Source organism: Parus major, chromosome 1, assembly GCF_001522545.3.
Source record: "Parus major isolate Abel chromosome 1, Parus_major1.1, whole genome shotgun sequence".
Lineage (NCBI taxonomy): Eukaryota > Metazoa > Chordata > Aves > Passeriformes > Paridae > Parus > Parus major.
The window spans coordinates 71,111,056-71,176,338 of record NC_031768.1 but is presented as its reverse complement, the minus strand read 5'-3'; the positions used below and the strand labels follow the sequence as shown (position 1 = coordinate 71,176,338).

At 38.2% G+C, this 65,283-nt stretch overlaps 2 protein-coding genes across 4 annotated transcripts; both read left to right on the top strand.

Annotated features, from left to right (window-relative positions):
* The first annotated feature begins 5,099 nt into the window (after positions 1–5,099).
* Positions 5,100–47,368, top strand: IFT88 (intraflagellar transport 88). Of its 3 annotated transcripts, none has more exons than XM_015642599.1 (26): positions 5,100–5,184; positions 5,861–5,954; positions 6,914–6,976; positions 7,101–7,157; positions 7,988–8,041; positions 8,424–8,487; positions 8,564–8,633; positions 9,580–9,670; positions 10,740–10,844; positions 11,943–12,045; positions 12,661–12,775; positions 12,874–13,105; positions 14,619–14,689; positions 15,375–15,461; positions 18,026–18,125; positions 22,354–22,440; positions 23,066–23,252; positions 23,841–23,949; positions 25,380–25,530; positions 26,683–26,798; positions 29,605–29,657; positions 30,172–30,237; positions 31,940–32,046; positions 37,730–37,784; positions 46,179–46,274; positions 46,952–47,368. In XM_015642599.1, the coding sequence occupies exons 2-26, from the start codon at positions 5,865–5,867 to the stop codon at positions 47,071–47,073; spliced, it is 2,451 nt and encodes an 816-aa protein (XP_015498085.1). In that variant the 5' UTR covers positions 5,100–5,184; positions 5,861–5,864; the 3' UTR covers positions 47,074–47,368. The 3 variants fall into 3 exon arrangements, with proteins under 3 accessions (XP_015498085.1, XP_015498103.1, XP_015498094.1); XM_015642608.3 differs by lacking the exon at positions 5,100–5,184 and adding an exon at positions 5,220–5,304; XM_015642617.1 differs by lacking the exons at positions 23,066–23,252; positions 23,841–23,949; positions 25,380–25,530.
* Positions 47,369–53,184: 5,816 nt separating this feature from the next.
* On the top strand, positions 53,185–64,963 carry IL17D (interleukin 17D). The gene is made up of 3 exons (XM_015618634.3): positions 53,185–54,029; positions 54,126–54,436; positions 62,944–64,963. Exons 1-3 carry the CDS (start codon positions 53,220–53,222, stop codon positions 63,257–63,259), a joined length of 1,437 nt encoding a protein of 478 aa, XP_015474120.1. The 5' UTR covers positions 53,185–53,219; the 3' UTR covers positions 63,260–64,963.
* Positions 64,964–65,283: the final 320 nt, after the last annotated feature.

Below are 65,283 nucleotides of genomic sequence, written 5' to 3'. Positions count from 1 at the left end.
GTTCAGTGAACCTTTGTTTGGCTATCGTTTGAAACTTTGTTCAGCTTATCATTTCTTCTACTTTCAAAATAAATAAATAAATAAATAAATAAAAATACCAACAATAAAAGACCAACATAATAATTTTGGTTCATCTGCCCACTCACTGGCACTTTGCTAATTCCAATCACATTCAACAACGAGATGGAGAAGTCAAAATCATATATTCCTAAAGGCTTCAAGAAGACTGCTCAAGAGATAGCAGGCAGAAAACCAGACTATTATGTCTTTGGCTTCCTGACCTTAACACCATCCATGTAACCTGAGATATGCCAGCTAGCAGAGCAAAATGGCAGTAAACTGGGCCATGGGAAGATTTAAGGCAGTGGGACAGAAGAGTATCGGATGCTGTACCAGTTCTGCTGCTCAGAGCTTGTGTAGGCTGCTATAGAAAGCAGCATTTTAAGGTTTTAGCAAGTACCAATTTTGGTCCTTTGAAGACTAATTCAAAATGGCATGACCTGGCACTCATACTAAACACAAATACCTTTGTATAGCCAGAGCATAACTGAAGCAAACAATATATACTCACTTTGTGAACTCAGGTTTTTACTTCAAATAAAAAAATTGTAAGTTCCTAGAACATAAAAGTAATGTCACCTGGGCTTGAGAAAAATGCTCTTCAGAACAACTTTACCATCACTTCCATTTAGAAGTACTTATCAGTTATTTTAATACTCTTTGACCTCCTGAGACTTGTATTTATACTTTACTTGTCATCAGCAATAGACTAAGAGACAAAAGTCATTGCAGATCTACAAATGGATTCAGAGAATTGGGGATGTTACTGCAAGTGTTTGAGAGCTAATCACAGCTGTGATAAAACAATTACAGGGCCTTTTAGTTCTGGGGGGTGAACAAAACCAGTCTATGGCAATGAAATCTGAACTATATTACTATTGTTATTGTTGTTATTGTTATTATTATCCATATATTAGTGACAAAGCCCTATAGCTCTGCATTACTTAATCAAAATTAAGGCATGACTACAGCCATATTCCCCAGCACCCGCAGTGATCAGACACACTGATAAAGTCCAAACTAGATCAAAAGAGGAGGGAGAAGTTTGCAAGAAGAAAGGAAAATATAGATAATTAAACAGAAATGTAAGTCAAGGGAAGAAAATATGATTTAAAAAACAAAGTACAAGTTTAATTTTTGTGCAATGCCATAAGAGTTTTATGTGCCCAGTTCTTGCAGCCTCCACAAGTTAGGGACAGTGATTCTCCTCCCTCTTCTGCAATTCACGTGGGAAGGATAGAAGGTGCTGTAAGCCCAGAAACATCAAAAACCATAACCAAACAATAACGTGGTGAAAGGACTTGGGCTCCATTAAGCAATGAAAAGTAGGGCTTGTACTGGCAGCAGGAGATGCCCAGGTGGAGCAAATATGCACTCAACAGCATATATATTCTTTCTTCAAAACAGGCATAGAGGCAGATTTGACTCATGTTGGGAGCTGCACAGTTGATCCCTCTATGTTTTTAGTCTCTATGAAGCATGCTGCTTTGCTGTCCCACGGGTAGAGTTGACATCTGCTACTGGCCACAGAGGGGTGGATTTACCGCAGGGGAGAAGCAGGATGGTACAAAAGGGTCATGTAATAAGCCAGGAAAAATAAATCTCACTAACTCTGAGCCATGGGGACATGGAATATGAAGGAGATGTGAATTCCTCCTTGGAGAAAATAAAGGAATGGTATGCTTTTAAAATACAGAGTTCTAGCCTGAGCTTTTAGTGTGGAATAAAAACAGAGGCATAGTTCACATTTGTTAAGTATTAGATCTGTTTAATACATCACTTGCTCACCAGAGCAACCAGAAAGAACATTTACTTGGTAATGGACTATGATCTGTTGCTACTATGTTTCTAATGGTTTGTGAAGTATAATGCCTTGAAAAGATCGCTTTAATTAATAACTTTATTGCTGTTCTTTAGAGTTCTAACTAATGGTTTGTATTCTGTGTTATAACTAGTGGTTGAAATTATGTTATAATTAAAAGTATAATTTTAATTATTTTTATTAGTTTGTGTTGTTAATTTGGGTGGTCTTTCAAAGTGCAGATGGCCTGATGCAAATACTACCAATATTGTTAAAATGCTGATTCTTAAAGAAGCAATCTGAAAGAATATGACAGCAAATAGTAGTAAAGTAGATACTACTATAGCACAATTCAGCACAACTAGATAGATTATATAGTTCAGTAGTAAAAAATACCTGTTAAGAAGATAATTTTCCTGTTGCAAATGCATTTTAAACCCAAACTACAACATGTGGTACAACACAGAAGGTACATGGTGTGATCCTCGGGGTGTCCCGTGCAGGCCCAGGAGCTGGGCTTAGATGATCTTGTGGATCCCTTCCAATTCATATATTTTATGGTTTTATATACATTATTTGCAACATATGTATCATTCATAATGAGGTTTTTCCATTCATTTTGTTTTCAAACTGTATGCTGACTAGATGCATTAGTTCCCTGAGGAGCAGTTAAATGCAGCTTTACTGTTTCTGGCAGTCGAGCTACTTGAATGGTTTCTGCATGACAGCAGGAAATCCCAAAGACCTGGTCAGTCCAGAATTCAGTAATAGAAAATTACCTTTTTAAAGATTAGAGTGGGAGAGTTACATTTTCAATTCAGAAAAACACCAATCAGTGTTCGATGAACAGTTCAACTGGCAGAGCAAGGGTAAGGTACACACTAACAGCGATTATAAAAGGTACACACTAACAGCAATTATAACAGGCACACTGTGGCCAGTAACCCCTGAACCCAAATTAGAAGGTCCTGGAACAGTTTGTTTGAGTCCTTATCTGCAAAGTTACCACTGGAAAAAGACAGATATACCATGTATTGAAAGGCAAAGAAATTCCTATTTAGGAGTATAGCTTCATGGTCTCTTTAATCTGTGCTAAATTTTCACTGAATTCACTGGATCAGATACTTGATGTCTTGAATAGTGACTGAAGGAAAACCTCATCAGATTAGCAGTTTACTTCAGCTGCACAACTATGTAACTTGATGCCATTCAGAGGACTAATGTGGGGCATTTAAGTGACAGTCGTGCTTTAATCCAACTTAAAATGATCAGGAATTTAAAGCATACAATGCTATTTGGACTGCATACTAAATTTACCTTTTTTCTTTTTTTTTTTGGCAATCTCACTTTTTAAGTTGTTCTCAGGATTTAGCCAATAAAGACAATTACATCATCTTACACCATTACAGGGTTTCTTACTGTAGCATCATCTTGTTAGATGATGTCTTATGATCACAACCCATGAGTGTTGTGCCCTGTGTTGCCACAAAGAATCCTGAGATATAGAGGGTTTGTGTGAAATCTTCATGTATTAAGGTGTATTTATACTTCATAGCACCAGAAAAAAACCCAAACTAATCCTTTTGACTGACACATGTTTTAGAAGCATAAACAAAGTCATTGAGACTCTTATATCCTTGTATGTCAAATGTAGCATCTGGAATGCAAGGTCTAAGGACCTGGGCCATGGCATGCTCCCAGTATGGTCTGAGTACATATAGGCCAGGGGCCACTTAAGTCTGAGTGTACACACCCAATTTGGGAGGGTAAGGAAGTTTGACAATAGGAACATGGTCAGGTTCCAGGGTTGCCTTGGCACCACCTCATTTACAAATAAGATGCACTGCCTCCTTGACACAGTGCCATCTTTTCACTGCCCTAGATATTTGTGTTGAAACGTCAGAATAGGGCACCAGTATGCCCAGGTTCCCAACATGGACAAGCCGGATAGCAGAGCTAGGTCTCTTACCACACGATCTACCTACTGCTCAGGTACATGTTAATACATATTAATTAATCAGATGCATGTTAATGCATCTGGGAACAATGAGAAAAAAAATCTAAAAAACATAGGTTCAATTATATATGAAGAGTCACAGGCAGAAAAAGAGGGGCTATAATCTCTATATATATCTTATGCTGAAGGTTATGATTTGTGGCAAGTAATGCAGCTGAAAACTTTTCCACCCTGTTATTCTGCAAATTACTTGTGCTCCAGAAAATTCAGGTATAAAGATTCTCATGTCAAAAAGTCTCAAGTCTCAAGTTTGTGTGTGAAAGTGGTTCATGCATGGAACGTGAACAGGTTAATGCAGGAAGTGATAATGTCTTAATAATTCTTTATGTTATCTTTGTTTCTCTTGTTGGGAGCCAGAGTAGAAAGACCTTTCGCTCATGTCCTCTGCACTTATCTCTTCAGAAAGGACTTTGAGGCTGAAAGGTGAGCAGCAGAAGACCCTGATATTGCATAATGTGCACAAACCCTGACCATAAAATGGGTAGTTCTGTATATTTTCTTTGCAGCTTTCTTATGCTATTGGCATAATGCAGTAGGTGTTACAATTGGTCTCATAAAATGTTTTCTCTCTTAAAAATACTGTAGGTGTGTTCAGAGATCCCTTCTCTATTCTGTTCCGTTTAGGCATAGGAAACTTTCTCCAGAGTATAATGATTTGCCGTGGGCAAATCAGCTGACACTTCCCAGGGTTTCCAAAATACCGAGAGAAAGTAGTAAAGACGGCGACGAGAATAATCTTTTTATAAGACACTAGGGATTTTTAAAATATAGTTTCAGAGGCTGTGGCATATGGGAAGCTTTAATAACTTTTTTTTTTTTTAATTGAGCCTTTCAGTTTTGAGAGCAGATTTCGCAGCTCATTGGAAGAAATGGTGACGTTTTGGATTGCGAATGGAATGGAAATAAAGCTTTTTCACGGAGCTTTCCCTCGGCTCGCTCCGGAGCACCGAGCTGAGGGCGGGCCCCTGCTCCCCCCGAGCCCCACGGCCCGGCCCGCCCCTCACGGCGGCAGCGCCCTGCCCCGCCCGCGGTGCATGCTGGGAGCGCCGCCGTGGCCCGGGCAACGCCGCCAGCGTCGAGCGCCGAGCGGGCCGAGCCGAGCCGAGGTCCAGAGTCCCGCCCGTGCCCTGAACCACCCGCCCCGCCCCGGGGCACATCGCCGGGTCCCCGCTGAAAGAACCCGCTCCGGGAGCGGCTCGGCTGCGGCGCACCGCGGGGAAGCGACGGGGAGCATCTTCCTCATCCTCCCCATCCTCCCGCTGCGGAGGAGCTGGCTTCGTCCTGGCTGAGGCTGGCTTACTGAAGGGCATGTACTTCATGTTATCGATGAAAGCAAACGTTGTCTTCTTGAGGTTTTTATGAAAGCAGGTAGCCAGGCAAAGTGAGACACCTTAGTGTCGGCTCTTCATGAGGGAGAGGCCACCAGGTGAATGCACCGTATTAGACAGCGAAATATTGTTGGAGAAAGACTTTGGAAGCCGGGCGTCTTTAATGATAGCTTTTAAAACCCGTTTTAATTGAAATGGCTTCAAAACTGTAGCTATGTTGATGTTAAAATGCAGGAGGAAAAGGAAGGTGCAAGGGATAAGGGAAAGAAAGGAAAGGTTCAAAGCAAGATGAAAGATTTCATTAGAAGATTTCATTAGACTTACTGCTATTGTTTGGCCTATAAATACTAACTTTAGAATATGAGCTGTGTTAAACATGAGCTAGCTGACAGTGGAAAGATACCATTCTAGAAGTAGTAATGCAATTACTTGTTACTATAATTTAGTTTTAATGATAAATATATTTAAAGCTATTTTCATAACTGGTATAAGTATAAACAAAAATATAGATCTATGAAGTGGTGCCATTTAATATTGTTTATAGGTGAGTCCTAGTTCTTATGACTAATCAAACTACCACTCTTTATATTTTGCATTTTAAAATATTTTTATAAAACCTTTGAGGTAACATTTGGCATGTTAAATGTTTCACAGAAAAATGATGCAAAATGTGCATCTGTCTCCTGAGAATAAAGAAGATGATCTCTATTCTGGCTACAATGATTATAATCCCATGTTTGACACAGAGGTAAAGTATTTGCTGTTTCCCAGCTTTCCCATACATAGAATTTTAACTTAGAAGTATAAGAATTTATGGGTAGATTAATGTACAAGTTTACAACTGCTTTGAAGTGAAATTTATTTTAATTAGCAAGGAACATTGGAAGTTTTTCAGGGATCTTCTTGAATAGTTAATTTTTTGATTGCTTTCTATTCCAACTAAACACTTGTGCAGATCTCAGCAAATCTAAGATGCTGTAATGGTTAGAATTTTTGAAATACAGAATCATAATTATTTGTAGACATGTTCAGTGTGGTGTTTCCCAGGCTGTGTGCAGCAGCAAGTTTTCTGACAAAAGAGGCTCCTGAGTGGTCAGTAGGTCATCGATTTCTACTGTGCTGCTGCTGGAGGAGCTCACTGGAATGAGTAGAATGGAGTCCTGCAGGTCTCTCTGTAGTTGAGTAGAGCATCTGGAATATCTTAAAGCAGCCCTGCTGACCACTTTTGGGTAACTGTTGGTGTGGTGGAGTTGGGACAACAGTGATGTCATTTGGTCCAAGACTACTAGCAAGACTTGGCATCTTGTGTGAAATCCCAGTACGCAATCCATGAGAGTTGCAGCAGGACATGAGATGTTTTAACATCTTGCATTTCAGTTGTTAATGTCAAAATTCAGAAATAGCATAAGTAGTAAGCATTTGGATGGAAAAATAAACTCATATTATGTTTTATGACTTCAGCTCTGTTTCCTCTGTGTTTTTAGAAGATAATGAGTTTTTAAATTTCCTAATCTAAAATACCAAAAAAGATAGACAAATAATATAACTGTAAATTATTGTCAGTAAACCCTGTTGTTCAGTTATCTTAAAGTATTTTGTGAAGAATTTTTGATTTTTTGCTGATCTGCTTTCAGTAGTCTGAAGGTTGTAGAATTGTGAGTTTGGGAGTTCTGGTTTTAAAAGGGTTAATGTTTTTATCTTTTCTAGGATTTAGAAAATGATGTAGCTTTTCAACAGGCAGCAAGAACAAGTCATGGAAGAAGGCCCCCTGTAAGTACCTTTTAAACACTTTGCATTAATGAAGATCTTACTATGTAGAAACACTAATAATTGACACATACATGTTTTAATTGGTGGGGTTTTTTTGTTTGGTTCTCTTTTTTTCTCCACCCAGGTGACAGCAAAAATTCCTGGTACATCAAGTCCAAGACCTCTAGCTACTGGATTTGGGGCAAGTTTTTATTCTGTTGTATCTAATGCAAATGTCATTTACAAAATGTAAATGTACTATTTAATTCCACACACAAAGTGAGCTCTTTCAAGTTAAGAGTTTCATTCCAGTGAACTGCATCTATTCATTAGTTTTAGCTCACAACTTTGCACTTGGTCAAGGCATGGTTACTGGTGGTTTTTCTTTTCTTCTGAACCATGCTGCAAATCTTCTGTACTGCATAAGGCAGTCTGAGCTATTAATTGGGTTTGCTTGCAGGGGAATCTGAATAGATTGTTATTTTGGCTTGGGAAAGTTTTCTGGAAGTTACAGTGAAATCAAGAGTATGAGCACTGAAACATCTCTAGTTGAGTCAGAAAAAGTTGGTTGTGTTCTTGGGTATTCTTGGGTATTAGATGCATTGATAAAATAAATCTGTATGAAAATATAACTTAAGAGATTAATACAGTGACAGATTTTTATCAGCTCTACACAGAATTTTACTGAAGTATTTTGTATAAATTGCTTGTTCAATTTCAAGGTAGCAGTTTCAATAATTTAATAATGGAAAGTATGCTGCCTCAGATAATTTTCTAAATACTTCTTTCTAAAAGAGCTGGTGGAAGTATTCAAACACATAAAAAACCTTTATTGTGAATTAGTGCTAACTGAAGTATTCAACATCAACAGGCACTGGCAGTATATTGCATATGAGTAAACTTAAGTGGGAATTTTGCTATGAACTTATGTGAGAGTTAGCTCAACTTTTGAAGTTTAGTGTTGAGAAAAGCTTATGTACACTTCTTCTGCTTTGTGAATGACAATTTCAAAAAACTTACTTATTTTTGTAGTCAAAGGCAACTTTAACTTCATCTATGGGACGACCCATGACAGGAGCTATACAGGTAAAAGTTCCAGTATTTGCATTTTATATTCATTTGGAATCATGAATTTTTCTGGTAAGTGTTAGATACAAGTATTTAGAAGTTCATTGAATTAATACAAATTACTGCACTTTTAATTTGTCCTTTTTTGAACATAGTACTGTCAGAAAGCATGAGGGTAGTGATGTGTCTTTTATTTTAGCACAGATTTGGAAGCAATAACAGTGTAGTACTTTCTTGCATTTACTGACATGCAATGAACATTAAAATAAAATTAAAAAATAATTAGTCATTAAAATAACATATATAGAATATATAAAAATTACATATATAAATATATAATTATGTCTGTATTGTTTACAACATAATTTTTAGTGCGATTATTTTATCTTCTTTATTTGAGGATGGAGTTTCTCGACCAATGACAGCAGTGCAAGCTGCAGGTTACACTAAAGCTGCTGTGAGAGGTATGGTTTGTAGAAATTTCCAGCTGCCACAGGGATGCATTATTTTACAGTTTTCAGTACTCAGTTAATTTTTCAGGTTCTTCATTTGATCCTCTCGGCCAAGCAAGAGGTCCTGCTTCACCTCTGGAAAAGAAAACTTTAGACAGGTTTGTTCAGTTCTGCATTACATTCTTTCAAATCATTAACAGCAACAGAAAACCAACCACGTGTAGAGTTTAAAAACATCCAGGCAGTTACAGAAACCTTGAGGGGCCAAGCTCTGAACTTGGTGGAATAATGCCACAAATATTTGTGTTTGTGTCAGGAGCATCTGATGTCAGTGATTTCTGGTTCTGGCTAGCTCAGCAGCCTGGCTGTAGCTGTTGCCACACAAATGCTGTGATACTTACACAGAATTGTGCAGGACCATGAAAGTGTGTGTGACAGGCAAGGAACACCATGATTCTTGAAGCTCTTTGGGAAGAACTGGGGGAAGTTGCCTGCTCTTTCTCCCTGTTCACCCTGAGCTTAGCACTTGAGCTGAAACTTGCAGGTTGGTGCGAATATTGGGGAGTTCACCAAGAAAATCGTTGAGCTTTCCAATACCAAAGTTCTGTTCCCCCGATGTAGCTATATAGGAATAAGGAATCCCACTGATATGTTGGCTATTTAGCAGTGGAAAAAGTCTAGAAGAACCACAACTTTTTGTTGTAATCTGCATTTGCAAGCAATGCTTTAGAGTTATGCGTGAAAATAAAGGTTCAATTAATTGCTTTTAATGTGATATTTAATTTCATTAGTGTTTGATATGAAAGCTCATCTCTTGTTTTGTAGTTCTGAGCAAATTTGGTTCATGAAATTTGTCTGTGTAATGTTCTTGGTAGAGAATTTATGTTTCCCTAGGTCTCTGTTCTCAAGAGTGTGAATGTGATACCTTCGGACAATCTTCTCTAGGCATTGTTTCACACAATACTCTCTTTGATGGAAAAACAAGTTAGTTGTGCCATGTGATATGTCATTGTGTTGTTTTACTGAGAATATAATGTGTAAAAGTTTAGTGTTTGCAGTTGCTTAACTTTAGTGTTAATCTTTTTGTTGTTATTTTTATTTTAGTTTAGAAGAGAAGATGAGGCAGTTGGAAAAAAAAGTGAATGAACTGGTTGAAGAAAGCTGTGTTGCCAATAGTTGTGGAGACTTGAAATTGGTAGTTTTCCTGAATTTCACTTCATTTCTGCTGTAATTTGTATAGATAGATGTTTCAAAATTACTTGCAGTCAAATTTTTAAAATTATTAAAATTATTTCAATTCTAAATTTATTGTGACTCTTCTAGTCTAGTGATGTCTTGCTTTGCTGAAAAAAAGGATAGGGGCTGTATTTCTGGCATATATATTTAACATTTCAGTGTTTTAAAAAGTTCCCTTCCCCCTGTGTCCATTTACCTCTTCAGATGGGTCTGATAAATTAATTGTACTGGCAGAGTTCTGGTCCAGGCTAGCTAGGATTTAACAGTTCCTAGGTATGATCAAAGGTTACCATTGGTAAGGAGCTATTTCCAATAGACAGTTTGAATGTATTTGTTCTGTTATAGAGGATGCTAGAACATTTTTGTGCCACTGAGTTGTGGCTAATTAACCAATCTATTTTGTTAGTTTTTCCTGAGCCTCTTGCATGTATGGTCAAGAATGCTCTTGATATCAAAGGGTTGTTTCTTATGTAGATTGTATCAGACGACTCCAGGGGTCCTATAGGATGTTTGTTTCTGACAAGTCCAGCAGAATATCCATTTTCCTGCAAAAGTCATCAAAGTTGTGAACTCATTATCTGTTTAATAGCAAAGTTGGATTTGCCTTCTATCATAAGGACTAGGAATCAAACTATATCTTGAAAAACTTCTTTCACCACTGGCTTCCAAATAGTCACCTTGAGTAGTAACCATTACTTTCTTAATCATTGCACCCTTGTGGAGGCACACAGGACAGCTAATGGTGCTTGCTAGACTCAAAGCATTACTTGTACAAAGGATTAATCTGCAAAGAATTGTAATTTGGTACATAATTACACAGCTAAGCAGACTTAGATAGCTGTATGTCTGCTTATTGCTAATTAAATCCTTTTGGTGAGTTAGAGTGCTTTTTTCAGGCATTGTGTGCAGTCTGTAAACCAAAGAAAATAGACATGAGTATATTCTCTTCATACTTGTTTTGAATGTGATTTCATCATCTTGAGTCAGTAGGATTCAAGGCACTGTTAAATTCTAGTGTTTTGTTTAAGGCTCTGGAGAAAGCAAAAGAGGCTGGAAGACAGGAAAGAGAATTGTTGAGACAACGTGAACAAATCGCTCCTCCAGAAGGTATCAACTTAGACCTCACTTACACAGTAAGTGCTCAGAAATCTTCAGTAACTGAAATATTACTAAAAAACCTCCTTAGCAGAAATGCTGGTGTTTCCTGAAGGGTGTGTCTGTGTTGTAATGCTCCTGGCAGTGTACAGAGGAGGTCCATTCATGTCACTGAGGCCATTCCCATGCGTGTCAAATACCAGAGAAACCATGTAGTCTGCGTTAAGTGGAGGAGAATTTCCATAGATATGTATTCCAGATATTTACTCACATGTAAAACCTGCATATCAAAATACAGCAGATGCAGACCCTGTATTTCAGAAATAAATAGCTTAGAGAGTGTAATATGCTGAGAGGAGAAAACAAAAAAGGAGAGATCAGATGTTGCCTTTAAATTGAACCATAAAGTGGCTGAGAATGTGTTACATGAAATAGGCTATAGTAGTATTCCTGAATCTTAAAGCAGGTATCTAGATTTACATTCTGGTTTTCAAATAGTAAACTTTTTTTTTTTTTTTTAAAAAAAAAAAAGGGTACAACATGCATAAAAATATTTGATGGATATTTAAATTCATACTCCAGGTAGTGCTGTAGAGAAAATTATTAACAATATTTCGAATTAGGCAGACCTGATAATTTATTTTACCATGAAGGTCAGAGTAAAGCTGTGGGAAAAATTGCAGAGCTATTCTACCTGACACCAACAGAGCTTCTGTTGTGAAACAGCAGTTTAGAAGAAACCTCCCCTTCTAAACTGAGTGACCACAGGCATTAGGAGCATTTTCCACATGTTGGGAGTCAAATTACACACAATTTCTGAGAATTATCTTGCATGAATATTTTTCAATAACCTCGCATTATAGCACTGTGTTTACTTAGGTCTAAGGTCCATGTAGCATAACTTTGAATGCTAGTAATTTATGTACAAAAATAAAATAATTACCTAGAATAGATAGCTTTTAAACTTGTTTCCTCTATATCAATTTACAAGAACAAAGGAACATTAAAGAGGAAAAGCTTACAAATGGTGAAGACAATAGTTCCAAGGTAAAATTAACTTGAAATTATCTACTATGAATTCAAGTTTATTACTGTTGAGAATATTTTCTTGTACCTGTAATTCCAATTTTCTATAGGTTCTCCTCAATCTGGCCAGTCAATATGTTGCTAATGAAATGTATGCTGAAGCACTGACTACTTACCAAGTTATAGTGAAGAATAAGATGTTCAGCAATGGAGGTAGGTTGTATCCAAAGCAGATTTAAACTGGTAGTCAGGCATTCAAAGTGAGGACTGCATCTGCCTGGTGCTGATACTCAGTGAACTCAGCCCTCATGTCTGCCACTCAGAGTGGGTGACAGATATTCATAGTCTCCGAGTCTCTGACTCGTAGAGCCAAACCACATTAAATTATACTGACTCATGAAGCCTTTTCTTTTCACAGGCTAAGCTAAACCATAAAGACAAATACATAATTTTCTCATGCCACACATGCTATCTGGTCTTCTCTAGTACTAATTTTAGTTCTTTTAGTATTTTGCATATCTTTGAGACTCCTTTTTTTCAGAGATGCTTATTTGCAGCTGTCTTACTGGAGAGCACTCTAAATAATCTCCATTTCACCCCTTAATTCAAAATCAGAATACATCTGACATGATAGTTCTATATTTCATGACTACTTCATCTTCTCTCTCATCTTCTCTTGAGTTAAATTCACAGAAGGCAGTTCTGTGCAGTGATGCTTTAAAGGGACATTGCTATCCTAAAATGAAGACCAATGTATTAAGAAGTTTTTCTACTCTGTCACTATGAAACACTTTAAAAATGTTGTAACTCTCTGACTCCTTTTGATAGGTATACTGAAGGTAAATATGGGAAATATATATTTAAAACAACGGAACTATTCCAAAGCTATCAAATTCTACCGTATGGCTCTGGACCAGATTACTAGTTCCCACAAACAGATGAGGTGAGTTTCTTCTAGGAGGCATGGTTATGAAGCACAGGTTTTGGATACAGTATGGTTTAGTAGTTAAAAATATAACCTAAACCTGATCTCTTACTTAGGATAAAAATAATGGAAAATATTGGAGTTGCATTTATTAAAACTGGCCAATACGTTGATGCCATTTCTTCATTTGAAGAAATAATGAGCATATCCCCAAACTTGAAGGCTGGCTTCAACCTGATTCTATGTTACTTTGCTATTGGAAATGGTGAGCAAATGAAGAAAGCCTTCAAAAACCTCATTGAAGTTCCCTTGGAAGTGGATTATGAAGACAAATACATTTCATTAAATGTAAGTTGAAAGAAAAATAAACTGTGTCTTTATAAAGTAAATTAGGAGAAGGAAGGAGACATACTGAATGCTTGGACTGTATTGACTATGGAAATTGATGTTTTTGTAAGTATCTGAAATAACTTTTTACCAGGATTAATTTAGTGTGGCAGTACTGCTCAGATGTGTAAAAATATGAGAGAACATTTAAATCTTTTCTTCCTCGAAAGATATGATGTACATAAAACCCACACCACAAGATTGTCTTCATGATGATTTTGTTGAAATTCATTTGAGCTTACTTACACTTACTGCTTCACCATCTTCGTTTATTTAGAATTTTAATAAAATATTTATAAGGTAAAATAAAGGGAGCTAAACAATGAGTGGGTTAATGCAAATTTCCTCGAGTGACTGCTAATAAAACTTGTAATATTGTAATGCTATTTTACAGAAGAAACTATAGTGACATTTACAGATGCATATTTTAGTTTATTGGACTTTTTTGGAAACTGGATTTCCTTTGACTTTCCATGATGCTAAAGAGAGGAAAAAATAGTTAATAGGCTCAGGGTCCCTCTTAGAAAAATCTTCTAGAAAAAGATCAAGTGTTTCATCTTGTGCTTTTTTTCAGTGATGCAAGTCTTTCAGTCCTAAAGATCAAATATATAACTAATCTTCAAACTGTCTGCAGCTTAAGAGTATCTGTTGTTTCCTATGGTCATAGCATAAGGAAATAAAATTTAATGTATGAAGCATGCAGATATATTTATTGATATATATGTATATATTTTAATACATTTTATATAATTTCGTATATAAGAAATTATATAAAAGTAAGGGTCATTAAGCCTTTGAATTAATTGAAGGCTATGTAAGATCATTCATTGGAAGAAAGCCTTGAGACTGCAGAGGTTATTTCTAAGGGTAGGCAAGCTATAGTTTTAACAGACATTCCAAGCTCTCTATTTTTTTATGAAGAGGTCAGAGAAAAGATGATGGTTTCCTTCTGGTCTTTATTTTGCATAAATCTATGATCTGTCCCCAATAAACAAGGAAGGAGTGGCTACATAGCATACCCTGCATAGCTTCTTTTAGAGCTGACAGAGATGTGTGGTAGAAACCATGAGATGATCATGCAAGTTGTTGTAATGAGGAGGTAGCACAAGTCCTCATCTGCTGAATACCACAGCAGTTCAGCAAATGCTTATTTTTAAGCATGAGAATATTGTCGCTGTGATCTGCAGCCTTCCTGGTCTGATACACATGACATGAACTACATCTGGTAACAACCTTAATGTGAGCTGTGATGACACACACGAGCAGAAAAACAGTATTGAAGTAGTTGTAATGCCAAATTTCAGAGTATATGTTTAGAAAACTACTTTAAACTAAAGCTAGCCTTTTCTAATGTGGAAAGTGACATCATAGACTATATATTTTACATCAATTTATGTTTGCAGTCATATTGTCTATAAAAGAATTAAAATATTTGTATGCTGGTATAGTTTACAGTTGTTTTGCCCCCCTCCAGGATGATCTACATATGAATCTACTGATTGAAGCCATGAAAAATGACAGCTTAAGTCAAATAGAACGTGAAAGGTAATGGTGGACTCTGTTCTTAAGACTGTGGTGCCTTGAATTTTAGCTCCTGGAAGGATTATCACTTTTGTCACCTGTCCACAGCTGTTGTTACAGAAGTGTCCTCCCAGTTCTTAGTAAAGAACATGCTCAGAAGAACCTGTTGGATCACTCAATTTATTGTACTGCCCTAAAGTAGAGTATCTACCCCAAATGTTACAGGGTACACTGCTAAAAACTTGCAGCATTTGGGTTTTTTTAGAAAATACAAGTAGTGTGCAGTGAAAGGAAAACACAGAAGACTAGGACCTTAATCAAGACACAGGGGAATAGTGGTAACAGGGAACTGGTTACGTTGACTTCTGAGATTTGAGTGCAGGAAGATGCCAGAATACATTTTGGTTTTGGTTTTTTTTTTTCTATGCATGTTTTTGAAATGGTGACGTAGAATTATATGCAAGTATAGAATGGTTTGGGTTGGAAGGGACTTTAGAGATTATCTGGTTCCAGCCCCGCTGCCATGAGCAGGGACACCTCCCACTAGACCAGGTTGCTCAGAGTCCCCCATTCAGCCTGGCCTTGCACGCTTCCAGTGATGGGGCATCCACTTCTCTGGGCAGCCTGTTGCAGTGCCTCACCACCCTGACAGTGGAGAATTTCTTTCATATTTTTGTATTGTGTTTTTGTGGTTTTTTTTTTCCTTTAGGAAGTCCTTGGCAGAGGAATACATCATGACAGCTGCTAAACTCATTGCACCGGCAATTGAGACATCTTTTGCCGTAGGCTATGACTGGTAAGAGTCAAGTGGGGCTTCTTTTTGTCTAAATTATGTCAACTCTCGTGCTGGTTATGAAACCAGTTCACAGATGGAAGCAGCCTGGGAAACATGGTTCTCTGACCATCTCAAACACAGCAACCAGGCTATTTTCAGTTTGTCCTCTAACAAAACAAAGCATTAGAGTATGTTCTGTCTTAAAAAGTAATTTTATTTGAAAGTCAACTCTTAATTATACATTTTCTGCCATTCTGAATTCACACAAAAAGTTCAATTGAATTTGAAAATTCAGTTTCAAAATTTCAAAGACATTAAAAGTCTCAGCAGACAAATGCTATATGGAAGGCAATGATTGCTAGTCTTTAAGGTTGAGGATAGTATAATGAAGGCTTGGGGATCACACCATAGAATCATTATATAAAACCCTGGAATCTGAATTTTAAGAAAGGTTTGTTTGAATTTCATTTATGAACTTAATGTTTATAAATATAAACTTAATCTACCATTTCTTAAAACTTTTATACAAGGGTACACAGTGATAGACTGTTGACACAATTCATTATTTGGATTTTATTTTTCAATGTACAGTTTAGCTTTTGCTTCCTGTGATATTTTCTACAGCAGAATACTCTTCTCTTTAAAACAAATTAAATTATACACCCTTCCTATAATGACAGTATAAAAAATTAATAGCATAACTTTTCCAAAATATATTTTTAGTTTTTTGTTATAAAGGCTTACTTTGATATTTTTTGTATTTTAATAGCATTGGAAAATAATATGTATACAAATGAATGTTATGTATTGCAGGCACAATATTATTATATTGCACTAACAGGTATGTTAGTGTTTGGGTAATGAATAATGTTTGATGGGAAACAAGTCCTTTACTTGTTTCCCATCAAACACTGGGACTTGTACAAAGTCCCCAGGTCCTTTACCTGGGGTTTATGGCTTGTTAGGATTATTCTCAAATTTTGCAGGTCCTATAATTATAATTCATTAGGAAAGCTGTTTATACTAACAGGAAACAATCTCTCACACAGACATGTATTGTCTGTTAGAGTCCACAAGGTGGTGTTTGAGGGTTAAATAATAATTATAATCTTCCCTACTTCTGCCATTCTGAATTATCAGGACTTAAATATTATGTCTTGTGAAAAATTAGGTTGTTGTTTTCTAATTTGTTAGCATGAGCAAGTCAGATTTGTTTGCTCTGTGTCTTGTTTTTTGTTCACAAAAACTGGAAAAGGTTGTCAGATACTTAGTTTTCTTAGTGCTATCCACAGCATACTTGTCATGGAGTAACACACTCTCAAATCTGTTCTGGCTAATTGAACAGCTTTTGCTGAGATCTGTGAGATTATTTTTGTGTATCAGGACAGATTTTTACTCTTTGTTATTTTAAGCTGAGGTGTTCAAGCCTCAATGAAGAAGTTTAACCGGTAGCGGGAGCTTAGTTTTTCTAATTATAAACTTTATTATGGGTCCTCTGAGTATTAAATGTGCTTTCAATCAAATTCATTTTATTTAGAGAAAATTTTTCAGAATTCATAACTTCTTACTTAAAATGTGACATAATATTGGGACTGTCATAATAATCTGCCATATTTCATAAAGAAAAATTGGATAGTTAGATCTCATTGCATTTTATGGTTAAAAGATGCTAAAACTAACTGCTAAAAATGTTGCAAAGACATCTGTAATGAAAGAATAAATTATCAATTTTTATAACAACTTGTCCTCTAACATAAAAGGTGTTTTTCTAAAGACTGTCCATGTGCCAAACCAGCTATAACAGCAGGCAGTTTGTTGAATTAAACTTCCATTGGCAAAATAGCCAACTATTAAAAGGCAAGAAGATGGCTTTCCACCAGTTAAAAAAATAGTGTAAGGGATTATAGAGGCATCCCAAGTTGTTAATTTACTGTGCCTATTTTCCAAGTGTCTGAGAGAAGTGGATATGCATACAATAAATAAAGGTCTTACTTCAAATGGTCAGGCAGCTGAAAGTAGATCGCAGGAAACTGTGGAAGACAGTGGCTGTGAGTGAACATGTGAACTGTTTGCTGCCTTCTGTTCTGCACTCTTTTTGCAGAAGACCCTAAGCCACAAATAACTGGGGGATGACCAGAAAGGGACTTATGACTTTATTATTACTATGATGTAGCTTAGGGACACAAAGTCTCTGTTCACTAATATTTTTTAAAGGTTTGGTAATATATGCATGAGGAGATGAAATTTGAAAAACTACATTATAGGATGCAGCCAAAGAAAATGGCTTGAAAAATTAATTCAGTCAGTTTTTTACTTCAAGTATTGCTCAGTGATAGAAAATGAAGTGATATTTAGGCAGCTGACTTAAAAGAAACAAGAGTCAGCAGAGATACTGTAATTAGGGTAGGTTATAGGACTGAAATATTCTTACAAGTATTTTTAATCAGAGTGCTCTTTGCCACTGTGAGGAAAGATTAGCTAAGAAAATTCAGTTTGGAAAGCAAATTAGCTGAAAAAAATATGTAACTTGGAGGCATTTGCACAGATGCATTTTGTTTATCTTCATGGCTTGCTTTCTGTTGCAGGTGTGTTGATGTGGTGAAAGCTTCCCACTATGTAGAGTTAGCCAATGATCTGGAAATAAATAAAGCCACTACTTACTTGAGGCAACAGAATTTTAACCAGGTATAGTAAGTTTTCACATTAGTACTTTTTAATACTGTATTTGAAAAGATACCTTTGTCAGCCACAGCATATTTTTTGGGAAGGGAAGGTGTGATTTACCCAAACGATAATTATTTTGATGCTGATCAGTAAAATAACTTTATATAAACACTTGCAAGAGACAAATTTTATCTAAATGAAATTTCTGCCATGGAAGTTCAAGAGAATGCAGTGCATTTCAAAATTGAAACATCTAAGCGTAGTTTTCTTCACTGAGTGTCCAAGCTGTCATTGCAGTTAATGGAACTGAGGTCAGTACAGTCAATAGAGCCTAGAAATCCTGTTGCTAATCAGCCTGAGGGTGTTTTCATTAATATGAGCTGAATCTTTCTCTCAATTAGGTTGACTATAGTACCAGAATACATTCAGCTGCACCTGCTGTGTATAGTTACTATTTATGCTCTGGTATTCTTGTTCCCCACGTACTACAGCATTCTCTAAAATACTATAAATTGTCCTTATACTTTAGTTGGCTCTTCTGTTATTCCATTATATACAATGCTTGGTTTGGAAAGTGAGTAATTAGAAAAAAAGCTTAACCTGAACAAAACTAAACTCAGATATCTGACAGGATTTGATGGGTTTTCTTCTAACATGCACTGGTCGGTACATTCAGTAATAGGAATGCTTGATAAATAAGAAGAAATAGAGCAATCCTCAGCTGTGCACAAGTGGCAAGAATTACAGGACATCATATACAGCAAAATTAGAGCTGAAGCTGTAGATACCTGCCGTCTTCTAAGGTCATTCATATTCCCAAATCTCGGAGGGATGCACACGACTACGTGCTTAACCTCAGTCTGCTTTTACTTCTCATATTTAAGCTTTTCTGGTTTTCTGAGCAGCTCCTGCTCTTTCTGTCTGTCTTATCTTCTCCTTCCCTGTAGATACAGCAAGAGAGTTATTCTGTATTAACCTGCATGTCTGACTGTTGTGGTTTAACCCCAGCTGGCAACTAACCATCACTCACTCACTCACTCACTTTCTGCCCTTCTAGGATGGGGGATAAAATCAGAAGAGTGAAGGGGAGAAAACTCATGGGCTAAGACAAAGATAATGTAATAGGTAAAGGAAAAGCTGTGCACACAAGCAAAGTGAAACCAAGGAATTCATTCACCGCTTTCCATGGCTAGGCAGGTGTGTCTCCATCCCCAGGAGAGGAGGGCTCCACCATGCATAGTGGTGACTTGGAAAGACAAACAGCATTGCTCAAAAATCCCCTCTTCCTCCTTCTTCCCCCAGCTTTTTATGCTGGGCATAACACTTTATGGTCTGGGACATTCCTTTGATCAGCTGGGGCCTGCTGTCATGGCTGTGTCCTGTCCCAGTTCCTTGCACACCCCCAGTCTACTTGCTGGTGGGGGTGGGGTGAGGGGCAGAAAAGGCCTTGGCTTTGTGTGAGCCCAGTTTAGCTAAAACTGTGTTATCAACAGCTTCCAGCACAAACCCAAAACAGAGTCCCATACAAGTTTTTATGAAAAGAATTAACTATTCCAGCCAAAACCATCACATTGAAACCTTTTCTAAGATCTGGAAGCAGTATGAGTTTGTGAAGTTTTGGGCAAATCTGGTAGCTTTACTGATGATAGCTTTTGAAGAGTGAGAGTGTTACAGGTAGGTAAAAAGTATTATGATCTCAAGAATTTATCGTTTCAATGGTAATTTTTTTGTGATTTCCAGTTGGTATTCAGTATAGGTTAAAAAAACTAAAATCAATTCTCAGAGATAAAACGAGATACAGAGATTGTTGGTGATGTTTTGTGGAGTACTTCAGTGGAGGGAGAGGGGAGTGTGTTGGAAGTAAGGAGTAAGGGGAGAAGAACCTTTTTACTTGGATTATGTGACAGAAGACCTTTAACCTGCACTGGAATCACTTAACAGTGGAGTGGGACTGCAGAATGGTGATTGCACAGCATCTTTATATTTGTTCTAATAAAACTGCAGCTGAAGTTTACATTCATCCTGTCTGTCTGTTGTTCATATATTTCCTAACTCACCAACTGCTCAACACACCTTTGGCTGACTAACAAGAATGGAAAATTTTGAAATACTCAGTTCCAAGGCTGAGGTTTTATTGTGTCTTTTTTTTAAAAAACCCAAACAAAAATAGATTTCTCCTGTTAGAACAATGGGCTTAAGTATGGATTCATCATAATGAATATATTATTTTAAAACAGTCCTTTCATATAAAATATAAAATTCATGGGAAGATTACCATGTTGTGTTTAGCTGTGCGTGTAAAATATTTTGATTTTTTTTAATATAAAAAAAAAAACCTTTGAAAATTAATTTAAAAACAAAATTCTGCTGATTAATCATGCATCTTCTTAACATCTCTGGCTCACTCTGCTAGTCAGACAAGCTGCTTTGAAGTTTAACTTCTGTAAGCAAATAATTTAGATACACTGGAAGTCAGATAGAATAGTTTGGATAGTCTGTGTTTTGATTGTTGAACTTAAGGAATTGTTATTGTTGGGATTAAAAAGAAGTTTTTTAGAAATCTTTAAATGTAACTGATAATGCAATGCTGCTTTACAAGGACAAAAGGAATACTGCCTATGGATTTTCATCCTAGGACTCATAATTGCTGAAATGGTTCAAGAGACCCACAACATCATTTACCAGTAAATGAACTGAGTTCAGAGTCCTGTGAACATTTATTATACGTTGAAAGGGCATTTCTGTCCAGTATTTATCATCCAAGGTGCCATTTAGCAGTAAAAGTAAAGGTAAATAAATCAGATACAATCAAAAATGGCTTTTCAGAAAGTAACTTTGAACTGTAAAGCTCTAAATTCACCAAAAGTAAATTCCATGAAGAAGCAAATCTTTTCTTAAGAGTAGAGTACATCAGATATAGTAATGTTACATCTGGAAGTATTTGGGATGATTCCCTTTTTGGAGAAAGACACAAACATATATATAAAAAGTTTAAAAGTATCGTAGTTACAATTCTTACATTTCTGAGACCACAAAATCTAAAGCCTAAGTTTTTGAAATACTTTTCTTGATTGAAATTGGTCTATTTTTAAAACAATTTTCTATTAGAAGAATATTAGGATCATCACTAGTTCATAGTTCTTGGGTAGAATGTAGTTGACTAAATCTATGAATTACATATAGCTATATATATTTTGTCATTTTGCACATCATTAATACAGTTGTGGTTTTTGTGTAGAGTAACTGTGAAAACTATATATGACAGACAATTAAAACTTCTCTCTATGTTTGTTTTGGCATTTAATGTATAGTATCATGCCTTTGATATGTAAACAGCAGCCTAAAGATTTCATGAAAAGGAGGAAGGACACTTTTGAATTGCTAATGTTGATGGTTAAAATGTGGTTGCCACATCTGTTTTGTAATAAATGATGGAACTGGGCTCCCTGTGATATTCTAACAGTTTGTGTTGCTAGTATAAATATTTAGCATAAGGGAGACAGACTTATTTTATAATTTAGTCTGCAGTTACAAATGTTATTCCATAGTCAATGAAAAGAAAAAGCTGTCTTTAATATCAGAGGGATTTTTGTAGTTTACTTGCTATAAATACGATCTTTTTTTGTCTATAATCATCTTTACTTGGAAGTTTATGAAACTTAGTTTTCATATTAAAGTTTTAAAAAAATCTTCTGGCCTCAACTTCCACATTGGAGTATTTCCTAGACTTAGACAATTGTCATCATCTTATTATGCAAGACAAAGGCACATTGAAATCCAGTCTTACACTACAGTGGGTATTTTTTATATAGTGAGTTCTTTTTTGTCTTTTTAATAAGGGTTTTATGTCCATTCATTTGTGTACACTTAAAGAACTCGAAAAATAGGTATGAGAATTTTTATTAGTTGACTAGATTAAAAGCAAATCATCTAACATTGTGTTTTGTACTTAGAGAATTGTCAGATACCTGTAGTTCACAGTAGCCTTATCTAATCGAAATTCTATATAGGTAATAAATAGCTAATATTATTGGAAAATTTGTGATGAAAATTAATATTGTATAAATACAGATACACTTTTGTGTGTACATGCTCACAAGTGTGTTTTACAAGTTCTAGTAATTATCATGTATGTGAGTATATGAGTTGATAATTTGAGCTGTTTGTTACTATGAAGTTTATCAATGCTTTCTGAAAGGATTTTGGAATAAGTTCAGTGTGAAATAAATTGTTTCCACATTATTTCTAGGCATTGGAGACCTTGAAAATGTTTGAAAAGAAGGATAGCAGGGTAAAGAGTGCAGCTGCAACAAATCTTTCATTCCTTTATTATTTGGTAAGTGTTTCCTTCCACAAACCAGTTAAGAGATTCAGTTTATATAGCAACCTCTGAATTTTTGTAGCAATTTTTGTGTCTGCCTAAATAGTTTCTGTAAACAAGGAGAAACTGCACCTTAGAGTACTTACTCTGGAACACCAGTTGAAATTTGGATCAGGTCCCTTTGTACACTACTGATGGGAAGAAGAGTGAGCCCCAGGCCACAGAAATATGCCTGCAGTTGGATTTGTGCAGAAGCTCAGTAGCTGGATTTAAAACACTGGCCCTAGGGACCCTGGCTGAACTTCAGGAACATGTGAAATATGTGACTTAGGCAGGTGTGTTTGTGTATGAAGTTTGTAGGGTATGGATTTTTTTATTTTTTTATTTTTTAAATAAATGCTACTTTATTGCAACAAAGAAAGTTTGTAGATTGAATGGGGCAGAGTGCCAAAACATGTCTCAAGTGTTATCTGAAGCTTGGAAGAGATGATCTACCTTATGCAAATACATAAAAAATATTTTAGGACTGAATAATGAGGTTGTTTTTCATCCTCAATCCTCTGAAATTCCTGTAAGAAGCCACAGCTGCAAGAAAATTACCTGACAAATGACTATTACAATGTTTGTTTTGTTCATGTAGGGGAATGAATTGGAACAAGCAACTAACTATGCAGATTTAGCTGTAAATTCTGATAGGTACAATCCAGCAGCTCTAACTAACAAAGGAAATACTGTTTTTGCAAATGGAGACTGTGAAAAAGCAGCTGAATTTTATAAAGAAGCTCTCAGGAATGATTCCTTATGCACTGAAGCACTTTATAATCTTGGTAAGTCACAGGTGCTATTGTAATTTAGCTTTTGACTGAAGGTAACTAGTGTTTCTGAGAATCTGTCTTTGAAAGTTTCTTATAGAAATGTGTATGAATTATTATTACTTCATTGAGTTATTTGTGTTATGGCAAGTTATTAGCTTGTACTACCTGTCTGTTCTGCAAAAAACATTCCCAGTGTTAACAACATCAATTAGTAATTGCAGATGAATAAGTTACTTTGAAGATGAAGAAATTCATACTACCTACTAAAAGGATACCAGTTTCAGCATTATTAAACTATCAGAGTAATTCTCTTCTAAAAGTCTTGCCTTTTCTTCATTCATCTTGTTCAAAAAATGAGATTACATAAATTCTTGGTCTTTGATTGGGTTCACGTTCCTTGTGTTTATCAGTTTGGTAGGTTATGGTGGCTGATAAGAATTCTGTGCATGGCTCTCACAAATTGAGAGTCCTTTAAAGTCAAAGCAGGTACACTGCCCCAAGTACTGTGTTCCTATTTTGCTTTCCTTGAGTATTCTTTCAGTTAATATGCTGAAGTAATCTGTTTCTCATTATATTAATACTATAACCTTTATTTTTTAGGTTTAGTTTACAAGAAGTTAAACAGGATAGATGAAGCTTTGGATTGTTTTCTGAAACTCCATGCAATCCTTCCAAATAGTGCCCAAGTCCTTTACCAGCTAGCAAGCATGTATCTTTTTCTGAGTAATGATAAGGAATGGTGGTTTTAGTCAACTCATTTAATCTGAAATACGTGTTTCAATTATGTCAAGGTGATTTAGAAATTTACTGTGGTGTTCATTATAGTAATTTATTTAATTTATTGTCTGGTATTTGTGAGAAAAATGAGACCAGAACTTAACCCTTATTGAATATTTCCAGTGAAGCAAGTGAAGAACATTAAAATTGTTCACATTGCAGGGATTAGGTTTACACTCATTATTAAATTATGTCATGGAATATTTAAAATTATACTGGTTTTATTATGAAAATAATGTGGCAGATGTAAGCACAATTAATTAAGTATTTAAGAAAAAGAATATAGCTAGTAAATGTGAAGTTCCATTCTGAAAGCTGTTTTCAGATTAGTTAGTGTATGTGTAAGAAAATAATTGTCTCCCAGCACTGCAAAAGCTCAACAGATTGAAAAACTGAGGGAAGAGATTGGCTTTGCACATCACCAGTGGTATTCTAAACTATGAGCTTCTTTAACAATGCTTCTGAGGATGGCCAGACTGTAACAAAATCCTCCCCAAGGCAGAACAGATTCCATTTGATGTACTACACTTTTAAGAATAGTGTAGGTAATAAAAATATATTCTAGTCAGTAAAATAAGTAACCTCCAAGAATATGAAAGGGCTCTGATCTCTGTGCTATGTACAGACCCTTTACAGCAGAATAAATGGCCTGACAGCCCCAAGCGTCCATCTGGGGAAGAGCTTCTCTGCTCCCCTACTAAAAGTGCTCTCCACCAGTTCTCAGAAGCTTCTTCCATGTCAGGTAGGATGCAGCAGAAACTGAAAAAACAAGTTGGGCAGCTCCAGCTGACACTGCTGCAATGCTCTGAGCCATTGTGCCATTCAGGAGGGAAGAGCACAGTGCAAGCTGAGTTACAGCTGAAACTGCTGTTCTCTGCACCAGAATACTCTGGGCTGTGCTCCTTAGACATACAGCAGAAAACCCCCCTGCTGGCAAAAGGCTGTTCTTGGGAATAGTAGTTTTACCTAGTCACTTTAGAACAAAATGCTGTTAGTACAGAAACTAGCCAGGTTGTAAAGACTACAAATAAATGGCCTGGTTCTCACTCTTCATTCTTATAATTGAGGAAGTCCAAGTAAGATCAGTGTCAGAGAGAGAGAGAGGACAGCTGAGCCCAAAGTTCTGTCCAATGTGGTTCTAAAGTGAAAGAACAGACATAGATTTCTTCTAGCATAATAAAACCATTCTCTGATACAAATGAAGTTATGAAGATGGTGTGGGGAAAAAAAAATAGTCATTGTATCTCCACACTGCAGTGACTGGTGTAGTGTTCAGTGTGTGGATTGCATTAGATAAAGTAGTAGAGATTCTGAGTAAATTGAACTACCATTGGCATCAGTCCTTGACTGAGGAAAACTCAGATACCAGATCATGGAAGATCCCAATCAAGCCATAGAGTGGCTGCTGCAGTTGATCAGTGTAGTACCAACTGATCCATATGTACTCTCAAAGCTAGGGAATTTATATGATACTGAAGGTGATAAATCCCAAGCTTTTCATTATTATTGTGAGGTACTTGCTTTTATATTACTTTTTCAATGCACTTTATCCTAAGGAAAGAAAATTTTGCCATAGGTTCATTTATCAAATTAACAATTGATTAATTTAAACATAAAATGTCATCCAAAAAGAGGATAAAAAGAGATACTGTGGGAGAGTTCACAAAATCCTATTTTTATAGTCAGATTCTAAGGAAATACATAAGGTCATGTTTCCATTTGGATATTGACCTCAGACTTTCCATTTTTTTAATGTAGCCATTGTTTACACTGACCTGTGACAATGTTAATTTAAAATATAGCCTGGGACAAAATAAAATCAGGATATAATAGAAGTGTGTGATGTGACTGAGTTGATTGGAAACTGTGTCTGTATAATAGATATGGAGATATGTATATCTTGTGTTATGTTTATGTTTGGAAGTTTTTATTTATATTTTAACAGTGTAGCTATACATTATGTATACAGTTGCCTAAAGATAGGCAGCTTCTTTCATTTCAAACCAGCTGTACTGCTGTCCATACTTCATAGAGATTCTTCTATGTTAGAAACAAGAATAAGACAGGAAGTGTCTGGTGCAATCTGAGAGTTCTCTTTCTTTATCTGTGCAAAGTGAGGATGACCAAAGGCTGCGTTTCAATATGAATTACTAGCTGAGTTGTGCTTGATGATAATTTTGCTCTTATTTCAGAGGGAATTTCTAAAAAGCTGAAAATGCTATTCATGTGCTAGTTATGTATAGAAAGGAATGCTTTGGGGTGAGTTTTCCAGTAGACTGATGTGAGTGTGGAATTGTAAGTTCGTAACAATTAGTTAGCATTGTTTAATGTTTTCAGTAAGTTATTCGTACATAGATGTGATTTAAGTAAATGTTTTTGCTGTTGCAAGCTATTTAAAGTAGTATTTCAAATAAGGCTAAATGGAAAATGTGACAGACTCATCTTGGGTAACTTCTAAAAAGCATTCTGCAATTAGAAAACTTGGCATGCTTTTTTTTTCTCCCCCACCAGGATCACTTAGTGTAGCACACTACTTCCATTCATTTATAATACATGTTTTGGGCATCTGGAGAATTAAACAGTTGAGTAAGATATTCCAGAAGCAACATAAAGATGTTGTTTATCACTAAGGTTGTGTGGTTTTTCACCTTTCCTATTTTGTCAGTCATACCGGTATTTCCCTTCCAACATTGAGGTCATTGAATGGCTTGGAGCGTATTACATTGACACCCAGTTCTGTGAAAAAGCCATTGAGTACTTTGAAAGGGCAGCACTTATCCTGTAAGTAGTTATTATTTTATTCCTACTCAGATTTCTGATTAGACATCCATCAGTATGCCTAGGGATAAATCAGCTGGATAACTTTAATACTATAAACAAACAGCAGGGTTGAGAATAATTGTGTAATTTTTTATTTTTCTCAACTTTTTGTTCATTTACAGCATGTTTTTGCTCTTACTGTGCATTTTCAGTGTTAAATAAGATCCTCCATTGGGCCCAAGATAGTGTTAGGTATTAGAACCTATTTTTCTCTATTATCTGCCATTAAACACATCTATGAAGAGGAGAACAGTTCTCCAAAGCCACCAAGACCTCTTTCTCTGTGGCTTTATCTGAAATATTTCCTTTATATTGTTTCATTATGCGGTGAGGATTTGGTGGTAAGTGCGTGCTTTAACTGATCTTGCTGCATTTCCTCTTTCCACATAACTTCTACTTCCATCAAACAAGGCATATAAGTAAAAAAAACTGCAGAAGTCAATGAAAATAAATTGACAGGCTGAACTGATCCTGATAAGTATGTTTGAATTATACTGAGTTCAGTTCAACAACTTAATTGCTCAAATTGTTCTTTAGCAGTTTATGATGCATGTAAGTATATAGGCCATATACTTTATTTTACTTCAGAAAGGGACCTTACTAGAGAATGGTTTATAAATAAAATTTGGTCAAATTTAAATTTGTAATCCAGAGTTTAAAGAAAATTCTAAAACCATATGCACACAACCTTTTTATGTGGAAACAAATAGATGTCTGTAGGTTCATGAAGAGTTTTGTGTTAATAGTCGAACTAAAAATCACTCCCAACAAGTGTGAATTTCTGTTTCTGTGTTTTAGGAAAACTATGAAAAAATAGAGTAAGAAAGACTCTGTTATTGCTTCTCTTGTGATGGTCTAAAATTTGGCATTCTTTTTGTTCATATATGAATGACATATATGTACAAGACAGCATGTGAACAAAAAATTTGTACAGTATAATTCAAGGAAAAATTATACTGCAAATAGGTTGCAAAAAGTTCAGTAAGAAATCCTAATTCTGGCTTGAGATGCTTGGGTTAGAGTAGATTTAATTACATATGAGAAAATCTAAGGTTTAATTAAGGGTTAAAATGAAAAAAATAGAGAAAAACAGACTTCACTTAAATGGTAGTATATTTATAAAGAAATAGAGAAGTAGATTAGAAAAAAATACATGGGAGAAAGTTGACAGAAATCACAGTTCACAGGTTTGCCAGTATTCTTTTCCCTACAAATACTGGCCACCCTAAAAAATCGTATTTTAGTCAAGCTACAAGATTGCATATGTTGGCATTCATGGCCTTCTAAGAAAATTTGGAAAGAAACAGCTGAGAATAAAAAGAATTATTTCATAATCTTGTTTTGGCAAAGATTTAAATATTTTGTGCTTCATGTCGCGCTCACTCCATGCATGAAGTATGTGGATTGGAAAGTACTTACGAAGAATTGGCATATTAAATCCTTCAGAATTATTTGTAATCTTTCTGTAATACAGAAAAATTATTTCTCTGTGGGAAAGGATTTTTAGTATCAGATAACAGAGCCTAAATATTTTGCTGTTTATTTGGTATTAAAAATAGAGACTAGATATGCTAATTGGTAAATATGAATGTAACTATAAATTGCTACTAACTTTAAATAGATTTGCATTTTAAAATTATATCCTTATTTTAACTGTGAAGAGCATTTTTAAAAATTTGTTTAGTGCTTTCAGTGTTTTAATCACAATTACCACTTTTTGAGTTGCATTCTAAGAGAAAATGTTAGACAATGAATTGGGAAACTGATTTTCACTATTTTATTTTTCCAAACATGCTTAAATCTGTCATTAATAAAGGAGTTAGTGCAGTTAGTACTTGCTGCTGACAATTTATCCTCTCTAGACTTTTCATACTGAACTGCAGAATAAATTCTATTATGGTGTGTGTTTGGCTGCCTTTCTTTGCAGGAGACACATTCAGCTGAAACTAAAAAGGTGCAACATTTGTATTTCATGAACTTGCTTGGCAGCTACCTGACAAACAGATTGCTTAGAGTTAAAAATGTCCTGTGCTATGATTAGAGAGAAAAACTGAAGAGGATAAGTAGAAAATTATTCTGAAAATGTTAAATTACAGCACCTTTTTGATATGCTGCTATTCAATTGTAAGCCACACATGCAAAGTGCATTGGCTTTTAGAGGATGCTTATACTGTTAACATGAAAATTTCCTAATTTTCACATTATCTTAGTAAAAATGAGGAAAGAGTCCAACAGTTTTATTGTACATGCCCAAGCATCTCAAATATTTTCCCTGACCATACTGTCACCATTATGTGCTAAAGAGAGAAGTACAGGCAGCAGCTAGGACATCGAGGTGACAGCACAGAGAGGGAGACAGAGTTCAAAGTGGGGACTGTGCTTCCTGGCAGGAATCCCTTGGGCATGCATGGGACCCTAGTGGTGGGACCTCCTCAGAATACAATTTAGCATTTTGTTCCTCCCCCATTGCATGGTTCTGTATCTCTGACAAAGATTAGTAGCTCATATGTCAGGTCTGCTAATTGTGTCTGGGCACAGAATCGTGAGCCCAAGAAAATCTCTAACATGGGACTGAAAAATGAGTGACATCAAATCCTGGAAACAGGTGCATGGTGCAGCAGTGTGAGCTGAGCAGGCTACATTCTTTCTAGGAATGCAACATGCTAGGTGAAAAATTGATTAATAGTTAAATAGTAGGTCTTTACCAGTGCTATGCAGAGTTTGCATTGTTTGGCAGCGTATGTGATTTTGTTTTATTTATATGCAGGCCAACACAAGTGAAGTGGCAGCTGATGGTTGCCAGTTGCTACAGGAGAAGCGGTAAGTTCTGTAACTCTTTTGTAATTGCTTACAGGTTTGTTACATTTTTTTGTAATTCATTGGGGTTGTTCAGCTTGGAGAATAATAAGAGGGTTTTATAGGAAAGATGAAGACAAGCTGGGGTCTGCAGTTCCAGGTCATGGAGCAATGGTTTTAAACTGAAAAAGGCTAGACTCACACTGGGAATAAGGGAGAAATTCTTTATTGTGATCATGGTGAGACACTGGAACAATGGTGTCATAGAAGAAGGTCTGAAAGAAAAGCAAAATTCACGAACCTCCTCCTCATTAATTCTGTTATTTACAGAGTAATTTGGACTGTTTTCAGATGTTCTTAATTTTTACTATCCATTAATAAAGAACATTAAGTTTGGTCTTATCAAATTTGGTCCTACAATATTAAATCATTTACTCAAACTAAAAAGATGATTTGGTGTTAAGGTGTTCCAATTTCTCATCAAGTATTCTTTTTTATGTTTGAATATGTGGATAAGAGATGTTTGTTTTGTTTGCAGGCAACTACCAGAAAGCTCTGGAGAAATACAAAGTCATTCACAGGAAATTCCCAGAGAATGTTGAATGTAAGTTGTTTCATTCCATGGTGTAACTATCAAAGGAAACTTGGTTACCTTGAATTGGTTCGTTAGTAATCACATGATTTATTTTTCATATGAAAATACTTCCACTAATGAACATTTTTATCCATTTGAATGCTCATGTTTTTTGTGACAACACTGACGGGTGATGTAAGAAATACGAGGGTAATGCTGAAGAAGAGCAGTGAAAATAAACTTCAGCTGAGTTGCACTGGATGAGTTCTTTCTCGTGCATACATCCTAGATTTTATAACTGTTATTTATTTAATCTTTCTTATGAAAAAGATATGTATTTGTACTTCTAATTCCTGCTAGTTGAAACTCCTGCTATAAATTTCTGGATACGAGAAAATCTAATTGCTAAGTTTTATCAAAGTCAGGGTTTCCAAAAAAAACGTGGAGGGTAAGATTTTGTTGCTGGGTTTTTAACTGTAGTTTGTCACCCAGTCTCTGAAAAATCCACTGAGGATTTCCAAGTAAACTACAGGAAACACAACTTTGAAGAGCAAAATATTTTGCAAAATCAGTCACACCTGTACTCTAAATAAAAAAAGCCCTGTAGAAAATAAGGGTTGTCAGTGGTTATGTAAACATTCTCTTCCATCCCACACTGTGCCTCACAAATTCCAAAATACAAGGTTGTCGCCAACAAGTCTGTGCTTTCAGATGCAATGTGGGAAGAACATTCATTGTACTTTATTTTAAAATCATATCGTTCTGCTTTAACAAATTTATTGCTTTTTTATAGAGGAATCACAACTCTCTTGCACAAGTGAAATTCAGTACTGTGACTCCTCAAAGTTATAAGCAAAATATGTTCATGTTGGTCACACATATTTCAGAGGAGCATTTAGTATTTTTAGAAATGCAAATATGCTTCTGAATGTAGCTTCTATAGATTTCACAGATGGAGGCAGGAGTTAGGCAAGAGATTAATTGATTTAAGTTTGCTGCTGCTGAAACAATGGTTCTTTCCTCATCCCTCCCTGATCATGGACTTCCTAAACCAGCAGAAAACTAGCTTAGCAAAACATGAAGTAATATATTTGTGAAAGCAGTCTGGAGTGAATGGATCATGTCCTGCTTGTTTCTGCTTCAGCTCTTTGAAAGGAATGTTAACAAACACATAGGTATACCAGCAGTGCTTTCAGAGTTTGGTGGAGTGTCTCAGGAGAATGTTTCTTAGGGATTCTTTTAGTTCAATCATACAGTTACAGTTGATTTTCATGTCAGCTTTGTTGGGGTTTTTAATTCTATAAATATTATTCTTTTAAAAATCAACCACAGCCAGAGGAACAAACCATTTTGATTCACTTGGCATTTGCAAAATTGTTATCAATAAATTTCTCTTGATTGGAGCTCCTCAGTAACATCTTAGTATAGTTTCTGTGCTTTCCAGCTTCCAAAATATTTTGCAAATGTCAAGAGTTCTGAGCTAAATTAATTAGTCTGCCTTTTGCCTTCCATATATACCAATGGTATTTGTACTGTTCATGGATGCAGACACAGAGAAAATATTGAATTGCTTGCAAAATATCACAACTTGTATAGTGATACTGGACTGGAGTTACCTTCTTTGCAGTTATTTGCACTGTTTGCCATTCTGCATGTCCAGTTCTGTCAGGGTGCACTTGTAGTTTGACCTGCTTGTAAGTCCTTTTTTAACAATGCTTTGCTTTCCAATTAGGCCTTCGATTTTTAGTTCGTCTCTGCACAGACATGGGGCTGAAAGAAGTGCAGGAATATATAACAAAGCTCAAGAAAGCAGAAAAATTAAAAGAAATAAGAGAACAGGTAAGTTTGTTTATCTGTGTATCAGATGTAGATGTAGCTCAAGTAATGTTTATGATACTTCGAGATAAAACTTCCTGGTTTACAGAGGCTTATGTTTTGGGGGTTTGGGAGGATTAGTTTTATATTTCTGGTCAGTCTTGCATCTGTCTGAATAGTTTCTGAGCACCAGATTTTCTGTGATTTTTAAATACTATTGAAAGATTGGACTGTGTGGACATGATGGGAATGCCGGAGCCACTTGCATAATTCGCATAAGTCTGTGGAATGTCGTCTTTCCTACTTACTTGCCAGATTTTATTTTATACTTCAGTGTATTCATGAGCCAAGTAATAATGCAACTATAGGGAGAGATGGGAAGCCTAAGAATTTGTCCATGTAGAAGAACTCCTTTTTTTCTAATGTACAAAACTGCAGCATTGACATATTATATAGGTAGAAGTAAACTATTCACGTGAGTGCCAATTTTTAAACTTAAAAAGAAAAATAATTCCATGGAAAAGTAACAGGCTGTGAAAGGTATGAGATCATAACTTGTGTTCTGTTCAGAAGAGTGAGCTCACGTTTGTGTGTGTGTGTGTGTGTGTGTGTGTGTACTCGTGCATTGTTTTCTTGCTATTCTGGTGATAAATAAGATTTTAAAATTAAAAACAGCTGCTTATTTGAAAAGCATTATCCATCCTGTTGAACTGCAAAGTATTCAAGCTTGCTTTGTTTGTCCAGAGAACTGCCTCAAAGCTACATAGTCACATTAGGATACATTAAATCTTAACTTATTTACTTTGCTCTTAGTAACACTTACTGATCCCCTTTGATGCCAGATGATGTGCACATGCATCTTTAGCTACTTCTGCTGAAGTTCTGGGAAGCCTGAGTATACACACTGAGTATGAACACTAGGACACTAAAAATAAAGCTCACAGGAGGAAACACTGACTGAATGATTCCAGCTTCATGCTACAATCATACTTTGAGGGGCTAGCTGAAGTGTACTGACTGGGTTTTTCAGTAAGTGTAAAATTCAAAGCACTTGGGAAAATGGACAAAAGAAAGCAGTCCACAGCTGTAGTGGGATTGATATTCCTCCATGTCTTCCCATAATTGTATCAGTAAGCAAAACAGATGACCAGGAATAATGTTCCTATTCTGCAAAACTCACAATTAAGAGATTCACTGAAGTGTGTTAAACAGGCTTTGCATGGTTTCTTATCACTTCAAGACATTGATATACAAACTTGGTTGCATATCTTTTTTTACTGGTAACTTTCAGTACCTCAGTGCTTTACTTGAGAAAGCTCAGCAACAAAACCAGTTAAAACTGGATTATTTTATAATTTATTAGAGAGAGGGAGGTCCCTGGAGAAGGAAAGGCTATTTCCTTGCATATAATTCTGGCCTTTTTCTTACACTGAAGGCATTAATTATAGATGGGCAAATGTCAAGGACATTAAGGAAAACACTTCTTTTCTTTAATAAAGTTAATATTTGAGTACAATTAAAAAAAACCTAAAATTGTCATATCTCTTTATTTCATATGGGAAGCAAGAGCTTTCCCAAACACATTTCTATATTTTTTGGTGAGGAAAAGGCTACTGACAGAATGTTTAGAAGTTTAAATCCTCCAAGTAACTCACGATTTTAGTAACAGAAAACTTACGTTTTAATTATGGGGTTCTTTTCATTCTGACTTCTTTGTGTTAAGGGAATTAATTAAGTCATACCTGAATGACAAAAGTATCAGTGGGATCTAACACAGACTCCTGGTTGCACAAGTTATTGCACAGTTGGTTTAGTCTGTTCAGACTTTAACAGTGATCATAATTCAGCCGTGATGTGGGAAGCTCCCTCTGTGTCTTGCATTTCAATATTCCTGTTCAGGAGTCTGTCCACTCTATCCTGTCACAGCAGCAACCTTGCAGAGCAGGGTCATGGAATGGTTTAGGTTGAAAGGAACATTTAAAGATTACCTGGTTTCAACCCCCTGCTGTGGGCATGGAAACCTTCCACTATCAGGTTGTTCAAAGCTCCATCAAACCTGACTTTGAACATTTCCAGGATGGGCAGCCACAGCTTCTGTGGGAAACCTGTTCAGTGTCCCACCATCCTCGATGCATTTTTTTGTCCTCTACCTTTTTTCAGTTTAAAGCCATTTCTCCTTGTCCTGTCATCACAAGCCTTAGTAAAAAGTCTGTCCCCATCTTTCTTTTAAGACCAGTTTAAGTATTGAAAGGCCACAATTTCAATTTTTCCAATATTTCAATCAATATTTACCCAGAGTCTGCTCTTCTCCAGCTGAACAACTTCAACCCTCTCAGCCTGTCTTTACTGGAGAAGTGCTTCAGCTTTCTTTTCGTCTTCATGGCCTCTGGGCCTTCTCCAATAGGTCCATGTCCTTACACTTGGTACTCCAGAACTGGACACACAACTCTGAGGTCTCAAGAGAACAGAGTAGAGTAGACCTGTCTAGAACAGATAAGTGTCTATGATGGCACTTTTAATTAGTCAAAGCTTTAAGGTAGATCTGCTCAAATATTTCCTCTAGTGTGTTACCCAGAAAAATAATTAATTCGGCCTTTTGAATAAGCCTGATTGTATTGTAATTTAAGCTAAACCAATTTTCATTTAAGCAGATGAAATGCAGTAAGTTCAAAAAACCCAAACAAACCCACACAAACACTCCTCTTGCCTTTCTGCCCTCTAAAAACTACTGTCAATAATAAAAATAAAACAGGTTTATTATCAGTTCTGTCAGCTTCATCCCTGCAAACAGGCCAGTATTTCCAGCCTGAGTAAGCTCTGAATGGCAGCAAAATTCTGCCCCTGTGGTTCCAAATATACTCTCTTCAGAACCTCTGAAGTCTGATAAGTTGCTTTCTGCTCCTTCTTGCAGCTGCTTGTCTTGGTGGGACATGCTCCCATCTCCTTCTTCTGGCTTTCTCCTCTGCCACAGTGAAAACTTTCCACGTTCCTCCCAGAGGAAAGGAATAACTTCTGCCCCCAGGGAACCCACTGACACAGTTTTCTTAAAAATGAACACTGGTGAAGTTGGTAAAGGAGCAAAGACTCTAAGAAAAGATGTTTCAGGACATGCTGTGATTCAGTATGCAGCTGTCCTGCATTAATAGTAGAGTGACTACATCACATCTTTGCATCAGTGCTCTCTTGCAAACAATAGCCCTGCAGATCCTTCTTTTGCTATTGATGTTACATCTGGGTTCCCATCCTCTGGTTTTGGGTTTGGGAAGGTTTTTTTTGTTTGTTTCTTGGTTGGGGGTGTGTGTGTGTGTGATTTTTAGTCTTCTCTCTGCCATCTGGCTTTGGAAACTACTAGAATATTTTTTTCCAAAGTTCCTTCTGTCATCCATGACCATACAGTCATAAACTATTTTCTAGTTCTAAAATTACCAAATTTTAATATTTCACCATCTAAGTTTCCAATAGGAATACTGGTTTCAGTTAGCAGTACCAGATACAATTCAATTCCTGCTCCAAATTTTAGACTAGCCCTTGACTTCTCAATTGCACCCAGTAAAGACAAAATAGGTAAAATGCTAGTGTAGTATACCTGCATTTCACAGTCTGCACACAGACTTTGTCTTCCTGTAGAAATTTATCAAAATTTTCTATTTTGGCATTGTTTTTCCAGAATAAGTATATCCACATGGAGTTTATACCAAAATAAATATTCTGGAGTACTTATTTCCCTCAGCTCTCAAATATGGATAAGTTGTTAAATACTTCCAGCCAAGAATCTGGGAACATCTGTGGAGTTCATTCCCTGTAGAAATTTTTCTCCCTGCTTCTCACAGCATTTAATTTTTACTGCAACCTTCATATGTTGGAACGTTTGGTGGGAGGGATGGTGGGAGGGGGGTTGGTGTTTTTGGTTTTGTTTGTTTGCCTGGGTTTTTTTTTACTGCATTAGTCTTCCTTTTTCATGTTTCACTCTGAAGAAGACAGGTAATAGTGTAAAAGTTCACAGAGCCTCCTTGGCACTGCTGTGTACACACATTACTATTTATTTCCATTAAGTGAGCTTAATGACTGAGAACGGGGCTCGTGGGGTGTGGTGAGAAGCAGTGATGAGAGGTGCAAATGCTGGAGGGGCCTTACTGCCTTTGCCTTCAGGCATCCACATCTGGGCTAACCATCCTAAATGTCTTTTGCAGTCATGGGAGAAAAAAGCATTTTTAGGGTGGAAACCTATTTTGAATGTCTGCTTTTAGTGTGGGATTACTTACAAACTACTCACTTGGAATTTTACAGGAGTTATTCATATGTTTAAGCTGTAGTTCTTACGTAATATTTTGGGAGGAAAGTCCTGGGATGTGAATGCCAAGAGGGCACTATCACATAGGGATTGCTTCCCTTGGGCAGACTGAAGCTCAGCTTCTGCTGTCAGACTTGCTGTCAGTCATTCAACAGCTGGAGAGTCTGGATAGACTTCCTGAAGGATTGATATATATGCTACTTCACTGGGCTGTGAAAAGGATATATAATCCAAAATTCAGAGAACATATTTTAGACTTGAGGATTTCCCAAAACAAATATAAAAGTGTGAGAAAATCTGGTCCCAGACTGAATTGCTCCAAGACCAGTCCTGGTTTCACACTAGGCTCAATGCTTTCCTGTCTGACTCCTGTGGGTTTTGATTTAAAAGTTCTTCCTTTTTCTGTTGGCATGAATCTTGGAAGTTCTTTCACTTCTTTGGTATCATTCCAACTTTGCCAGACTTCATGATATTTTTCTGGTGAAAAATGAGTGAAGTTACAGTAATTTACCTGAAGACATGATGTGTTAATCAGATCCTGAATTCATATTTTGAAATAAGATGCAGAGATACTTTATTAATAGCTGAGTGCTTTAAACATCAAGTTTTGTACCTACCTATCAAAAAGTCCTTCAACTGAGGTGTCCCTTCTTATAACTGACAAGATGTATGCATAAGAAATTCAGTGTTTTACCAGAAGATCTGTCTGCCATGTCATATGAAGGTATTGCTTTGATAAACTGTTAAAGTTTTCAAATAACACTCAAAAAAAACACAGCTGGGAGATGTTTATGGTACCTTCCCTTATGCAAGAGAACTGACTTTTTAAACATAGCTTTTAAAGTATTTTCCTTCACCTTTATCTTGCATTTAACACGCAACAGCAAATTAAATTTTGCTGTGAAATACATTTCTGTGCCAAAAATTCAAAATCCAAGATCCATAGGGTGAATAGTTCTTTTTATAGATTCCCCCACTTCTTCCTTTTGAGTCTTTACAATAATAAAATGCTTGTGGGATTTACAAGATGTTAATGGGCAGAGGCTACTTTGAACTCAGGTAAGGAGAGCCGTGTTGCCTGTTTTTTCAGCTGTATTTTACAAAGAAACATCTGAACTATTTTTATGCACATTCCTTGTATAAATTCTATCTGAAGAAAAATAATTTTTGATGTAGTTTATTTGAATTTCACAGAACTCTTGTTTTATGCCAACATTGGATTTAACCCTGATTTTAAGGACAATTTTGTGTGTTGAGAAACAAGCTTTAGTAGTTACAGCATAGTAAGTCTAGTTTAACATTCTTCTACTGTTTTATTAATAAACTGAGTTAAATTTTCAATAATTTTCTCTAATAGATATTACTAAATGGGTTTTTTTGTTCTGTTCTTTTCAAACCTTTTCCACTGTTCTGCAGCGCATTAAATCTGGCAGAGATGGCAGTGCACGTAGCCGCAGAGAAGGAAGTGGTGGTAAGTAGTCAGGGCCTCTGTTTAAATATCAGTTTTGACAGGATCCTGAAGAAAACAGATTTTCTGAAGGTGTTTGTAAAGCCTCCTTTCATCCTGAAATGCATGCAAATATGCACTGAGTAATATGTAAGTACTTCACAAATTTTGTTTCATACTTTTTGATTTTTCTCATTGCTCTATGAAATCACAGCTGGTACAGTTGTATTGTACAGCATGGATTTGGTCCAACATTTGTGTTTTATATACAGATCTTAGTTTATTCCTAAAGCTAAATTTCTGATTGTTTTCAGTACTGTGGACTTGAGTGCTTTTATCCCATTAACTTGGTATTTGAACATTTTTAACTTTGGAATATTTACTAGAAGGAATCATTTATTATAACAAACCAGAACACATAAGTCATGGGAAATAGGAATTCATTGTTTCTTTATCTAACATGAAGGAAAGGGAATTTTGTGGCCACTGTGTAATCTGCAATGTTAGGTGTTTGTTACAAGTTCAGCAGATTGTTCTGTGCAGCCAACTCTGTAATAAGGATAACATACTCTTTCCTATCTGAGCTCATTCTTCCCCTTTTCTCTGTATAGCAGAACTGAAGTTCTGGAGTTTCCCTACAAGAAAGCTCACTCTCTGGCTATTCAGTCTTCCTGCTTCTGTAGATTTGCAGTGCTGATTTCCACAAATATAAACTCTTTCAATGTAAGTCAGGAAACTGCCCTGTTCTGTCTTTTCTGCACTAGGTAGCCTGCATATTGCAGGGCTAATGCTTTTTCCCTCCCATTATTAAATCCATAGGAAACTAGCAGACTTCAGGCTACTTCAGCCACCTACCAAAAAAAAATTAAAAAATAAAAAAATAAATAAAATAAAATAAAATATCCATATTTTGACCAAAAATGGTTTGTTTGTATCCTGCTTTTGGTTTATCTTGATATCAATGGGTTTCCTTACAAGATATTCCCTATGAATTCTTGCCTCTCTTCCCTTCCTTTTACAGAGAAATAATTTATGGGTTTTTTTTCTTATTTGGTAATTTTATTTCTCCACCTACATAGCAGATATATGCAAATTCTATAGGGTCATGAAAAGTCATGGCAATTACTAATGTAATCTGAAGATGACTTTAGAATGCTGTTATATTTACGAAGACTGCTTCCATGGATTTTCTGAAGGTTAAGAGTGAGTGTTAGGTGCTTGACAGAGATCTCATTCCTTTCTCACCTCAGTAGTTTCACTAGAGAAGCTTTTAAATAATTTCTTGATGTGTGGAAGAAACAACCATTCACCTAGGATTGAATTTTACCTATTCTGGGCCTCAGGCCAAAGATATTCTTTATTTAACTAACAGAGTGATATGGAAGAGGATGGAGATTTTCTGGGCTCTCCTTTGTTACATAAACCCTGTGATCAGGCAGCCAGCTGGAGGTGCCAAATAAACAGCAGTGTGAGACAAGATTGGTGCCTGTTCTCTGTCATAAAGTGGAATCCACTTCGGTATACAACAAGTAGAAATGAAGAGCAGCATTGGTAGCAGGCAGGGGTATTTACAGCTGTGCAAAACTTCACATCAGGTGTGTAGGGAAGTGGTACAAAGGCTCTCTTTTCTTCCAGTGCTATTCTGTAATTATCCCCACCCTCATTAGGGAAAAAGGGGTATGTTTCAGGAGGGAGAGAGTCAGTTACTCAGCAAAAGAAGATATACATAAGGCTCACGATGAAAGGATGCTAAGATAACATAAATTCCCCAAAGTACCAGTTTGTCAGTATTTCTTTTAAAGTAGAAACCCATATAGAAATCCAACTTCCATAGAAGTATCTATGGAAAGTTGTAATCTCCTTTTTCTTTTTTTTTTTTTTAATTTTAAAGAGATAAGGAAGAGGATGAAAGGTTAAGAAGGATCAGCATTGACCTAGAATTTTCCCTATCAGTAATTCTTAGATTGTTGAGTTCAAGATATTGTGTCAAATATATGAAAGAGTAGAAAAAACAGAGTTTGGGACAAGTTTGTATAAGAGCATGTTTGAGAAGTCTCCATTATACAAATTCAGTGCCAAAGATCCAGCCTTTCTGGAAATGACTCGGCAAACAAGCAGAGGTACAAAGAAGGTCCTGTACTGAGCCTAGAGTTAACTTCCTGCTGGGATTCTTAATTAAAAGTTGTGGTAAGCTGTACTACTTATATGTATTTTTGGAATGAGTCAAAGGCACTGGGCACATTTTAACTGGTAATGTTGGCTCTGGGGAGCCTTATCAAGTAAAGAAATGGGACACTCACAGCATCAGATGTTAAGGACTGTGTTGTATTTTCTCCACATTGTACTGAGGATGACTAAGAGGAGCACCCAAACATTTTATTTTGTCCAATGCTTGACTTTGTTCACCTGGGTTATGAGGTGTAATTTGTAGTTTCATAAATTTCTGTGCATGGCCTGTGTGAAGACATGTTTGAAGTATAAACATGGGCTATTTTATTTCATAATATTAGTGTGCTTTTGATAAATTAATGATTTCAAAAGGAAAGAAAAAAACCCACATTTGTATACATTTTAAGGTTAGTCTTTTCCAGTGGTGTTGCCAAGACCAAAAGGGATCATTTTCCTACACTGTATGAGGGATTTGCCATCATTACTGAACCCAGCGAAGCATGGAATCCTCCTCAGTTTAGTACTTACTAGCTAAATTAAAGTACTTACTAGCTCACTGAAGTCTTATGCATTCCAAATATTTTAGGTATGATGCCTGTTTTCTTTCTTTCCTCTTACCAGCTCACTGTCCCTGTACTTGTTAGCATTCCTAAGTGATTGTTTTTCTCTACAAGTACTTTGTCCCTATATAGTTATTTATATTTAGAGTATTAATAATCCAGGTTTCCTTGTTTTAGTAAATATGATCAAAAATTGCTTTTAAAGAGGAAGCTAAGAAGAAAGAGAACTATGGCAACAAGGTTTGTACTTCATAGAGCATCCAGTACTTTGCCAATATAAATTAAAATACAAGGTATATGAAATGCACCAAAGGACAGTTTCAGCAATGTGATTGGTCTGTGCATGGATGGTAGACAGAATGGAAACAGAGAGACCAAGAAAACTGATGTTTTTGTCAATATCTGTTGAAGTCTGCTCTTGTCTTGAGAGAAAGATAAACATTAAATCTAAAATCCCTACCCAAAATTGAACACATTTGTCACTCACTTATAAAAAGTGATATTTTATTCTCCCCACAATTACCAGATTTATGGTTTTCAATCTTACTTGGGTTATGTTGGAAGCAAATTACATTGATACAGTCCTGTTAAAATTATTATTTTTAATTTAAAAAAGGAGAAAAACAACCCCAAACCACAACACCATGAAATCCTGAATGGAGATAACAGTACATCTGAGTTTAGGCAGTTCTCCAAGATTTTCTTTCCAGTAATCTTTTCTTGTTTTCATACTCACTTTTTTGTGTTTTCCAAATACAGGATTGTAATCTTCAGAATTTAGCAGCTGATGCACTGTGGCTTTTACTGCCATAAGGGATTTTTCCTGTTTAATAGCATCATGCCTTTATATGTGTAGATAAGGCAAAGTATAACGTAAAGGAATCCATTCCCATGGCAGTGTTTACTTGGTTTCTGCATTTGCCCAGCTCTCTGAATGGGGAGTTTTGTGCTGGATGAGAGGAGCCATGCAGTCTTGGACAGGAGCCCAAAGAAGCAGTGTTGAATTCAATAGATGAAAGGCTGAGTACTTTACATTCTCCTTGTTACCTAGGCCTGTCAGGATGAATTTGGAAAATAAACCACATGGGAATAATTTAGGTGTCTTTTCCCTTTTTCATTTCACTGGTGACTGTGTCAGTTTGACCATCCCCAAAGATTTCCCATATTCAAACACCCTCCCGGAGGGATCTCCTTATGTATTACAGAAATATGTTTTAGATGTTAGAGCTGTAGGCATTCCAGGTAATCCTGACTGTGATAAAGACAAGAGATTTTCTTGTTACCCTGCAGCCAGGACACGACAATCATTTATATTTGCTAGGCTTTGTGTGCCTGTTGATGCCTCATTAATTACAAGTCATAGTGGGATGGTTCCATTGGCTGTGCGTGCAAAATAGAAAAAAGTTTTCTTAATTAATGGGGAAGGGGAAATCTGTTGAAATGAAGAGAATGTCTTAATCTGCTTTCTGCTCTGAACTAAGGCGTTAGCTGAACTGACATACCACAAACCATTTTCATTCAACAGAATTTCAAATCAAAAGGAACAGCAGCAAAGTTGTAAATTGCATCTACTTCCCATGCTGTTTCATAGTTTTAATATATTATTCTGCCTTCTGTACTGAACTTACTCTTCTCTTTGCTCAAACCAATGCCCATTCTTCTCCAAAGATGGTGTCTTCATCCCAAATATGAAAGATACACAGAGCTGCACTTAAGACACATTCTGGATTTAGTGGAGCGTTAGCCCACCCACTGTGCTCTTTGTTACATAAACATTTTTCAGAGGAGGTAGATTACTAAGCAGTCTTACCCTTTGATGTCTTTTCTTGATGAGTAAAATAGTACTAAAATTTCTAATTTATGTCCTTTGTGACACTGGAGGAATTTCCAATGCAGTAGTCTCATTCCTGTAATTGCAACTATTCCCCTAAAAATTCCCCTAAAAAATAAATACAAATACAATGGATTTTTAGGCTTGAAGTACACACAGGTATCATGACACAGGAAGTACAGAAACACATAAAAAAATTGAGACTCTTTTTTGCTAGCTATCACTACTTAAAGTAGGACTACTAAAAAAATAGGATTATTTTTGCAGTATGTTGCATTATTCATTGTTCTGCCATTTAAAATTGGCCATTTTTTAAAATTAGATTTTATATTTTGATTCTTTTTTTATTCCCATCCAAATTCTCTGTGAAGAAATTAGTTCAAATCAGTTTATGTAAGACATTGAACAAATCTAAATGAATGAAACAATTTAATAGAATAATTTAATTATCCTAAATATAATAATATGACCATGACTTTTAAACAGATGAGAGGAAGGAATGCACTGTAAAAGATATCGGCATGCAGAGTGTATTATTTTTGTCTTAGTGTGCATAGTCGTCAGTAAAGGCTGTTGAACACAGACTGCAAGGGAAAGGTAATGTCAACATGATAATCCAAATCTCAAGTATAATGATTTTACAGAGTAAATGCATTTATAAATCAGATTTTAAAAATATATTGACCAGCTCTGTTTAATCAATTCCTGTTGCTTTTTCAACTGAAATCTGGAGCCGTGTTCCTGCGGTCAGTTCTTGTGTAGGCGTCCACATTGTCACCCCAAAGTGAGTACAGTGGGGATGGCCTCCACATGAACTACAGTAATAGTTTATGTGGTAAAAGCCCAATAAGTTAATAAATAAGGACTGCAGATATTGTTGCAGTGAAGGTTTCCTTAGATACAGAGAGCAATTTAGTTTAGTGGTGGTCTTCCATTATTCAACAGCTGCTTTGAATTAGGAGCAGGTGTTTGTACAGTTAATACAGTAATACAGAGAGAATTAATTTGCAGTTTCAGAAATATCTACCTGTAGTCCTCTGATTGTAGGTGCAATCAGACAGATGTCAACACTCAAAGCTGTGCTTTTAGTAGAGAAAAACTACAAATGAAGCTTTTCATCCAGAGATGCACTGTTAACTTTGTTTTCTTCTCCGTATTACTTTAATGAAAGTTGGTTTCATTCCCATAATTCAAAATATATATAAATGTATATAGAATAATTTTCTAGATGGGGTGAGAGCAGCAAGGAATGATGAATAGAAATTGTAAAACTTGACTCCCAAAAGTATGCGTGTCTTTGACAAAAATGCTTTAAAAACAACTCCTTCTCTGAAGTTCTCTTCACTGTAGGATACCAAAATCCTGAAGTCTATATTGCAAGCTTATATTCCTTAACATTGCCAAGTTACATGTGAATGTATACTGAAGATGAGATTTAGACTTCTGGCAGATCGTGTTATATGGTCAACAAAATTTTTAATAGCTGCAATATTAGCATCCAAACCCTTATCCCATGGCAAGTGTCAAGCAAAGCTTATCCCAAATGGCTCAACAGTTAGGACATTCAGCTGGAGCTGTGGGTTTGAACTTGCTCAGGTTAAAGAAATCATTGAAGCCAGACCTCCCACTTCCTGAGCTTCTGTCTGACATATCCATGTAATGCAGATGATGTCAAGCACCTCTTACTTTCTTCTGGGTGCACTTTAAAATGAAAGGTACTCCTCTTCCTCATCTTTAGGTGTGCTCAGAGCATATTGCAGTCCAGAGAATTGATGTGGATTTGCATATTAGCCTAATTAAAGCTAAATGTGAAGAACTAACCAGAAGGGTTGTTAACCTTCCCTCCACTCTTGCTAGATATAATGCTCCTACAGAAGTAGGATGAGCAGTGTTACTTTGCTGATCTACCTGAGAAGTTTTCAGTAAATTACTTTTAAATGTACCTAATAAGACTTAAGGATCCCAGAACATCTAAAGAATCTAAAGAAGCCTCTGTTTTCAATTGTATCTTTTTAGGGCAGTAAGATGTGCAGGTAACTAGTGAGTATTATGATGATCCCACACAGTTTGGTTTGTCTACCATCTTTATTTTCCTTCTTTCACTTTATATAGTCTTTCACCTTCCTCTGGTAGTATCACAAACACCCATGTGTTTTCCTCCTTCGCAGTTGAAAACATTTGTTATCCCATTTTCCTCCTCTTTTATTTTCATTACATGCAGTTCTTCTTTTCTGGGACAAACCAATTAAACCTGTGGAGTCTCTTTGACTAGTTCAGTCTTCCCCTAGTGTAGTCTACTGTACTGTTCCTGTCTTTGCATCTCTTTACTGCTCCTTGTAACTTCATTTATCATCTTAAAAATTACTTGTTTTCCATTATGCAAGACTGTGCCTATTTCTATCCTGCTCTTTTTCTCATTGATTATTTGTATTTCCCTCAAAATATTTTCATCCACACCATCTTTGAGGCCCAACTCTCATCTCCTTGTTGCACAGGCCTGTCCAGAGCCAACTGAAGTCAAGGGGAGGTCCTTCTGTAATGTAACAGTCCTTTGGTTGAGTTCCTCTCCAGGAAAACTCATTGTTTCCTCCCAGTTTCTTCAAATCCTTCAAGTATTCACCTCTTTCATGAAACCTGTCAGTGAGAATCAGTCTAAGGGAAGTGTTTGTACATGAAAATACATATTCCTTGCTTTGAAATTTCAACTGTAATGAAACGTGACTGTATGTATTAGATGTTTCTTGGAGCAGAGATGTTTTCCTAAATAGGGCTAAGCAAACAGAGGTCTGTGGTAATATTCATAGAGAAATAAAGGTTTGTCACCTTGGTAGAATTTTTGGGGGTTCGGGTTTTTTTTTTCCTTTTAATTATAATAATATCTATTAAAATAACACTTGTAGTAATTAAGACAATGGAAATGTGTTGCCAAGTCCAGATTTTGTAATTAATGTTTACTGAATGAAACCTATTTTTCCTCCTTACAGATGGAAGACTTTTATTTCCCACATTGTTTGGTGTTGTAAATGAACATGTCTCTATTTGGCTGCACATCCTGCCTTGTAAATACACCAAGTCAAATTCAAAATGTTTTCTCCCAGGAGAAAAAAATATTGCATAAAAATTTGTTGTAGCAGATGAGATTGAAAGCTTGCCATGAATGTGAAAAAGAGATTCAGAGGTGAACAGAATATTTAAAGTGTCTGGAATACTGCTGTGGCAGGAGAATGTTAATCTGATGTTGTCTGGGCAGGAGGCAGCCCTTGGAGCCGACACATTCCTTGGGGCCCTGCTGCAAACTGAGCTGCCAGCACAGTGTTTACAGCGAGGTGCAGGGCCAGCATGGTCTGTACACATGAGCTTTGCCTGCCTGCCACGCAGACAGCACATGGCAAATATACTCTTCTAATTAAAAGCAAACTTAGTGTTGCATTTAACCTTGACAGTATTGAGCAGGTGGATCACACTGATGTATTAGTAAGCACACAAACATAGGAAATGTCCTGTGTACATTGTGACAGTGTTTATGTTTACCATGCTTATTTTAACTCCATAATGTGACTGTAATTTATAAGCAACTGAAATGTCAGCATTCGAAGCAGAAATATTTTAATGTGTTTACTCCAAAGTTGTAAGGCTGTATATACTTTTTAAAAAACATTAACACACGCTTGTGTGCACACAGTGTCTGCTGTGTTTTAAAGACCACTATTACAAATGAGTACTGTGTCTGTCATGAAAAGATGGTTTCTTCCAAGTCTAGTTTGACAGATAGTAGTAGCTGAATTGATGTTTTTCTTGCATTGTGGTTTCACAGAACATAACAGCATGTTATTTGTATTTTTTTTTTCTGTTCCCCAGATAGTGGTGGTACCAAATGCGAAAGACTGAGTGCCAAACTAAAAGCTCTGCCTGGAGCAAGTGAACCCTATGAAAGCAGCAGCAGTAAAGAAATAGGCAAGTGGACATCTTACACCTTTTTTACTTTCATAGTCCTCAGGGAGAGGAGAAATAAGGAGAAAGGAAAAAAAAAAAAAGTTGTTGGAAGAGTATGTAAAATCAGATAACTGGGGAGATATTTTCCCATGAAAATGAGGCTTTTGCTTCATTGTTCAGAGCTCACTATAAAGTAATTGTAAATATTAAGAAATGTGGCCCATGTTAATATAACTTTTGATATCTGTCTGCTGCACCCTTTAAGTCAGTTCTTGCCATTCTGCAGTCATAGGTTCTTCAATAGGACTGAATTTTCAAAGGCGTTCCAAATCCATATCAAATGTAGTACTTTCTAAAAAGCCATTCCTCAAACAAGTCATCAGTCTTGCTGTTCCTTGCATGTTTCTAAAGTCTTTTTCCCACTGTAGTATAATAAGAGAAATTTATTTAAAAAAAAAACAACAAAAGACTTCCATCAGTAGAACTCAGGAACTTTGCTCTTGTGCCCTGCCTCTGTTCCTGAATGCAGTGTTTTGTTCTCCTTCAGCGTTCATATGCTCTTTCTTGTCTGCATTTCAAAGACACAGATGTGTACTGCTAAATCCTAATCTTGTGTTTGATTTTGTATGTTTAAAACCAGCTAAAGTTAAAGCTAAAATAGTTTGTAACTGTTTCCCATGTATTTATTTAAACCCTAGATGCCTCCTACGCAGATCCACTTGGCCCGCAACCAGAAAGACCAAAAACAGCAGCAAGAAAAAGAACAGAGGAAGATGATTTTGCTGATGAAGAACTAGGAGAGGATCTGCTTCCAGAATAGCATATGGGCCACTCATAATTTTTTTAATCCTTGTAAAAGTTTTAGCTGAAAAACTTTTTCATTCATAATGATTTTGTACTGGATTTTTATAAACTGTTTGTGAAATACTTTGAACATGTGGTACCTTATGTTAAAAACATAGATTTGTAATTGCAGTGTCTTCTGTGATTGATTAAAAGAATAATGGTGAGGTTATTTTACTCATGCATACACATTGTAAGCTGTTTCAAATGTATCAAATGTGTAAAGCTTTTGCTTTAAGAGATAAATATGATGATAATATGAAACAGAGAAGCCTCTAAAATTTCATCTTTCAATGCAGAATACCTCGAAGCAATGCTCATAAGATTGAAAATCCCACATCCTTCATCTAAAACCAGAATATATTTAAGTCCTGTGAACTGACCTAAAAATGCTGGGTATAACCTTGGTCTTCCTTAAGGTCCCAATCCAGCAAATCACTTTGCACTGATACCAAAGAAAGCATCTTAATTTTAGTGTACACTTAGATGAACTAGGACCATTTTGCAGTCTCTTGGCAAAATGTCCTTATTTTTGGGGTTTTTCTTATTTTGAGTGGTCAGAGCCCCCACTGAAGTTTATCACTCCCCTCTTCAGCTGAGCAGGGGAGAAAAAACATAATGAGGGGTTCATGGGTTGAGGTGACCAAGAGAGATCACTCACCAAATGCCATCACAGGCAAAACAGACTTAAATTAGAGATATTAATTGAAATTATTGTTAAGAAAATCAGAGCAGGATAATGAGTCGTAAAATAAACCATGAAAACACCTTCCCCTCACCGCTCCCTTCTTCCCAGCTCTACTTCCTCCCACAGTGGCTCAGGGAGAACGGGAATATGGGGGTCACAGTCAGTTCAATGGCTTCACCCGCTGCTCAGGGAGGGGAGTCACTCCCCTGCTGCACCGTGGGTCTCTCCCGTGGGAGACAGTTCTCCATGAACTCTCCAGTGTGAGTCCATCTCATGAGCAGCAGTCCTGCTCAAACTGCTGCCATGTGGGTCACTCTTCCCCGGGCTGCAGCCCTTCAAGGACAGGCTGCTCCAGCATGGGCTCCTCTCCCCAGGGGCCTCCCATGGGGTCACAGCCTCCTCCAGGCACCCACCTGCTCCAGCGTGGGCTCCTCCATGGGCTGCAGGTGGATCTCTGCACCCCTGTGGATCTCCAGGGGCACAGCTGCTTCATCATGGGCTGCAGGGGAACCTCAGCTCCAGTGCCTGGAGCACCTCCTGCCCCTCCTTCTGCACTTGGGATCTGCAGGGCTGACCCTCTCCCAGTGTTCTCACCCTGCTCTGCCCTGGCCACAGTTACATCTGTGCAGTAACTTCTTAAAAAATTGTTCTTAAATACATTATATCAGAGGCATTACCACCATTTCTAATAGGTCCAGCCGTGATCAGCAGCACATCTGTCTTGGAGCTGCTTGGCATTGGCTCCACTAGACATGGGGGAAGCTTCTGGCAACTTCTCACAGAAGGCGCCCCTGTAGCTCCCCTGCACCTATTCAAACTTTGCAATCACACAGGTATGTCCATGATACAGCAGCATGAAGGACTTGGGATACAGTTCACAACTTAGTCTTGTAAAAGCGCTCCTGCAGATGTCAGAGAGATTTTGATCAGCAGCAGTTTCTTGATTTGGTCTGCCCAAATGCATAACTGTACATGGGGTAAAATTCTGCGGATTACAAACAATTGCACTTTTGTTCCAGCCCTGCATAATCTCACAGGCAGTTCTGGAACATGTTGTTTCCTATGTACAGCCTCCCAGGGACTTCTGGAACATGCTGTTTCCTATAGCATGAGGATCTGATTATACAGTGCTTTGGGTTATGATGAATTTGCATGTTATTTTGGAAGCAGAGTTGAGCTTTTTCTGACCTGACAACCATGTGATCCAACTCCAGCACTGGAATAATGAGTCCTGCTGACAGTCAGAATTATGTAGCCCAGGTTCATCCCCTTCAAAACCGTGTTCACTATGGCTGCATCTCTACTAGAACTGCAAGGTTGCCAGGGCAAGCCCAGAGCAGAGGAGGGGATGTGTACTGCATGTTCTGAAAGACAAGTAGCACAGCAGTGCACAGTAGCACAGTCTTGGACCATGACAATTCATCTCCCAGACAATTGCCTTGCATGATCCAAAGGTAAGCCTGGGCCAGGAACCACTCTTTGGAAGCAGCTTCAGCACATCATCCTTCCTCTTTGGTGTAAGATGTTCTTTGTGAAGGAACACAGGACTGGAGTCAAGGCTGAAGAATGATCACTGATGGAGGTTAATACGACTGGAATCTGTTGAGAAGGAAGCTACATGCTCTCCAAAGTGCTGTTGTCACCGTGCTGTTGGAACGCCTCAGGCTGTCCCACAGAGGAACACACCTGCGTGATTCAGGCATCTTAGATCTCCAAGGAAATATGTCCAGGCCAATGGAGTTTGTTTAAATAAGTACCTGTGTTATATGGGATTATTGTGCTATGTTGATATGATGCCCCTGACCCTGTCCTTGGCTGGCATTAACTCGGGTGCAGTGAATTGTGTTCCCTGCTGCCATGTATGATGTCCTTGGTCCTGCAATAGATCTTAGAAACCACAGGAGTGGAAACCTGAATGAGCTAAATAATTCTATTTTCCTCCAAGAAATTCAAGCAGAAAGTTTTTGTCAGGCTTGGTTGCACAAAACAGGCTACATCTCCAGAAGCCAGAGACTGCAGGTATGTGCCTACAGCAGCATTGAAACCCCCATCTTGTATTTATCATTCTGGAATTAGTAGCTCAATCATTTAAGATTCCTGCTATTATATTAATTTATTATTTTATGTTAGAAGAGCAGCAACATTTAACCTAGGAAAATGCTGGCCTCCTCGAGAAACTGACTCATGAAATATTTTAGCTTCTATTGTCATGAAAAGATCTATTATACAATACTTAAATTAAAACTACATATTAAACAATGTTCAATTGACCTCTTAGACTTGAGATCTTCCTCAGGATAGGAATAAACTCTTTACATGTATGAAAAACCTCTCTTTGTACAGTAGCTAAATATAAATGACTACTTGAGTAGTATTTTATTTATTTCTGAACAAGCCTAGCTCTACAGCATCAAAACATTCTTAATCATATATTTAATGTTTTTCTTTGAATATCCTTCACTACAGATTGATGACTTATTACTTCTAAAACAAACCTATTCCAGAGTAAAATAGGAATTGAAAATTGTACAAAGATACAGTTCATAGATTCATAGAATGGTCTGTTTTGGAAGAGACCTTAAAGATCATCCAGTTCCAACCCCCCTGTTGTGGGCAGGAACGCCTTCCACTAGACCAAGTTGCTTCAAGCCCCATCCAACCTGGCCTTGAACACTTCTAGGGATGGGGCATCCAAAATTGCCATTCAATTGGCAATAAAATAAATAGTTTTATGATAAAAGGATGTTTCTCTCAGTTCCTTTGCAAGAGCAGTATGAGATTGTAAGGAATTAATCCAATTTGCTACATTTTGATTATTCTTGATGCCAAGGACGTGAATCATCGACTTTATGGCAAAAAGGCTATTTTTAACCTGTTTGTTCCTCAGTTTCCCCTTTGGCAAAATAAAGTCTTTTTAAGATTCTGCACTTCTCAAGAATTCACTTTTTCAAAGTTAAATTGCCTAACAACTGTAAAATGTGCTGAGATGCTGCTGCAGAAGATGCCATGCCATGGACACTGCAAAGTGGTGTTACAGTGCTTGCAACTGCAAGGGAAGATGAATGGGAACAGGAGAGTTTGGGTGACAGGTTATCTGCAAATGGAATGTGAAGGAGAAGGACATCTTCAGAGAGTAATTTAATTCTCTTTCTGAAGATTCATACCTGCTGGGGCTGCCAGCTGAATGTTTGTTCCACCCAACAACATGAGTTGTTCAACTTGAAGGTCTGTATGATGATTTTTAAAACCTTTTTCACATCATTATTTCAGATAGAGATAGGATCTCATTAATGCTGTAGCAGGATGGGAATAAGAATTTGGAATATGCCAGTGTAGGGCAATTCTGCTGTTTTTGTGACAAGCATATTACTGTGGTATCATTAATAATGTTTGTCACAATGACTTGATTTATTTATGTGTATTTATTTAGTATCTGAGAGCATCTGTTGTGTGCCAGAGTAGCTACAGAAGACAACAACCCCAGCCAGAAAATGTCCTGACAACGCTGCTCCTTGGGGATTAATGTGTTTGGGAAGGGCTACATTCTTACATTTACTGTCAGATTTTCACCATCATTCCAATGGTTCTGAAGTTGTTTTCCAAATTGTCATAATGGTCTGATGACAATGTATTTGAAATGGATTTTTTTGTCCAGCTATGACACATTTTTCTCCAGCTGTTGGTAACAATTTAAGATTGTTAATTTAAGGCTGAAGACACAAACTTGGTGTGTCTTTCATGAAACACATTTCAGTGTTTAACATGGCATGAAATGCTCTCTGGTGGAATCAGGTGCAGAAGATGTTTCTTCTTATTTATATGAACCTCACTAAAAATGTCTGTCTCATTCTTTCAGAGCTCAGTTTTCTTTGGAACATCCTGACTTTCTCATAGCAGAAATTTGTGGAACTGAACTTATTATCAGACATGGATCTCTGTGGTGATAATCTCAGGAGAGAGATAGATACCACTCCCAAATACAAATATTGAATGACAATCTCCAGAAAGAACATTTAGAATATTACATAGACGTGAAAGACATAGTTCTGACTTCATTGATTGAAATATCCTTTATTACATCACATTCAGGACAGATTTCATATTACTAGGTATTTTTTCAATATTTCATTTATATAGATATTTTAAATTCCCCTCAAATTCTAAAAAAATTATAAATTAACACCAGTGACAAAGATACTGGTCAGTAATTTCTTGAAGTTGTGAAAGAACATAAGTTGCCAAAGTGTATTAGGGAATATTTTATTACTCAGATGTGTCTAAGGTAGACTATGCCACAAGAACTGGCTTAGGACCCACTCTTAGTTCTTTTGTAATGGAATCTCATTTGCTGCCCTTCTGTGGTTTTTATAATTTCAGTCAACGTGATTTCTCATAAGACAATACAGTGCAACTGTCTTACAGAATTAGAATATTTCCTAGGTAAGACACAAAGCCTTAAATTCAATGGCAATTTAATGCCTGTGCTATTGTTCTCTTTTCATCTTTGATTTCTTGAGGCAGACCTCTCCCAGAAATGTCAATGCATATAAAGAAAGTACATAAACTCACATTTTGCAAAGCCAAGTGTGACATCCTCATGCTACTCAGAAATCTGAAATTTCTCAGGATGCTGGTTTGCCTTAGGAAGAGTAATATAAAAAGGCCTGTGGTGATAAACACTTGCCATGTTGCCACACATACCGCTCGAAGGTGGTGAAGTAACACAAGGCCAGGTGCAAGGTCAGAGGTTAGGCTGGGCTGGGCTAAATGGACACACACCTTGTGTGTCTCTCACCCGAGGATATGACTGCAAAGGAGAGTTTGGAATTCAATTAAAAACTGTCCTTCCTCAGAGCTGAAATCTGAGTCAAATCCCACACAGTTAAAGGTCAAGATACTGTTAATTAGTGATAGTGACCTGTGATGCAGATGGCACCAAAATCACTAAAAATCATAGTTAGACTTAACTGTATGACTATTCAAAAACCACAGCAAGTCACTTCACTACATCACAAATACCAGACCATTCTGCTTCAACTCCAGCCTGTTCAGTGAAGTCGATGTCTTGTATTTCTGTGGTACCAAGTTGGGGTTTCTCAGTCCTTTTATGATTTGTGATCCTATTTTCCTTTATTCCTAACCAATCAGTATTTTCATGTTTATCTATCCTTATCCTAAATGCCTCAAGAGATGTGCAGGACTTAATCAAAGCACATGAAATATTTGATTCAAGGAATGAATTCTAAAGTCTGTTTTTAATGCACACCATTTCAGTGGACCACATCTTTTACGAACCCAAGTACTATTTATATGCTTATTTTTGTGGGTTGTGCCAGAGACCATGAATATATTGCATCATGTGTTTTTAAAAGTACAGAATAGATGGAGAAACCATTAGAGGTGAGACTCACTTCAGCCTCCTTTAGGTACGTACGATGCAAATTTCCCTTCTTCTGAAGCAGCTTCTCTTGCAGGCAGCAGTGACCCTGCCGTGGGTGTCTGCCCCGGGCCGCCTCGGCAGGAGGAAGGGGAGGATCAGGCCAACCCCAGTCTTCGTGCTGGACATCAGCCACCTCGGTCCCTGCTGGAGACAGGACACAGCTGGGATGGAGAAACATGCCAGAGGTGCTTCCTGGAGTCGGGCAAGTCGGAAATCCCAAACCCCTACGAGGGGCAGTGCCAATTGCCCTAAAGTGACTGGGAGAGTCCGGGCTAGAGCAGTCCCTTCCCCAGCTGGAAATCCCCACATGTTTTCACATCAGCCCCGACACTTTGGCTCCGACTGGGCCAAATCCCCCTGGCTCTGCCTCAGTCTTGAGCCCTGGCGCGGAGCGTGGCACCGGCTGCCGAGTGTCCCGGCGGGGCTGGGGACAGCCCGGCTCCTGCCGGTGCCGCCGGTGCGGTGGGAAGGGAGAGCTGGGCTCTCGACGGCACCCCCGGGAGTGCGGAGAGTGCCGGGCCGGAGGCTCGGCGGGGCCTGGATCCGTCCGTGCCCGCGGGGTGTCCCCGGGGCCGCGCTGGGATGCGGGACCGACCCGCGCCCGGCGCCGAGCTCTCGCCGCCTCCGTGAGCGCCGCCGAACATGTTCCTGGCAGGCGAGGCCAGGGGAGATGCAGAGAGGCGCGGGGCACTTTTCCAACAGCTCCTCCGCCGGGAGAGCCAGTGGCACGGCGCGGCGCGGCAGCCCGCCGCTCTCCCCGGCTCCCTGGAGGAGAAGCAGCCCGGCGGCCATGCAGCGAGGCAGGGTAAGGGGCTGCGGGGCGCGGGCGGGCGGGCGCGGTGTCCCCGGTGTCCCCGGTGTCCCCGGTGTCCCCATCCCCCTGACGGCCGCGTCGTTGCAGGTGCGGGCGGCGCTGGCGGCGCTGCTGGCGCTGCTCTGCGCGGCGCTGCTCCCGCTCCGCCCGGAGGCCGCCAGGGCGCCCAAGCAGCGGCCGGCGCGGACCCGGAGCTGCGGCGAGCGGCCCGAGGAGCTGCTGGAACAGCTGTACGGGCGGCTGGCGGCGGGCATGCTCAGCGCCTTCCACCACACCCTGCAGCCCGAGCCGCCGGGCCGCCAGCACAACGCCAGCTGCCCCGCCGGGACACGGCCGCCCGCAGACAAGAGGGTCCGGCTCCCCGTCAACCTGCGCAGCGCATCGCCCTGGGCGTACAGGTGACTCCGGGCGCCGGGAGAAGGGGGTGCGGCCGCCTCCGGGGGGCTGAAGGGAGCCGAGGCGGTGTCCCCGTGCGGGACCGGCAGCGCCGTGCCCGGCGCGGCTCGGGAGGTGAGGGGTGGCCGCGGCACCGGGCAGCAGCCTGCAGGAACAGGGAAGGTGCTAAAGCACGTCTGAGCAGGCGATGTAAGGTTATTATGTAAAAACAGCTTGTGTGAGGAATATGCCTAAAGGGCGAAAAGAGAAATGAATGAGGTAGAGCAAGCCGAGAGATGGAGTTCACACCCACATCCACACCCACCCGGGAGCACAGACCACCCTCAAAAAGTCACTTGGGCAAATTATCAAACGTGACAATCAGAGAACTCTCAGGAAAGGACCACCACCGAAGAAGCACCTCTTGACTCTGCAGCAGGCACAGAGGGGCTCAGATGTTTTCCCCAAAATGTGGCTCCAGATGCTCTGCTGCTTCTAAAGTACATCTGGGTTCAGCCTGTGTTCTGGTCACCTACCAAACTCTCCCAAGGGCTCGATGTCCCCTTTGCTGTCTGTAGGAACGTAGGCAAGAGTACAGCAATATTCCTGTGTTAACACCTGCGTTTTCAACCTGTGCTTTGCAAAACCTCCTTCCCCTGAGGTGGAAACAGGGGCTGACAGACTATTTTGGTGGGGCATAAAAATAACTAATTAAACTAAATTTGTTGTGAGGCTAGTTAATACACGAAACGAGGGCCTGCACTTCTATAGGAAGCTCTGGAAAAGCTTGGGAATCACTGATCTAGTAAGCTAAACCCAGTGTGTGATCACATTCTCAGAAGACTGTGAAGTCTTCTGGTGGTTTGAATAAAACTGAGTTCTGTTTACAGCTTTCTGTAGAGGACTGCAGACAACAGGAACATAAAACGTGCAAACTTAAAAGGATCTGACTTTCTTGCTACTTTTTATACATTATCCCTGGTATCTGCTTTGATGCAGTTCCTGTGTATTCAGCAAACAGTTATCTCCTTGTTAGGCTCTCCAATAAATATTTATTTTATGGCATGGGTTTTGCTCCCTTGTAGTGTAAGAAGTAATCCTACTGAGTTTATTTGCTCAGTAAGCCTTTCACAAGCAAAGTATTTTTAGCAATACATTTTCTGTAAGAAGACTGAGGATTTTTAAGCTACCCAAGAGTGCACAAAGCAAATACCATGAACGAAACACCTACCATTGGGCTCAGGTATTTTTCACAGTGGTTTTGCAAAATACTAGTGCTATCAGAAAATTGTTCCTCTGGTTTGAAGACAGTGTCTTCCCTCCTTCCATCTTGCTGGACAGGTATTTATTTTCAGTTGGAGGTTTACTTCTTAATGGAGAACCAGCTGCTTTTTGGGGCTTGGCTTACAAAAGTAAATCCACTGTACTTTTCATCAAAGCGTTTTCAGACACTAACCATTCACATACAAGTAACTTGATGACATCTCCAAGCTATGAATTTTAAAAGATAGTGGGGAAGAAGCATTACACTATTAAAAGCAAAATCTACAATTATATTCAGAGGGAAAAATGTTTCTCTAGGGTAAAGAGGCCTGAGTACTCTGTCTAGTCAACAGATCTCATTTGCAGCTTTTTTTGTGACTGTGTTTTTACTATATCGCTAGTGTGCAATGAGACAGCAACAGATATCTCAAGATGTGTAATTAAAGTGTAAAATACAAGATTGCTAACATGCATTAGCTATTGACACCTGCTATCTCATAGATTTTGAAGCTAGGTGTGAAATTATTTTTTTGTTCTGTGGTCTTAAACTGGGTGCCCTGGAAGCTCCTTAGTCCCATTAGAGTTACTCCTTACCTTTGAGAGGGACACACAGCTCTCCTTTAAAGACTGCAAGTAACGTCCCATTATGCTTTGTCAATCATTAACCAATTTCACTTATACAATCCCAACAATTTCTTCTCCATGGCTGGAGTGTTAATCTGAAAAGTTGCAAGTGGCTCTCTTCCGTACTACAGCCCTTTCTTGACAAACCTACGTCCATTTAATTATTTTCTCTCGTAAATTGCTCCCATTCACAGATTCATTACTGTCTCCTGAACTGCCTTCTGAATCACCAAAGCTGTTTTAGTGGTGAATGCTCATGAATAAATTCACTGTAGGCAGACCCCCCCCCCCAGTATACCCTGATAGGACACTGCTCAAAGGCTGAATTTGACTGCTTGAAATTTGCATCAAGATGCCTGTCCTGTTCCAGCGTCTCACAGACATCCTGCTCTCCAGATTCTTTTCTGCACCTAAAAACTTACAGTGCAATTAATTTCTGCTCTGTGCATAAAAGCTCTTTTTTCTTTTTGATGTGCATTTTAATGCCTGAGATACCTCATGCTGTTTCTCTGTCTTCATTGGTGTTGCAGCAGTTCCCATTGTTACCATCTGCAGATTTCATTAACATACTGTTTATACTCCCTATTCCAGGTCATTAATAATAAAGATATTAAGTCTGGCTCTACTTACCTTCCCCTGAATATCTCCCGAGGCACCTGCTCCCAGCTGTTTAACGCTGCTGCTTGTAATTCTTCTGTTCACATGACTGTTCAGTCCAAGTCAACTGGAATTTTCTCATATCAGCATTTATGAGAAAGAATCAAATATACTACATAGAGAAATGTGTATAATGCTGACTCTTCTGCATCATCTGTATCCAAGCCTATCATTCTGTTTAAGTGTGGAAGAATTAGGTTTGAATGGCTCAAAGCCCAGATAATCTTTGTATGGCTTATTTGCTTGTCTTTGTTTTGTGCTTACTGTTTATTTTCCATTGCTTGGTCTCTTAATTTGGTTATACAAAAATCAAGACTTACATAATTTTTGGCTTGCTGCAACCCAGAGATACAGGAGTTGTACATGGATTGCACCACAAATCCATCTGGTCCCTGACCCTGCTGCTAGCATCAACCAACAGGTGGTATTTAAGGCAAAAGTTAGGGGAAAAATACTAGTTTGTGTGTCTGATACTGAAATTCCATCCTGGTGGCCACAGGAGATCAGTATATTACTCGGGGCACAGAGTTTAATCACGCAAATCACTCTTTGCTCTGCAGAGCTATAAAGAGACAGCAGAGTTCCCTGAAGTCAGTTGAGCATGCTGGCTTTGCTCAGCAGGTCAGGAAGCTGGGCTACAAATTACCCAGCTTTTTAAAAAGCTAGACCCAGCAGAAGAAGTTCTGTCATGAAATCATCCTTCCATGAAATCATCAGGCTGACTGTGTGCCAGCTTTTGACATCTATCCAGGGGTTGCTCGTCCTTTTTAGCAGTATTACATGGACAGCCAATGAAATCCAGAAAGCCTACTTGTACAAGGAGGTTCTGGAATGGACAACTTGGCTACTGCTATAGTTCGGAGTTGCTTAACAAGAATTAATGATAGGTGGACCTGCAGCCCCTGCTGACAGCACAGGATGGGTGCTCTTGTTAACATTTACAGAAGCCACGAACATGGTGAATCATTAGCAGTGCAAGAACAGCTCCAGAAATGTACAGTAAAGTTGCTCATGGACAAGAGCCATTATGAAAAGGATTAATTTTAAATGTCTGCCTAAATATTTGTGGGGTCTGATCATAGAGCTCAGAGTAAACATTGAAAAATCTGATCCTGCTGAAGTCAGCAGCACTTTTACAGGTAGTGCTGATTTGTGATTCCATTCATGGTGCTGCAGAGCACAGATGACATTCATTAACCAGCTGTATATATCAGCTCTATTTTTATTTTCTGATGTCTTAAGGCTATAATAACAATCATAGCCAGTTTGCAAACACACTTCTATGTGAGCTTAGCAAAATTTATGTGTATTCAAGAAATCATTCATGTTTCTGTATTTCCAAATCCTGTGGCTTTTGTTTCTACCTCTGGGGCCTAATCCCACATCTACTAATAGTTAATTTACAAAGATTTAACTTTTATCATCGGTGTCGCTCTGATGGTGTTAGCCAAGTTAGCCAGTCACTCTTTCAAACATTGCCCAGCTTGTGTTTTCTGTTTTTCAAAAACCAGTTTCAGTTTATAAGCATCCTTGTTTTAGTGCTCATTTACATAAAATCTTAATAAAAGTAATACAGGCAAGTCATTTTTCACTGGTAAAAGCCAAGACTGTCTGCAGTGTGTTTGAACAAAGTTATACAGGAAAGCTTTCCTTCAAATAATACTCCAGCCATTTTCTAGAAGCTTATCCAAGGCATTTTCCAGGATTTAACATTACCATGTGACACGGTGTGCGTGTCCCAAAGATGCAGCCAAGGGCAAGAATACAAGGGGATGCAAGAGCTCCCACCCTTTTTAGTTGAGCACGTTTGTACAACTCTTCAGAAAATCAGTTAGCACTGGGCTACCTATAGTAGTAATAGCTATGTTGCTGCCTGTATATAAAACAAACTAAGCACTACATGAACAGAAGAACACCTGCTATAGGGAAATAAATGTCTTGGCAAGGGGGAAAAAAAGCTGTTCACTCTTAATCCCGTAAGCATTTCAGAGTGTGAAGGAAGGGGATGATGATCTGCTTATTAGACTTTTGATAACATCCAGCTGTTAGCCCAGTGCTAGCAGTGATTTTCTGAAGACTCGGCTCCCTGCCCCAGCACAGCATCTAACCCTGTGGAATCAGAAGCTTGGAAATTATGAAGTGACAATATTGTTAAAAATACTACATATAAAAGTAGCAGTACAGGAGAAGGCAGATTAAGTCTCTGCAATAGTTTTACTTCTGACAGAAAGTTTTCTCTTGAGTTTTCAGGCTTAGTACATAAATGGCAGGAAGTTTGTTTTTCACTGGGAGCTCTCAAAGCACTCATAGGGTCATAAGGAAAAGCAGCAGAGTCACACTTCATTAGCAGTTCCAGTTCAGCACAAACCTGTTTCTTGTTCCAGCAGATGGGAATAGAGCAGCCCAGCACAGCTCACTGCTCCTGTCACTTGTGAACCAGGAGTGCTGGCAAGGCAAACAGCCTTATACAGTGGTGACCTGAGTTCACAGGACAAGGCAATGCTCATGAAAGCATCTGAGCTGTCTGGTTTGCAGCAGTGGCCACAGCAAGTGACACAAGGCTGCAGGGGACACTTGAGTACCAGTGGAAAGCTGTACTTCTCTGGTTTGCCACCACTCTTCCATTTATCTCTTGAGCATAGGATAGACATAGCAGGAACTTGGAGCATGCATTTTTACCTGGTTAATTAACCTGATCAAAAGTGATTACCCTCTTCCAGAAGAAGATGTTAAAACATGTAGTGGTTGGAGTAAAGGAGAGGAATCCAACTACAGCAGCTGGGGCAGCGGTCATTTTCTGCACAGAGTGACTATGCTCAGCTCATGCAAACAGAAGGAAGCAGGTCCAGCTGCATTTATTCAGCTAAATGCTGGGTGTTACTGGTGTTTTTTAGTGAACTTGACCCAAGCTGGTCTGGGTTGCCTAGAAAGACCCAGATGAGGATTTATTTATATGGCTTTTCTAAACAGAGTTGATCTGAAAATGTAGAACCTTGTATATGGCTCCAAATTTCAGTGACATTTGAGTTAAGGAATTAATTTCAGGAGGCATTACTTAGAGGCTTCAGCCTTTAAGTTCTGGCTTGGATGCAAAACCACATCCATATTTTGAATCTATCATTAAGTTTGGACTCTCTCTGATTCCTTCCAGTCCTCACATGATATATTGACATCAAACTTAGTAATATAAGAGATTTTCCCCCTCAGAAAGTAAAAAACCATGCCACAAATACAGCATCTTTCAAAAACCCCACCCCATTAATACCTGACATTTTCCATGTGGGAATTTGGAGGAGAAAGACGGCTGTAGACCATGATTCCAGCGACAGTGCTCTGCTGGTATGAGTGAAACCTCTCATGTTTGCATGCAGAAGCATGTTCATGTTTTCCAGTAACATCATAAACCAGGTGCTAGAGATAATACAGTAGAGGAAATACCAATAACTTGACACATGGTGTGTTTAACAATCCACCACTGAAATTACTCTCACTAGAGTTTGAAATGGGAATGTATCACAGTAGAAAGGGCTGTGTTCCCCTTTCTTCTCTTCTGCTGGCTACCATTTTATTTCACACTGGTGTGAGATCCTGTAACATGAAGGTATTTCCTGGGGAAAGTAAATGAATATATAATAAATAAATGAATAGTAAATGAATGGGACAGAGGAGTATTGCAAAAAATATCTGCAACATCACAGATATCTGGCTATAAGAGAACTGGTCTGGTTTTTTTGTGAGAAAAACAAATTCTTTAAATTTAATTTTTAAAAAATATTTATACACAATGGTCATTATATATACATATGAAAGTCTCTTCCTTGATGACAGGATAATCAAGTTTGTGTTTGGCAAAAGCTGTGATTCCAGATTTCCTTTAACTGATAAACTAGTGATACTTCTGAAAAGGGCATCTCTCTTCTCTCCCTGCCTAAAGCTGCTTGTTCACTCTGGCTGGTTGGCGCTGAGCTCTGTGTACATGTGTGGCAAGACAGCTGACAGACCAATTCCCAGCTTTTGATGGAGTAATTCCTTAGTTGAATGAATCCCTTGATCAATCCTGTGACCAGAAAAACATCTGTGTCAACCCAAAGGCGGGTGTGAGAGGGAGAGCCAGGCTGCCTGCTTTCACAAGGACAGATTTTGTTGACTAGCAGTGACTGCACTCACAGCTTGAGGCTGACTTAGGGTTCTGCCTCTTCCAAACCTGAAACCTCTTCTCATCCCAGAGACAGCCTGAAGAGATAAAAGACAAACACTGATACCCAAGGAAGTGCTGCCAACCCTGGGGAACACAATTTAGAAATTGCTTTAAATCTATTAAGATAATTTTAAGACCTATTAAGACATCCCACCAGGAAGATTGCATCCAGCTCGGGGACCATGCCTCGGTTTGAAAAAACAGGTGTCTGCTAAGGAAGGCAGGAGCCTCCCTTGAAATGAAAAATGTAAACTCCCTCTCTCCAAATTATTATAATTTTGAAATTAAGGGGCTCTCAGGCAAAGATATGGGAGTAGGAATAACAGTTCTTTACTAGTATGTATAAATAAAAAAACCCTACAACTTAATAGGAAAATTAAAATAAAATGCAGTAGCACAAAAATCACTGTCAGAGTACAACCTGACACCCTGTTGGGCAGGATGTTAGTAGCAGCCTGAATGGTGGCTGCAGTCCTCCTGGAGCGACAGATGTGGTTCTATTGAAGCAGTGATCCTGTAGAAGAGTGTAATTTTCCTCTGAAGGTCCAGTGGTGATGTAAAATGGTCTGGTCTTCCTCTGGGAATCCAGTGGAAAAAGGCTGCCTGTGGTGTTCCTAGTCCCAGATTATATCCAGGTAGGAATGCTTGGCTCCTCCCCTGGGTGGAGCATCTCACAATGGGATGATGTAATTTTATCAGCCATGCAGTGAGACTCTCTGGCCCATTAACAGAAGATATCCCCCTGGAGGGAGGATGGGTGGTGGAAAAGATAAGGCACACTGCCCCACCTGGTTTTAACAGATGGTAATAGAATACATACTTCTGGTTACATATTGCATTGCAACCTAAGACAGACCACAACACAAGAAGAATGTGGACCTGTTAGAGTGAGTCCAGAGAAAGCCATGAAAACACTCCTCAAAGGGATGGAGAATCTCTCCTATAAAGACAGGCTGAACCTTCCCGTTTCTAAAGGGGGCCTACCAGAGAGCTGGAGAAGGACTCTTCACAAGGGCATGGAGCGATAGGACAAGGAATAATGGCTTTAAAGTGGAAGAGGGCAGGTTTGGATCAGCTACTGGGAAGAATTAAGAAGTGAGGGTGGTGAGACACTGGCACAGGTTTCCCAGAGAAGCTGTGGATGCCCCACCCCAGGAAGCTGCAGTTTATCTCAGTGTGGGCATGAAAATGTTGCTCTTCTCTGGTTAGAGGAAGATACAGTGGACATGAATTAGAAAAAGCAATACCGAGTTCTGCTTTCAAGGGGAAGGCACATTTATGACCCCAAGTATACTAGGGAGAAAAACCTATTGCAGAAATAAAAATATAATTCAATTCTATTTAAATCACTAAATTTTAAAACATCATGTCATGGCTTTAACAATAACAATGTTAACAAGGATTTAGACCAGTTTTTGAAGAACTCAAGGCAGATAAAAAGTTTAGAAATGCCCAAGTGTCCTTTTTAATGCTCTGTTTATCCGTTCGGTCCAAAATGCAAAACTCATTCTGTTGAAACCCTTGAATCTCATAATTCAGAAAGCCAGACACTTCATACTCCTCTGTGCACTGTAGGACCTAATCAGTTCTGTAAGCTGTTCATGTTTTTTTCTTTACAAATTACAAGCCAGACAGCAACAGCTACAGCTATTTTTCCTGGCGAAAACAACAAAAACATGATATAATTATTAGAATAATATAATTATAATACTATATAAGATTATATAATTCCAGATTAACATACCTGGTTTTAGAGGTACCAATGAATCTTTATTTGCTTCCCTCTAGAATTTCCTATGATCCCACGAGATACCCTAAATACATTCCCGAAGCCTACTGCCTGTGCAAAGGCTGCCTGATGGGGATCTTTGGTGAGGAGAGCTTGCACTTCCGCAGCACCCCGGTGTTCATGCCCACGGTCATCCTGCGCCGCACACCCGCCTGCGCCGGGGGCCGCTACGTCTACACCGAGGATTACATCACCATCCCTGTGGGCTGCACCTGCGTCCCTGAGCAGGAAAAGGAGGCAGAGAGCGTCAATTCCAGCATAGATAAGCAAGAAGTGAAGTTGCTGGTGGGCCAGAACAAGCCCTCATCAGAATGAAGAATGTATAAAAAGTCATGTTTCAGTACTGGCCTCACATCATCATCTCACCACCTCAGGAAACTGCACCAGAGGAACACACAGACTCACTTGCCCTCTTTTTCTGCTTACAGTTATTTCAGATAGAAGATGGAAAGCCCAGTCATTCAGATCATTAGAGATGGCAATTAATTCAACTTCTTTAGTTCATGTAAACTTATTTAGTTCATTATTGCAAACTCCAAAGTAGCCTTTTTTTTTTCCTTAGAGCTGAACATTTTATATTTGCTTATTCACAGTAAATTTTAGAAGATGATGCAACTGTAAGACATCGTAGCTATTACTATAACAGGCTACTGGTTGTAGATATTTTTAAGGAATCTCTTATATTCTATTTTTAGGTACCCTTATATAAAATTCATGTAGCTGCTGTACATGGGACAAATCAGCAGTTAAAAGGATAATTTCTCAGGCTGGGAGAGCCTCCCTTTATACTGCATAAACTCCAAGCTTTGCCTCTGAGCTGTTATCTCTTTGACTAATTTATATACTACAGGAAGGAGACGTTTCCCAAGTTGGAGTCATTCATGAAGCAATATTCTATGTGCTTGCCATTTTTAAGCTTGCCAAATTGCTAAGGCTACAAAGGTGTTGAGAAAAAACTTGCTAGAATATTGTAAAAATGAAGCAGACCTTCTTGATGTCTAATTCTCAGAAAATGTAAGTTAGAAAAAACACAGTTTGGGTCTCAAGAATTCTGTATTTGATTTCATCCATCACTGACCACTTAACTACTTTGTGATAAAACTATGCTCCATGTAGCTGAAAGACCAAAACCCTTTTTGTTGTAGGAGAGGAGATTCCCCATTAAAAGTAAGTACCAAGGATCGGCTTCAGCCCAGGTGCACTGCAGGTGAGCAAGGAGGCTAGGTTTTAACTTCCAGATCCTACAAGAGGTCATTGAGTTGAGTCCCAGCCAAGCCAAACTTGTTAAATCAAATTGATTTTTATAATTACTGTTACTCATTTCTCCTTATGCTGTATGTAATAGACCACCATCTGCAAAAGCTGATGCTCTGTGGACGAGCAGCCTTCCATCTGTGCAGCCTACTGCTGATGGAACCTGATGGCAGGCCCTCACCAGAAACCCTGCATACACAAAAACTTGCATTTCCAGAACAAGAGACTGAAGTTGACTCAGCCTAGTGAATGAGAATCAGGAATGACCAAGCATGCCTTGCACAAACATAATTCCTCAGAGGGCACACTCGCCAAAATGGATAAACCTCTGAATGCATAGCAGAGAATCTCTTTTACAGCTGAAGGATCATGACTGCAATATTGTTACAGAACAAACATCATATGCAGCAATGTATCTGCTACATCACAAATCTCAAAACTTGCCTTAATTCATAGCAGAGAAAGCCCCTACACTACACAAACACAGTCCTCTTGGGAGTGCTGTTGGAAGAAGAATGGAAATACTATGAGCTAATCACAATTAACAAGTTGAAGACAGCATGAAAATTATACAACTCCATGTCTTGTGCATAACTATTGACTGTGCTTTCTCTGACTCAGTCTAGTATTTCATAAATAAATATATGTTATTTTATAAAATAACAGTATTTTTATAGTGCAATCTGTGAAACTTCTTACAAAGCCTAAAATAACTTTAAGAACTCCAGAAACAAATAAAGATTCCCATCATGACGTCAGGTTGAAGTTTGTAGCTGTGTTTTTTGTGTGGATGATTTTCCTGAGTTCTCCATGTCTTCAGACCTGTGTTTCCTCAGATTGGGTGTTTCTAGCTCAACGGGATCCTCAAAGGTGAGTTCAAAGATGGTCATAAAACGTTTATACTACTCAGAGAACAGCTAATAGCCTGGCTGCTGCCAGCAATTATAGGTAGTTACCTTTTCCCCAGAGAATGTAAAGACTTGCAGCAATTACAACTTCTTTCCTTCCTCCTAATGTGGAGGAACTTCTCACCCCCTGAGCAGAGAGCAATGGTAATCAGAGGGGCTCAAAAGGGAGGCTGACCC

Bases quoted from the DNA above. Each gene is read 5' to 3' on its own strand.
- IL17D (XM_015618634.3), top strand. From the start codon at position 53,220: ATGCAAATTTCCCTTCTTCTGAAGCAGCTTCTCTTGCAGGCAGCAGTG. The intron at 54,030-54,125 runs GTAAGGGGCTGC...GCGTCGTTGCAG, and splicing joins CGGCCATGCAGCGAGGCAGG to GTGCGGGCGGCGCTGGCGGC. The intron at 54,437-62,943 runs GTGACTCCGGGC...GCTTCCCTCTAG, and splicing joins GCATCGCCCTGGGCGTACAG to AATTTCCTATGATCCCACGA.
- IFT88 (XM_015642599.1), top strand. From the start codon at position 5,865: ATGATGCAAAATGTGCATCTGTCTCCTGAGAATAAAGAAGATGATCTC. The intron at 9,671-10,739 runs GTAGTTTTCCTG...GTTTTGTTTAAG, and splicing joins GTTGTGGAGACTTGAAATTG to GCTCTGGAGAAAGCAAAAGA. The intron at 32,047-37,729 runs GTAAGTTTGTTT...ACTGTTCTGCAG, and splicing joins TAAAAGAAATAAGAGAACAG to CGCATTAAATCTGGCAGAGA.